We start from the raw sequence: 71,709 nt of genomic DNA, 5'->3' as shown, positions 1-71,709 counted from the left end.
AGTCACGACACCATGACTGGTACACCCGAAAAAGTGAATATATATATATATATATATATATATCAACAAAGAGGGTGACTTTTTGAGACTTGATGTGCCAAAGATAAACAGAGGGAGAATTTTTAATTAGTTTCTTTTTTCCATGCCGCAAAGCAGTTCCTCTATGATTAAAATTAAAGTAAATTATATTATTCGAAAATGTACTCTGATTAAAGTACAATGTCTAGCTACATGTTGAACACACAGCAGTGAGCCTCTCACTATATATATAGGGAGGATGTCAATTTGAGTCATGTGTACCTGTCCAAGTTCAAACACATGCTTGACTGAATATCAATTTGCAGAAATGATTTTCCACAGTCAAAAGTTTCCACCCGTTAAAAAGCACGAAATTTGATTCTCCCTCCCATATTTATGTCGAAGGGTTGGCGTGGAATATATATAATGTAATGGAAAAATAAAGTTGTATTCGTATATTATTATTTGTTCTAGAGAAGATGTGTTTGCCTTAATTAATGCACGACTAAGATCCGAGCTAAGTTGATAAGACATGAGTGTCCAAGCATTGGTCGTGATTAAACCGGTCAGCCAATAGATGCCCCTGTGGAGAAGGCGTACAATTCGATTTAGCTCGGTATCTTCTGTCAAAAGATTGATATATGTACACCAGTAAATTGGCCCGTGCATATACAGATGATTCTTTTGCCTTTATCTTACTAACTTACCAATGGAGCCTTTTTTGTTGTAATGTTTAAAAATTCTAAAAAATATTTGTTACTAATGTATGTTTATTTATCCACATCTTTGCCTTTTGCTATAGGTGTCGTTAAGGGAGAATAAAAGACAAAGTTGATATAATTATATATCAAAGTTGATTGAGAATATATATAATTATATATCGAACAGAAAGTTAGTATTCTCAATCGACCCTTGCATCTCCTAGGGTTAAATGAAATTCATACATCACTTAATTTTTTTATTTTTATTAGATAATTATATCTTCGTTAGTATAATATAAAGTTATAAAGATCTGATCGGAAAAATAAAAACAAAGTTATAATTTAATAAGAAGATAAATTTGATAGTTAAATTAGTATAAAAATCTAATCATCAAATACTATTTCATATTTGATTACATAATTTTTTGGTAAAAGGATGTAATTGCTAAAGAAATGTGACTATTCAAAGAGGTGCACTTGTTTATGCTATATATACCTTTTAGTTTTCAAATAAATATAAAAAATCATTTTAACTCCCTTCTCCCCTGAAACTTTTCTCCTTAATAATTTCATTATGAAGTCTCAAAGAATTCTCGATGTTGTTGTTCGAAAATCTCAATGTTCTTGATTTCTCTAATTTGATTTCATTTGGGTTTGGTTTATGAGAAAAACCAAACCAAACCGAAACCTGAAGACTCGGTTTTATTCTAGTTTGGTTTATCGTATGCTGTTTCTCTTTTTCGACCCCAACAAGGCGTATTACGTTATACAGGGGTTCCCTTCTAATGTTGGTCAATAGATTCGCCACATTCTCTCTGCTGAAATTCTCATCTAATCCATCGTTGTCCAGAGACTCATTATTATTAATCGCTAAAAATGCGAAGGGTCAAATTATTACGGAAAATGGAAGGACAGGGCGAAGGGACAATGACATTCACATTTTACACTCTATGCGGCGAGAGGGAGATGCCATTGCAATTGAAAATGCACCCTAGCTATATCATCACCAGTAGATTCTAAAGGCTAAAAAGAAAAAAATCAATTTGTGGCCATTCTCGAAAGCAACTTTTCATTTCTGTAAGGTACCCACAATTGATGGACCCGATGAAATGAAGAATTTTTCTGCAAAGGCACGATGTTTATGCCAATTTGATTGTGGAGAATATGCCCTCGTTGCGTTGGAATCATATCAATGATCGATGAAGAACAGTAGCACAAGCTGGCGTTAAAGCTAGCGGGCCTTTTTCTTTTCTTTTCTTTCTCTTTGGTTGGGTCGGCTATATATATATATATATTGTTTTTATTCCTATTTTTCTAGAAATTGACTTCATATAAAAATTGTATATTTATCATTTGTAGCTGCACTTTATTATCATAAGGCAAAATATCACTATATATGTTGAATAAAAATATTTTCCACATTTTAAGTAATCGTCCACTTATTTTCTTTTTCTTTGGTTGGGTCGGCAACATATATTTTCTGGTTTTATTCCCGTATTTTTTTAGAAACTGACTTCAAATAACAATTGTATATTTAGCATTTAGGAGAATTGACTCTCTCTTTTTTTCTTTGGTTGGGTCGGCTATATATATATATATATATATATATATTTATTGCTATTTTTTTTTTCTGGAAATTGACTTCATATAAAAATTATATATTTATCATTTCGGAGAATTGATTCTTGATGTTGTAACTATGCATTTTACTGTCATAAGGTAAAATATCACTATAAATAAAAATATTTCCCACATTTTAAATAATCGTCCACTTATTTTCTTTTTCTTTGGTTGGGTCGGCTATATATTTTTTATTTTTATTCCAAATTTTCTAGAAATTGACTTCTTATAAAAAATGTATATTTATCATTTAGGAGAATTGATTCTTGATATTGTAATTGCAGTTCATTATAATATGAGGTAAAACTATTAGTATTTAGGATGAATTGAAATATTTTCTACATTTTAAGTAGTCATCCACTTTTTTATGAGGAGTGTCTTCCTGTATTTTAATTAAAGCAACAAAAATTGTGGGGTAAAAAAACGTTTTGAAAATGCACATAAAATGGAAAACAATGAATAGGTGTAAGCATATCGCGTCCAAGCATAGCGAGGGCATTTTTTAAGTCCTGTAATTCTTTTGAACAAGGTTGGCTCCACACGCCATGAAACAATTTTCTCCATAATAAATTGCATTTTTTTTTGTGCACCATCTAGTATACAAAAGCCCTATGAATCTGGATTAATCCAAGTTCCATCTGGATAGGTCCATCACAATATTCGAACCTGAGATCTTTACTTGTTAAGGGAATATACGCCGAATCACATGAATCAATCCATGTTAATTAATGATTATTGCTCTTTTTGGTGTGTATTATGGTATTCGAAAGCTCAATGAACACCAATTAATTCAGTTCGAGCTTGTCGACCTACTAAGGGTAAAACTCTTACAATATAGATTTTTTCAATTCTCCAGACTCGAATTCGAAATTTTCTTTAAGGAAAATAAATGTTGATTCGCTTGAATCAACCCAAGTTGGTTAATGAATTGTTCTTTTTTGAATGTGAATCATGGTATTCGAAAGTCCAATTGAACCCCGATTGATCCAGCCATGTCGGATAATCCTATTAAGAAGTAAAATTCTCTTAGCATGTCATCCCATTTAGGAAATACACATTTTGGGCTTACTCCTCTAGATGGTGTGCCATGGGCCGCAAGGAATTTATTCCAGTATATTTCAAGAAGAAACCGATTTTTTTTTTGTTTCACATTATATGTGGAGTAAGCATTTCTTTAATATAATGCAAAGAAGGGTAGAATATATGTTGTGTGGAATTTAATTGGATGCACTTTACTTAAAATATTGGCCGTACTTTTTTGGTTTTCATTTCTCTTTTTAAATTTCTAACAAAGTTGGCCCAAGGGAAAAAAAAAAGGAATATCTAACAAAGAAATAGGAAGCAAAGTTATATTATATATATATTTGAATCTGTTCACTGACAAGAATTCACCTATAATTATGTCTTGCTTAATTATTTGGTATTGGTATATTTGGTATAAGCATACTTCTAGATGATGTATTCTTTTCCCAACATGATGTACGGCTCTTACTGCCATGAGTAATTTACCGCCAAATAATGGGAAACTTTAGAAAAAGGAAGCAACGTGGTGATATAATAGAGAGACTATCCGTCGGGACGGTTTCTCTTATGTGGAGAATGGTGATGATTGGTATTGGAGGTAATTTCACATGGAAAAATTGAGAGGAAATCAATAGGTTTATAAGAGACAATGGTCGAGCAATCTATTAGTTCGAGCTTTCGAGTTAAAAGTTGAGTCTATCCCTATATAAGCTCAGTAGAATTCAAGATGGTATCAAAGCGGATTATGCTTCCGCGTGTCCACGTAGGCTTACACTACGCGGACCCAATTTAAACTGTGCCATTTTAACTGTTCATCTCCAATTTAAATTTAATAATATGTGAATGCACAAATCGAACGGTGAATTCAAGGGAGCCCCCACTAGCATCGACTGGGCTGGATTCAATATGGCATGGTAAAAAATGATTCCTCCTCGTTTCATCCATTCTCAAGCAGCGTGTTGAGCATTGAAGTTCAATTTGGTGTTTGACTTGAGTCCAACTATATAGTTTTCTCTGTCCAACAAAAACACCGTCTCTACCGCATCAATTCCTCGACTAGTACTCAGCAACGGGCATTTACATGAAAACACATCATGGTCCTCAAATGGTACTAATATATTCTTAGAACGTGATATGAAACTAGTTTTCATAGAACATGTTAAACCGCAGAAGATAGACTGATACAGACAATTGCTGATTGCTGGAGTAATTTTTGAGAATTCCGAAACAATATATAGTCGACTATGTTTATTTTGTAGTTGACTATGTTATCCTGCACATTTTCCGGCTTGAACCGAATAAGCTCCCATACATACATATATACATACATATATATATATATATACTTTTTTTTATTTAGGAGAGCTTTTGTTGCTGGGCCGTAAAGAAATGAGATGGGTTGTGAGTGGGCTGGTTTATTCTTGGAATATACCAATCCCATTCATCCCATGGATGTACTTTCGCTGCCCTTTTAGCTTCATAGCCCTAATCATGTGCACTTCGACCCAAAGCTAATTCCTGTTTTTTGTGGTGCTTTGTTGCTCCACTGAAGTCAACTTTCAGTGGTCTGATTCTGGTGAAGGCACCAATTCTTTGGTGTTTTTTTGAGATGAATGACAAGCTAGTTTAAGTGCCTATATACAATTGGTTAAAGGGGAAATCCTAAAATGATATTGAGCCACGGAAACATATTTAATATTTTCAGTTCAAGTGTTTAGCATTTTTATTTTTCGTGACGAAGAGTATAAAACACAAAAAATTTCAATTAGAATACTAAACACTTGAATCGAAAGCATCAAATATTTTACCATGACTTAATGTCACTGTAGACAATCCGTTGGTAACTATATGGTAAATTCATATGTATTATTTGGGTGTCTCTTTTGGTGATAGTTGACTCTGTGTAAAATAATCGAGAAAGAAATGCCGTCAAATCCTAGGAAAGGTTTCAACTTTCAATGATTGACATTTCTCGATGAATCTGAAACACAAAGGCATTTTCTTTTTATCCGAGAGTAAACCATCGGGTTGCTCGTCGGTGGGACTTCTGGGCGTAGAGAGAACACGGACATGAGCTGGAGTACGTAAGCCTGCAGTTACCAGCGTACATCGATACGGTAAAAAACAAGCATTGAATCATTTCTTTTAGTGGCATAATATGATCTAGTGATGATGAAGGATTAGGGTGGAGAAGCCTGAAAGTGGTAGTTTCTGTGTTAATGGTGAGCCTTTTGGGTATGCAATAGGAGATGGAAAGTGGAGACAAGGAGACGTGAGGATTAGAGAAAATAATTAAAATTAATTTGCTTCACTTTCACTTAATTATTACAATTCTTTTATTAGTCCAATTCTCCATGCCTTTACTTCTAATAACAATCCCAGTTAGTGTCCACTCGCAGTGGCTTCTCTGATATTTATTCCCTTTTCTTAAATCATGTTTTTTGACTCTTTTTGTTATTGGACTTATGAACTCCTAATCCCTAGACAGCCAAATTAAATAAATATAGCATATGCCAAAAATAAAAGGGATTTGAATCAATGTTGTTTGATTGTGTACTATAATGCAAATGATCCTTGTTTACTTTGATAGCTTAATTAGTGGACACAGATCTAATTCATGGCTTTCCGGATTCTCACTCGTACACTAAAAAATGGTCGATTCATGTAAAACGATTGCTTAAGTGTCTTCCTTTTTTTTCCTAAATAATTTACTTTTTCGACGATATCAGGGGCATCCACTAGTTAATTACCCTTTGTGTGTTTGTTCGGTCCTGACCATAAGGTACTTCTAGAAATCCTTTTAGAATTTTGAAATCTTGCGATACAGATAAAGTTCTTTTATTGAAACTTCAATTTGTTGACCCACATCATTGTAATTAAATATTTGTTTATTTAGACGGTAATTTACAACCAAGAACATAAAATAATGTCGATAGTCTGAAAACGAGCAAGCGAGCGAGTTTGTTAATATCCCAAACTCTCTCTCCCACTCCACAAATTTCAGATATGAATCTCATGATGCGATTGGAGTTTGACATCCTCATCTAAAATAGTGAATTTAATGGGGATATATCTCATGCCAATTTTTGGCTATCTTCTTCCACTACCAACTTTCCCTTTTTCTCAATAGCTTCTTGATGATATGTCAAGAAATCTGCCATTATATTGTAATAAATATGGAAAATGTGCAGCATTGAAACTTGAGGATATGAGTTGGCCCTTTCTTTCTATCTATCTATCTATTAAGGGAGAAGAGGAAGTCAGGATAGCATTTCTCTTTCAATTTTGTCGAAAGCAAAAGTTGAATATATACATATATATATATATATATTTATATATATATATATATACACATATGAAAATAAAGTCCCAAATCGAATTTTCAGACCTCTACATTGTGCGCACCCGAATTTCATTTCGTCGGGGCACGCGTGCGCGCGCCTATGCAATGCGGCTTGGGAGTGTCCACCTTCTCGGGGACGCACGACGGACGCACGTGAGAAGGAGTCGCCACTTGCCATTTTACGACCCGAAAGGTCGAGGGCCGGCAAGTTACCCGGGTCTAGGGGTACAGGGTACACCTAATTGCTAAGGCATATGGTCTGCGGAACCCGAGATTCCGAATTCGGGGGTTCTGTTACATGCGAGCCTATATCTCGCATGCCCTATCGGTACTCTAACTTGTCTAGGCTTGCTATTTTTATTTAATTACCGCTTAATTAAGTTCCGCTCATCTTACGCGTTTTGACACCGTAAATTCGAAGGAACACTCCGACCGTCCACTCTCCGACCGGGATTCTTACATGAATGAATGCACAATATAAATCCTTACATTGTCCTCTCAAATAAATAAAATACAAGTTACAACAACTGAATCCCGGTCGAATCGCGTTCGGTTATTATTCCACTCGTGCTCACCGTGTGGTTTGAAAAGACTGGAATTGAAATTAAGATGCGCGCTCAGTGTTAGGGGGTTAGACCCCGTGATCTACGGTGGGGCGTTGGACCCCATATGGATCGCATCCTAAGGGATCGAGCTCGATCCGCGTAACAAAACAAGTGCAAGAATGTAACAAAACGGGCATAAATAAGCAAACAATGGGGTTTTGTTATTGCCGAATTTACGTGAATTAACCGATTTTTAACCGGGGTATCTTGGCATGCAAATCCTACCCTAAAACAGACAAAATGGGTACAAGGTGCAAATCGATCAGGGATCGCCTCGGGAAGGTATTTCGCATTTGGCATTATTTTCCGAGGGCTTGACGTACGTGACGTCTGTTATCAAGTCTTGTGTTTGTGGGTTATTTTTAGGATTGTTCTATGTCGTGACACTACGGTTGTTACAGGTTATTACCGAACATTGATTCCGCCTGTACATCCTGGAACCTAGTGCCTATCCCGCTATTGCCCATTTTGTCTTAGCTAAGTATACAATTAGTCCGGTATTTGTATTTTGAGCCAATCCACCCGAACTAACTACCCGAGACTATGCTAGAATAACAAAAACTCATCGATCGGATAAAGCGGGCTATGCAGATGAAACCGCGCCTAGACAGGTAGCCCATCCCTACCCTGATACCGTAGTGTTTCTATTATTCTAACCATAGGGGTGTCGCTAAGTTGCAAACAGACGATTTTGCCCTTGAGGTGAAAATTATTTTCGGAAAAGAAGGATTACGCGGTACGGGCCGCCTCGGCCTGTGACCGGCGCTAACCGATCCCCTGGTGAAATCAGGTGATGCCTCGAGTCAAGACGCGCAAGTCCTTCATAGACATCCATGTCACATCGAACCATGTGTCTCGAGTTTTATAAAATTTTGCAAGTTGAGAAGGGCACCAATACATGTTTGCAACCCATCGACGCGTGTTATCGGTTTATTACCGATTCGTACAAAATTATTAGGGCCAAGTGAATTAATTAATCGCATGAACGTCCAATAACCCGTTAGTGAAATTATTGATTAAATTAATTAATGTTTTGCCAAATGCTCTGAATATGCGGGTTTCAGACCGTCGAACCGATCATTGATAGACCGTCCGATGCAAATCCTAATTCCCGACCACCTTGGGATTTAAAAGTTAATTTTAGGTCGAGTTCACATTATTAATCCAATTCATGTGAGGTTTCGATTAAAACGAGAAAACGAAGCGTTTAAACACGGGTCAATAACACATTATTGCATCAAGCACGACAAAAATATACCTTTTATATAATCGATGCCGCCATGATCATGATAAATACATACAAACATACACACACATAATATTAACGGAATTGATAAAACGGCACCGATTCATGGAAGCGGAAAATCATGCAAAGCACACACGTTGTCATGCCGTATATATATAATTACAGGAATAAAATATTTAAACTGAGCACATACGTTGTCGGTCGGTGATCCAAGTAGGAAAGGGCTGGATATCTTTAAAATGTCCAGGGACTGATTTGAATAATTTTAAAAGAACAGGGACTGATTTGAACATTCGGATAAAGTTTCGGGGACTGATTTTGAAGATTTTGAAAAATTGGGGACCGTGTAAGAATTACTGAAAATATCCCCAGGACTCCTTTGGAATGAATCTGAAAGTCCGGGCTGACCTGAAAAAATAAAAATTCCCCAAGGACTGAATTGAAACGACACGAAAAGTTCCGGAACCGATTTTAGAAAATTCTGGAAATTTCAAGGACTGATCAGGAAATATTAAAATGTCCGGGACTTGAACGAAAATAATTTTAAAATTCGGGCGGATCTGAAATTGGCAAAAGACTAAACTGAAACAACTTGAAAAGTTCCTTGGGATGCTTGAAAAATTCTGAAAAATTCAAGGACTGAATAGGAAAGGGTGAAAGTGACTGGGACTTGGCTGAAAAGAATTTTAAAATTTGGAGCAGATCTGAAAGAATAAAAATGAGTCCTCTGGACTAAAATGAGACAAAATGAAAAGTTCGTAAAATCGAGTTCGGAACGATTTCGATCACCCACACGACCCAAAGACGCTCATTTCACATCATATTCATCCAAGCAAACATAAACATTCAGAAATAGAGCCCTAAACATGCCACTAAGTCGATGATTTACCTAGTTCGGGAAGTGGAGGGGTGATTCTGTAAATAAAAAATAAAATTAGAAATTTTGCCCGGATGTTGGGCTGCTGAGGGAGGATTGGGCCGGACTGGGCCTAACGGGCCTGCTGGACCGGGCTGGGCTGTGTTCGGTGGGGTGGACTGGGCCGAGCCGGACCGACGCTAGCGGGCAATTGGACCGGGGCCGAACTGGACTGGGCCACGCTGGATTGGGTCGCGCTAGGCTGCTGCTGGCCACGGGCTGCGCTCCCGGACGCGGACCGACGCGAACTCTGCCCCTGCGACCCAGAAGAAAAATAAAACCGACCCGGTTAATGTCAAACGGGGAAACCGAGGAGGAGCAAGTGCTGTTCGGGTGCGAGATCGAGCTGCGGGTCTCGAGCGTGAGCTGGGGGGCTAGACCGTGGGCGAGCTGAGGTTTCAACGGGGGAGCTCCGGGTTTTTCTTTCCGAGAGAGTTCGTGAACTATCGGTTTTTTTTTCGTAATCGTTCGTGAGCTGAGAGTGTCGGGGATGGGGGAGCTATGGTTTTCCTGAGGGAATCGACCAGCTGAGGGTCGTGAGCTGTGGAGATTTTTTTTAGAATCCGTGAGCTCCGGATTTTTTTTGTCCCGTGAGCTCTCCCATTTTTTTCGTCCCCCCCTCCGAACTCTATGAGCTGCCCGTTTTTTCCGAAAAAATCGAGAGAGAGAGAGAGAGAGAGAGAGCGAGAGAGAGTCGGCGTTCGCGTGTCGGAAATCATTGGCGTGTGCAGAGAAGTCGCGTGCGCAGAGGAGTTGGCAGGCTTGGGTTCAATCGGCACAGAGGTCACGGGTCGGGAGACGTCCCTGCAAGGAAGAAGAAGAAGAAGAAAAGAAAAGAAAAAGAAAATGAAGAAAAGAGGAAGAAGAAGAACAGGAAAAGAAATGATGAAGGAGAAGCAGCGGTCAGAAGTCACTGACTTCTGACCGTGACCATCTTTTTTTTTTCTTTTTTTTTTCGAAATTGACGCGTGTACAAATTGAAAATTCCGTCTTCTCGATCGAACGTCGGAAAAATAATTCGAGACCGCCATCACGTTCAGAAAAATTCAATGATCGATATCATGCGATGAAATTATTTTCAATCTCGAATTTTGTCCCGAATTTTGAAAATTGACGTCAACGTACGCGAAATTCGAAAACGTCCCAAATAGCATTATTTTTGAAAAAATCATAAAATTGGGGTTAAAATAAGAAAATTTGCTATTTGCAAAAGGTGGTGAATACTCGAGTAATTAATCGAAAATACTTCCCTCACGGGTGGCAAAATGACGAATTTGCCCCTCTGGAGCCGGTGGATCAAAATTGGGTGCTGACATACATCATCAAAATATAAATTGAAGCTCAGAGTTGAATTCTCATGTCACCACATTATTAAAAACATAAAATAGAGCTTCCTCACATTAACACATAATTATCATCATTTATATTGAGAAAAATTTTATATTCTTATTAAGGAAATTTTATTAATTAAGTATATAGCAAATATATAAATTATATATATAAGGCACAATAAAATATATTTAAGGGAATAAAATATGACATCAGGCACAATGGAATATATATGAGGGAACAAAATATTTAATGGAATATATAAATTATATGTACATCTCCCAATATTTAGATCGTATGTAAGACAATATAGCTCAATAAGGGTATTATAATAATTTGCATTGCCACATATGTATATATAACATAAAAGATATAGTCGCCGCACCAAAATATGTAGATATAGATGGCATATATATATATAGCTGCCGCTTCGATTAAATATACATAGATTATAATTGTTAGAATATATATATATATATATATATATATATATATAGATTAAGTATATATAGATTGAATATATTAATTATATAATTGTCATTTTCTGAAAATTTAACATCTGTGTATATATATAGTCATCTGTCTAGGCAAGTCGGTTAAAAGAGAACAATATTCCATATAGAATTCTAAACCTCTTTTATCATTTGTTCTCAAAAATTTTCTTTTTCTTGGTTGAGTTTTGATTCGTCGAATGAATTGGCAAGATTTTTCTGATTTATATATTTTGAATATTTCTTATTTATTGTTATTTCATAATTTAATGGAAATCTTTTCTTCATGAATTTTGAGTTTAGTAGTTTTATTTAGTTATTCTTATTGTTTGGTTTCTCACTCTTTTCGCTCTCCCACCTTACCATTTCTTCTTTTTAATTAATCACCATAAAAATCTCTACAGAGACTATAAAAATAAATGTATTTTTCTAGATATTTTTGAAGGTCAAAAAGTAAATTTGAAGCCATCCGTAGTACGTGTAAGCATCGCAATCGATTTCTCTAAATAAATAAGCCAAATCACGGTCAATTAATTAAAAAAAAGGGTTATATTTTGAAAGGCAGAAGAAAATTTTTTCCATTTGATATCGATCACAGGCCCATTGCCTTCTTGATATTTCATGTGTTGCTTTATTGAAAGGAAAGAAAAGAAAAAAAGAAAGAAAGGAAAATGGGCCGATATAATTATGTCATGCTGGCCCATTAAAATCCCCCAAACTAATGGACATGGCCCAATACGTAAAGCTCCCCGAAGCTCATAGCTATCCGAAACAAACAAATAATTTAGCCTTCGAGTTTGACCCTCCACACATAGGGAACTTCATCGGTTCAAATAAATGAACGGTTTCTCATTGCAGCAAGCCGTCGGATAAGTTTCCATAATCAATAAATGGATTTTCCTTCGAAGTTTTTAGAGGAAAATGTGCTAACTCATGTAATAATCGAGATTGCCACAAAATTTCTATAAGATTGCTAACATGCCATGTGCGAGTGCTTTGGCTCTGCCGATTCAGAATGAATGGCGAAACTCTTTTATGATTAGATTTACATCTCGAAAAGTTGATCGCACGGGCCACGACAATGTACAAACACAAGAATTTGTTTCGTCAAGAAATCAGATGATTTTCAATATATGTCCAGCAGGAGAAAACAAAAACATGTACATCGACAAATTGATTATTACAAAAGAAAAGTCCACACGCAAAATTAAGGTTGAAAGCAAGCAGCCAGCCCGAAATTGGCATGTGATGGGATGATTCGGTTGACCGTTTGAACGCCAAGGATGGTATGGAAACTGCATATCTCAGTCGTCCATTCTGGCACGACGGAGTAGCCAAGGGAGGAGATTTCATCAGATGACTACATTACGGGAAAATTTTATTGGAAAGCAGCCTTCGATGATGTTGTCGTCCATCGTAAAAACTTCCTTAGGAGCAAAGCAAACTCCTTGTATATAAAGACATCTGATGAGGAACCATTTCCTCATCCTAACATAAACTTCGATTACAAATATCTGGCATAGCGCTCATTTGGATTACTTCAATCGTTTCGAAGTTCATGGCATTTCTTAAAATGGTGAGTCGTCCCGAGGATTATTCACTCTTTAACGAGCCTGCACGAGCATAATTAAGGAACACCTGCTTCCTTATATGCGTGTCTACGTTTTTCTATGCTCTCTTCTACGTCCTCCCAAATATGTTATGAGTTGGGCACTTTCTAATATCAACTTCTATCCCGAAGATCTCCTATCTTCTATTTTTAGCATATATTCCATCACGTGCCGAAATGAAAATACATTTTAATATAAAAATAGAGCATTTTAATTACTTCAAAATTTCATATCATATGCACTGACTTTGAGTTTTCTGATTTTAATATAAGCTGACACAGTTTCATCATTATATATATATATATATATACATTTTTCCAGTAATTTTTTTCCCTTGAGCAGTTATTCTTTTCTATTACAATTAAGTCCTTATACTTTTTTGAAATTGCATTTTTTGGAACAGAAGGAACTTGTTCGCAGATCTGAGAGAGTGAAATCTCTCCATGTACACCCTACAGAGCCATGGTAAATATTTAATTAATCAATTTCCAAAACTAAGAATTTTATTTTTCTCTCTTGCATATATTATATACGTATCAATCTGCTTTTTCTTTATGCAGGATTCTGCTGAGTCTGTACTCTGGAACTGTGAGCATTTGGAACTATGAATCCCAGGTAATTAATATAATTCATTGATTAATATTAATCAAGCATATCAAATTATTTTTAAGCTTAAATAGATTATATGTCTTTATTTTATCTACTAGGAAAATAAAGTCTTATATATCTTGACTACCCCTTTGATTTGTGTAGGCTACAGAGAAATCCTTCAAGGTCACTGAGTCGCCAGGTATACATCCGTATATCTCCTCTAAGTGCTTTTCCGGAATTATCGAAAAAGAAAAACTTTTTTTAAGCTTATTAAATTTCCTTGGATTGTTTTTGCAGTGAGGTCTGCAAAGTTCGTTCCAAGCAAGCATTGGATCGTGATCGGATCGGATGATGGGTATCTTCGCATATACGACTATGGCACTTCTGAGAAGGTTAGAGAATTCAAGGCGCACGAGGATTTCATTCGGTGTGTGGCTGTTCACCCCACCCGCCCGTGCATCCTTACAGCATCGGACGACAAGTCGGTCAAGCTCTGGGACTGGGAGAAGGATTGGATCTGTTGTAGGACATTTGAGGGGCACTCGCACTATGTGATGCATTTAGCATTCAGTCCTGAGGACAATGATTCCTTTGCAAGTGCATCTCTTGATGGATGCTTGAAGGTACTAGAATTTCTTCCGACCTTTCTCGATTTTTAGTTACTGCTGACTCGCAGGCTTGGGTTTACCCATCTCTTTTATGACGAGATCCACCTAAAAGTTTACTCACTATTACTGACGTATTGACTCATTCTGCAGATTTGGACTATTGATTCATCGATTCCGAAGTTCAACATCGAAGGCCATTCTAAAGGAGTGAACTTCGTCGAATATTACTTTAGCAATGCAGATAATAAACTCTACCTTCTGAGTGGGTCTGATGATTGCACTGCTAAGGTTTGTGCGCCAATCTCAAGTCATATGAATAATAATTACCGGTTAGAGGAGCTTTTCAAGATAAAACTCTAACCATTTGGACACCTATAGAATTCATTCTCCTGATTTGCTTATAATTTTACCATTTGGCCACAGGTTTGGGACTATGAAACAAAGAGTTGTGTTCATACACTCGAAGGTCACAATCACAATGTTACAGCAATATTTGCTCATCCCGAGTTTCCTGTAGTAATCACCGGCTCTGAGGATAAGACCGTTCGTGTATGGAGTAAAGTAACTCACAGGTAAATAACCAGAGTGACCAAATCAAATTAAGCTTCTGAGCGATCAATTATTTTGGATGATAAACCTTATTGCATTTGTTTTTTACTAGTTAGTTTACGATCCAATTATACGATTTCATACAGTCTCGAGACTACACTAGACCTTGGCCTTGGAAGAATTTGGGCTATTGGATACATCAGAGCTTCGAAGCAGTAAGAATACATTTGAATTGCTCTGTTTCCTTTGAAAAAATATGTCTATTTACTTTTAGGAACAAATTGAACTATAAAGAGAATTTTATAGTTTGCAAGTTTTTGCGCAATTTCACCTCATGGATCATGCATATGGTGTCTGCAGAGTTGCATTCGCCTGCGATGAAGGAACTATCACGGCAAAGATCTTCAATTCTGGGGAGTTGGATTAGTCCCAAGGGAATTTCACCGTTGACAGAACAACGACCTCGAAAAAAAAGAATCTATTAAATAAGTGCCTAAGTGTACTTCAGTTTTACGAGAGTAAACATCTTTCTACTCTTTCCATAGGAAGACTTTAGCTAGAAATTTGTTTACTAATATTCTCTCTGTTTGTATACAAAGGCAATAGCATTTTTTGCCTTTCTTTTGTTACTCTCATGTTGGTAATGTTAACTTATCTCCAAAGTATCAATAGACTTTCATTAGTTCATATATATAGCCCAAAGTTATGATGATGATAATGATATATCCAATACAGAACATCACCGGGATCCCGGCAATGCTGGTCACTGCAACTAATGTATTAGCCAAGGACCTAAATTATGTTATTATTTTCTGCATTACAGATGTAGCTTTATTACATGGTATATAAAGATCGTATACGAAGAAGCATTAAAAAACACTGTGTCGCCTCCACGTCAAACTGTAAAAAACAGTGAAAGATAGAACAAGGCAGAGCGAGGCAACTGTATATTTTCTGTCCGCTAGGTTGCTTTTGTCCGAGCTTGTGATGAGGTTCAGCCTCCTGCCAAAATTTGAGCAAGAAAACAACAATATGCAGTCAGCTCTTATGTACATAGATTGTGCGGGTTAACATTTTAACTCCATGGAATTCTCAATTACATTAAAGAATCGTAAAATTGTTCACTTTCCGGTATAACCTTTGATTTTGATCCTCGGACAATCTTTTCAAAAGATTAAAAAGTTTCTGCATCTAAACTACTATGCAAAAAGTGTCACTGGTTACAAAAAAATTCTTTTGATCCTTCTCTAGAGAGAAGACTCAGCTCCTCATCTTGACTAGGTTGCGATTCATTAGCACAGATCCTTGCCTGACAGTCAAGGAAAATGTAATAACTCTGCTTTTAGCGCTTTCACACCTGTAGATTACTGAGATCCGGTACCTCTCTCTGCAACTGAACGATACAGCTGGCCAGCAATCTGCTACCTCCGCCTTCATAATAGTCTCGGCCCGAAGTTCCTTGCAAACCAATTTGAACGTTCCGTTATTATCTTGTGCCTGATGAGTGCGGCAATAACAATTGTACTTGCATAACCAACTGCAACAGCTTTCCATTCAATCTCTAGTGGAGCATCAGAGCCTTCATCTTTTCTGGCATTATGTGGCGGCACTGGTGGTGCAAGACTGCATTTTCTGGATAGAGGATCTCCACACAATCCTTCATTTCCCCAGTACGAGTTGCTTTGTAACGAATTGAATTGCTTCCCTCGAGGTATAGGCCCTGACAGGTTGTTGTGTGACACATTAAAGTAGGAGAGGAAATTGAGCTGTGTTAACTGCTGGGGGATCTCTCCTGAGAGCTTATTCTGCGGAAGGTCGAGAGCTTCCAATCCTGCAAGAGCTCCCAGGGATGAAGGGACCAAACCAGTTAGCATATTGTTCGAAAGATTTAGTAGACTGGTGATGGAATCCGGAATCTCCCCACTAAAGTTGTTGCTTGAAAGATCGACCACTTTTAAGTATCCGAGTATCTTTTCGTACTCCATCTCCACCCCTTTGTTGACTAATGATCTCTCTGCGGATGTAAACAAATCAACAGCTTTTGTATTATTCTGTTAATTTGTCTTCCAAGTTTCTTCTGTTATCCTCATGTTGGTAATGTTAATTTATCTCCCGAATTTCGATAGAACTTCATTAGCTCATATATAGAGCTTGAGTGAATGCTGATGATATATCCGTGTAACATCCCAAATTTCCTTATATCATATGACTTTGTAAAGATATTGTTTCATGAAAAATATTATTTGAACACACATGAATTTATTACATATTTCAATTTAAAAGAATTAGTTTGTATTTATCATTAAGATTAATGAGATAGACTTGATGTTTAACTTTACATGTGTCGAATTGCTTTTAAAATCATCACCTCATCAGCATATTTCACCGCCATACTTTTGTGCTCTTTAAATTGACCTCATTCATTCGTTTCATTCATTTCAAGCCATTCTTAAAAATTGAGATTGAGAGCGAGGTTGAGAGATGGAGAGGAGCAGAGAGCTTTGAGTGAAAAAAAAATAATTATACAAAATTAGCAATCCGATTGTTCTTCGATATTTCGGAGTATTAGGGCTTATCAAAGTGAGTAACTCATTCTTAAACTAGTATTTTTTTTATCGTTCTGTTTGTATTTTTAAAACTGCATTGTCATGGCTATGTCAGTGTCACGCATATATTTTTATACTATCGATCACGATATTTGGAAATGAGATGGTGAGTTTTGAGTTATGCAACTGAGATTGATAGGAGTTAGTAAGTCATGTGGGGCCCTGAGCTAGTTATAAGCCGAACAGTTGGAAAGGGTTGCCTGGAGCAGAGAGGCTGCCAGTGTGGAACCACCATTGTGGTCGGACACTGGGAAGGGGCATAGGGGCGATCTGAATTTTGGAGATCTCGACGATATTTTTATAAATATTGGACCCGTGCTATGATCCGGATAGTTTAAGTTGTGATTATTCATTGGGCGTCAAGCTCTCCCCCCAAAATATATTCTTAGTTGTTTTATAGGTAAAAAATGGAGGTGGATCGTGGCATTTTATCGGAATTTTTACTCATCTGATCGAATTTGTAATTTTCTGAGTATTCCTAATTTGTATGAAAATTTATCTGTATTTATCTATTTTATCGTATAAAATTTTTGGATTTTACAATCCGAGACTGAAAATCATTGAGAAGCTGACTACAGCAAGTCATATATTAAGCGAAGACCTAAATTGCGTTACTGTTTTCTGCAATACAACCACCATTACCACATGGTACATAAAGAGCATATATTAAAAGAACCATTAGACAAAAACGTATATTGCCTCCACGTCAAACTGTAAAAAGGGTGAAACATCAAATAAGAGAGAGCAACGCAACTGTTTATATTTTTTGTTCTACTACGCGGCTTTTGCCCGAGTTTGTGGTGAAGTTCAGCAGCCTCCTGCCAAAATTTGAGCAAGCAAACAAAAATTTATAGTCAAGCATTATGTACATCGACAAAAGGAAGAAATTTTAACCCCCGTGGAATTCTCAATTATCATCAAAGACTCATAAAATTGTTCACTGTCCGGTAACATGAATCAAGTTTTGATCTTTTGATTACCAAAAGTAATCTTGTGATCTTTCTATTAAAAAAAACGACCTGGGCTCTTCATCTCGACTAGTTGTGATTTAGCAACACAGATCCTTGCGTGATAATGAAGGAAAATATAACAACTCTGCTTTTAAAATTTTCATACAAGTAGACTACTAAAGTGCTGTACCTTTCCATGCAGCTGCACAATACGGTTGGCCAGCTTTCTATTCTAGCTCCGCCTTCTGTGTTGCCTCAGCCCGAAGTTCCTTGAGAACCAATTTGGTCGTTCAGTGATTATCTTGTGCCCGATGAACACTGCGATAACAAATGTAGTTGCATAACCTCCAGCAACTGCTTTCCATTCAATCTCAAATGGCGCATCAGAGCCTTCATCTTTTCTGGCATTAGGTGGTGACAGTGGTGGTGCAAGATTTCCACATTTTCTGGACAGAGGATCTCCACAAAGTCCTTCATTTCCCAAGTACGAGTTGCACTGAAAGGAATCGAATTGCTGCCCCTGAGGTATAAGCCCTGACAGGTTGTTGCATGACACATTAAAATAGGAGAGGAAATTGAGCTGTGTTAACTGCTGGGGGATCTCTCCCGAGAGCTCATTCTGGGAAAGGTCGAGAACTTCCAGTTCTGATAGAGTCCCCATGGATGGAGGGACCAAACCGATTAGCATATTGTTGGAAAGATTTAGCAGATGAAGCCCATGTAAAGTGGCGATGGAATCCGGAATCTTCCCTGTAAAGTTGTTGCTTGAAAGGTCGACCACTTTGAAGTATTCTAGTATCTTCCCGTACTCCATCTCCACCCCTTTGTTAACAATCGTCATCGAGAAATCATAGGATGGATAACCATGGGCGACGACCCAAGATGAAAAAATGTATCCACTTAAGTAGTGGCTCCGTTTGCGAGCAATGTCCCAAGATGAAACTCCCATGTATCTCCAATTCTGGAAGTATAAGGACGGCAGGGATCGCTGAAAGTTATTGTGAGAGAGGTCAATGATCTGTAATCTTGGGAACCCAGGATCGCTCTTAGGTTCCTCAATTCCTCCATGGAATTTATTGGACCTCAGGATGAGTACACTTAAGCTGGAAAGTGACCCTAACCAAGATGGAAAAGTATCGTAGATCCAATTGTTTCCCAGATTGAGAAAGCTTAAGCTTGAACAATTTGAGAGAGATCTCGGCAATGGCCCTTCCAACCGATTATCACTCAGGTCTATCATCTCTAGTTCGCAGGTGCTGGTGCTGCTTCCAAAGGGAGGAATTCTTCCATGGAAGTTGTTGCTATGCAGAGTTAGCATCTTAAAGTTCACACTGGTGTTGCCCAAGCATTGGGGGAGCTCGCCCGTAAAATTGTTCTTCGAGAGATCAAGTACAGCCACATATACCCAATCACATATTAGTAGTGGTATTACCCCAGATAGCATGTTATTCGACACCAGATAATTTGCAATAGGTACCGAGGGAATGGGAAATGATCCATGCAGCTTGTTGAACCTGAGGTCTAGGGTGTCGAGCTGAGTTGTATTATAATAGAAGAGCTTCCGTGGGAAACCTGTCAGCGAATTGTGCGAAAGATTCAGGTATGACAGAGTTGGCAGTCTTACATTCAGAAACCATACTGGTACTTCTCCAGAGAGATTGTTACAGGATAAGTCCAAGTCAACCAAGTTATCTAGTTTCTCTAGGAATTTCGGAAACTCGTTCAGATTGCATTGAGCCAAACCCAGACTCTTGACAGTTGTGAGACTATGAATTTCTGTCGACTCAATGGCCAGCGAGAAACTATTTAACGATAAGATAAGTTGCTCTAGGTTCTCCATCTCTGAGAACATGTCCATTGACACGATGCCACTGAGTTGGTTTGGACCCAGAGAAAGAGAGTTAAGGTTTCGAAGTTCAGAGAGTGAGGTCGGAATTGGACCACTGAGTCTATTGAAAGAGAGGTCAAGATCTTGTAAATGGGTGAGGCTCGCTAGTTGAGATGGGATTTCACCTGTAAATTGATTTGAATCCAGATCTAAAACAACGAGTTGGACGAGGTTTCCGAGGGATGGTGGTATTTCGCCGGTGAAATTGTTACAATCCAGAACTAATGCTCTGAGCCGAGTCAAGTTTGAGATGACAGGAGGGATTGGGCCGTCAAAGAAATTAGATGAAAGGCTTAGTATAACGAGCTCGGTCAAGTTACTTACTGATGGTGGAATGAGACCCTGGAAAGTGCAGTTGTCCAGGTCGAGCTCTCTCAAAGACTGGAGGTTCCCAAGGGATGGTGGTATTTCGCCGGTGAATTGGTTATTACCCAGAACTAACTTCTTGAGCTGAGTCAGATTTGTGGTGAAAGGAAGGATTGGGCCATGAAAAGAATTGAATGATAGGTCTAGGGCAACGAGCTGAGTCAAGTTACTTACTGATGGAGGAATGAGACCCAGGAATTTGCAACCGGAGAGGGTCAGCTCTCTCAAAGATTGGAGGTTCCCAAGTGACGCAGGTATCGAAGAGTAATTGAAGTCGATGTTATCAAGCTTGAGCCTCTGCAGGTGAAAAAGACGGAAGATGCTACTATTGGAGTTGATGGAGCTGTATAGTCTATTAGGATAACAATGCGTGAGGTCGAGGCCAATCACGTGACTGTAAGGGCCACCACATTCGACACCTTGCCAGGAGCAGCAATTCTGAGCTTCTCCTTCTCGCTGCCATGAGTCGAAACACGAGTTGTCGGAAAAAGTTGCCTTCAATTCCCACAGGGCGGACCTCTCATCGGCATGGCACAAAAGCTTTGGTGGAGGGATGGGAGATTGGGATGCAAGGAGGGATGAGAGTGGAAGAAACAGCTGCAAGGACATGAAGAAGAGACGCAAGCCTGTCCCCATAATGTTCTATGAACTTAGTCAATCACTGGAATTTGGGACATGAAAAATCATGTGGACGTTAAGATTAATTTATAGATGATCCTTAACACCCGAAGATTGTCTTTTCTTATTATTGTTCTGTTAATTTCTCATTATTTGGACATTCAAACACATAACTACCTCAATTCAAAGTCGTCCTCGGATAATTTCGTTGTCCGTGACGTGCAGGTGTAAACTAGTCGTAAGTTGAATCGAAGTCCATGAAACGGATGCGTAAGCCCTACTTTAGGAATTTATTGTGTTTGGTTTTAGAATATAGTAGAGTTAAGTTATGGTTTTAATTAGTTTGTAATGATTGTGTTGTTGAATTATGAGAAAAAGTATAAAAAAAAATGAATAGTTGAGAGAAAGTAATGATTATGTTGTTCAATAGTGGAAAAAGTAATGAATAGTTCAAAAAAATTAATATTAAAAATTGAATTGAATGATTAAAAAAATTAAAGAACAAGAAAAAAGTAATAATTATATTGTTGAATTGAAGATAAGTGAGGTAAAGTTTTAAAATTCGACTCTCTAGCCAAACGGAGTAGCACCCAATTTTAGGTTTGATTTTGGCTAGTGAAATTCCTTATGCTCATAGGCCCTACATTAAACTCATAGTCTCCTCTATAAATGAAAAAAAATTAAAAGATCGTGATCTCATGCCAGGGTTTCATTTAAAATCCTAAATTTTAAAACAGGAGAAGAAATAAACCTACGAGGGAAGCCGGTCTCCCTTCTCCAGTCTCAAATTGACGCCATGTCATGCCAAAATTTTCCAACGGGTGAATGTCATCTCGGAATTACCAAATTATAGGTAGATTACCAGAATTTACCAGAATTACCAAATTATATTTATTTTTCCAAGACTGGCCGCCTTGGAATTTGACCCTGGTAGAGTTTCGAACTACTGGATACGTCGAAGCTTCAAAAAGCAGCAAGTAATTCATTTGAAACTCCTCTGTTTTCATATCACAAGCAAAAAGATCAAAGAAAAAAAACCCCTCTGTTTTCTTGTGATTCCAAAGTAATATCAACTTACTTTCGGTCATTGTTATACTTTAGCCCATCGAAAGAACGAATTGAACGATATAGAGTTTGCATTTTTTTCGAGCATTATGCCTAATGAAATCACATTTATCTACTGTTTCATCATAGTCACAGTTGCTACTGATGACCGAAATGTCAGTACAAAAATTTATCATTCCAGAGGAATCGGACTAGTCCTGAACAAGAGGAGAATGACGAGTTTGCAATTTTAGAAAAAAAAAAAAAGGCATATATGTGGGCCGATATAATTATATCATGTAGCCCAATAAAATCCCCCTAATCAATGTATACATGGCCCAAAATGTAAAGATTCCCCGAAACTGAAAAATGGTCAGCATCCGGAACCTCAATGAGCAGCGGAGTGTGTCTATGTAATTGAATGCACCGACTGTACACTTGGGATATACTTCCTAATACGTCTGCATGTTCGATCCGTCAAACTGATGAAATGTAAGTTAGGTTGTTGACAGAAAAATGGAGAATGTTAGTGAAGATCTGTGGAGTTTGGATGTACTAGTACGTCCTAATTAACTAGATATACCGTTTTGGTGGATCGTGTTAATATTAGACTTATTACATAAAAATATGATTTTCTTTAATATGGCCATTACAAAATGAATGAATATAATCATAATATTAGACTTATTTACCAAGATATCATATTATACATTCTTAGATATATAAATGAAAAGAACATATATGACATATAGCATGAAATGAAGAATGACCCTTCCCTTTCTTTTTTGAAAGAATGCTCATTCCATCAAAATGAAGAAAAAAGATGATAATGAAGGAATGTAATTTCCGACTTACATAAGAGACACAAATTGGATCTTAATTAACTTACAAAATGAAGTTTAATGAAGAAATGAACATTCTATTTTATTCTCACGTACCAAATAGGATCTTAGTGAAGATCTGTGAAGTGTTTTTTTTTTTTTTCGGTGAATAAGGAAGCTGAATGCTTGGAAAGGAACACGAAAGCTAAAATCAAAAGTACAAAAGCGAGGTAAGAAGGCCCCAATGCAATCGCCGAGAAGAAGCATCCTAATGTCAGAGGGTGGCGAGTCAAAAATTTGAGTTCCCAGCGGAAATTGCACCAACGACCGAGCCATCCAATCTGCATGACAGTTGGCTTCCCAATAGTCATGACATACTTTAACCATCCAGTCCCACCATCCTTGCCGTGAACTGGTTGCAGCGAGATTGCAAACCCCCTGAGAGTCCACCTCCACCCCCAGCCTACAAACGCCTATGTTCCGTGCATGCTCGCGCCCAATGAGAATAGCCCAGAGCTCCGCTGAGACCAAAGGTGCCCAGCCCATTGTGTACACAAAGCCAGAGATCCAGCGGTGCCCAGACTCATCCCTGAAGTGAAAATCATGTATTATACATATAATTAAATACATACGCATACATATATACGTATATATACATATGTATAGGATTTGCAGCAGCCATTGGGCTTAAAATAAATAATAAATAATGAAAATAGATAAAATAAAATTTCTTGCATGGGCCTCAGCCCATTAAGCCCATAAGATCTCTTTCGTCTTCCACTACCTCTGCCCCTATACACTAGGCTCTGTTTCGTTTTGTTCAATGGAAGAAATATATATATATATATATATATATATATATAGAGAGAGAGAGAGAGAGAGAGAGAGCGAGCGCTAAGGTGCGACACTAGAGGAATCGTTCAGAGGAGAATCGGGGGAAACGAAGTAGGGAGAGTCGGGATATAGGAAGGAAACATCGGAATTGAAGCTTAAACTTGCATTTGTTTAAAAAGATCATTTTGAATTCTTACTCAGGAACATATGCCACATTGCCACACAAAAAAAGAAGAAGGGCAAAATTGAATTTTTCCTTCATATGCCACATTCTTGGATCTCGACTGTCTTGGCCCCAACCAGAATCAAAATGAGCTGGCATCAACTGGCCGTTCATCGAGTCGGACTCATAGGAAACAATTGATATAATTCATATTTTCAAAACATTTCATTCTATTAGTGACATTAAATTTGTTGGAACTATGATCTCATGAATCCTTGAATCAGCCAGTCAACTCCGGAGTGATTCTGATAATTTGCTGGGATATAATATTGCAGGTTGAAGGAGGGTTAATCATGTAAAAATGCACGACCTTTACTCGAATTCTCAATTTTAGCACGATCTTTTGAAAATACTATCCAAAGGCACGATCTTTCGTTTTAGTCTCAAATCTAGCACGATCTTTACTTGAATTTTCAATTCTCACACGACTTTTCGAACATAGTATAGAAATGCACAATGTTTTGTCTTAGTCTCAAATCTAGTACGATATTTCATTTTAGTCTCAAATTTAGCACGACGCGTTAAATTAAATAAATATACGTGGGGTCCACTCATCTAGCTACATTTGAGACTAAAATGAAATGTTGTGCTAGATTTGAGACTAAAAAAATAGGTTGTGCCTTCCTGTTCTATTTTCGTAAGGTCGTGCTAGAATTGAAAATTTAAGCAAAGATCGTGCTAGATTTAAAACTAAAATAAAAGATCGTGTCTTTTTGTACAATATCCGAAATGTCATGCTAGAATTGGAAATCGTGCAAAGGTCGCCTTTTTACTTGATTAACCGTTGAAGAATGACACTAAACCATAATAGCAATTTCGGGCACCAATCTTCTTCTGAAGAATCTCAGGAGTGGAATAGAATCAGTGAAGTTGTTTCCACTTAAATTACTTCAACCATGGAGACAACATAGGGAGTAAAATATCTTACAAAATTTGAATTGCAAAAATTAAAATTTCTTAAACGAATTATTATGTCTCACAATAATTTCAAGTTTGGCAATTTTGCCAAAGATTCAGCTACTGGCGCAGTCAATTGGTTGCTGGATAGGTTCCTGCATGCATAGAGGAAAAAACAATTCCCTTGTAATGCCTAATAACTATGATAAATTCAATATCCCATTTAATTAGTTCCTTAAGTCATCTATATTTTTGGAGAAAATGGGCGTGCTGCAGTAACATACTCTCTTACTTGATAGCCTAGAGATTCCAATTTCGATTCTCGTTAGTGGGACTATCTGTGTCCTTTCATTTAGCTTTCCTTTTCATTTTATTGCACTAGACTTATGGTACTCTTCCGTAACAATAAATAAATAAAATCATCTACATTCCTCTTCTTATCTAATAGGAAGGTTGAGCTTGTTGGTGATGAAGTTAAGGGCGATCAGGCCCGCGCTGAGGCCGATGAGGCTGGAGCTGGGGGAAGTGAGGGAGGTGAGGGGGGGCGGGTTTGTCGAGGTGCAAAGGCTTGGGGAGTGGAGGAGGGCGGGGAGGGAGGACTGGTGGCTAAAGCAGGCGGCCACGAGCAACCCCGATTGTTTCCTGTCGGTAATTTTCAACAGGATTTCTTGGGGATAACCGATTGACCAATCGTTCACCTAAGCTCGGTGTGCTAAATTGACACAATACGCTCAAACCACATCCTATATGGTGTTACTTACTCAAATTTTTACAAGGTTGTTTGTTGGATTCTATGTATTACCTTCATTTCAAATATCATCAATATGTACAAGGACTTAAAAAGGGAATTTAGGAAGGTCAAGCCTGTCCTTTTTTTTTTTTTTTTTTAAATCTAGTCCTGATAAGCTGTAACAATATTACCTTCCGTTGGACAGATTATGGAACCTGGTTGTTAAATTGTGACTTGGTTATTAGATTACTGTCGCTCTGAACTGAATTTATCAGAATTCGGCTTAGAATTCTGGGCAATAACATTGAAAACGTAGTGCACATCTAAACTGGGATGATCGAGACCCAGTGTGTGTCCCCTGTCATTAATTGGATTCACCTGTGAATGGGACTGAGGTCATCATGAGCTCGAACAAGATTTTCCTGAAAGCTGTTAATGTAAATATTTCATTATCGAAAGCATCCTTCATCTATAGATTGTTCATATATATATTTTGGGACAACTGATAGCATATCCATTGCAATGGCTGGGTCGCTGGTACAAGTCCAGGAAAGCCAAGCTGCAGCATGGATAGGGATAGACGACACATCTGGCTCCTCCATGCCTACTCCACAGGATGAACGTTACTAAATGTAAAAGATCAAAATGATTCTCAAATTAGTAATCGTTTTCTGAAAGTAAAAGAAAAGAAAAGAAAAGAATATATATATATATATATATATATCATTGCATACAAATTCACACTTCGGATTACTTCCTCTGTGAATGGCTGGACAAGGTGCAGTAAGACTTTTACATTGACAATTTACACACGTAACTGCATATGAAATTATGTAGTACAGGAAGGCAAGTTTCTCGGGCTAGGAGAAAAAGTAAGAAGGATGAAAACCAACGAAGAAACAACGATGACAACAGTTCAGAACCGCGAGAAATTTGGGGTGAAACCTCCCAACATGCTGGGCCAAGATGAAGAAGAACTAGCGGTTCTGTTGGTGGAAGAGCTGTCAAGGCTCAAAGATTTTACATCGCTATTGCTGCTGATGCCGGATGTTCTGCCCTCACTCATCGTTCCCAGGCTTCTCTGGAAAGTTAGAGCACGACGTGCTCTAAGGTCTGCATGGACCTTATCTATGTCTGGTGTTCAGCTGTAGTTTCTCAATGCATACACTATCGTCACCAACTTCTTAGCTGAGTGGGGATCGTACTGCCCATCTAGCCTTGGATCAACAATTTGCTGTAGGTAGTCTTGTTTTTGGACTTCTTGAGCTGCCCAGTCGACTATGTATTCCCGGTCACCTTGTACAGAACAGGCATTGAATAGCTCAAGAAGCACGACCCCGAAGCTGTAAACGTCGCTTTTCTTGGTCAAACTTCTTCCAGACTCACAATATCTGCAGGTAAAAGTGAAACAAAGTTGTGGTCAGAGAAAACTTCTTCAGCTTCATTCTCTCGGATCTTCTCAGTCCGGAATGGAGACTTGGGTTCTGTTAGGCCAATGAACAAGAGTATTTTGGTGTGCAGTAAATAATTTAATTCTTACTTTGGGTCGCGGTAACCAGGTGTTCCAACAGGATTGGTTACGATATTAACGCCATTTGCACTTGAAAAAATTCTCAATAGTCTGAAGTCAGAAATCTTGGCCTGCAAGTGTTCATCCAGAGGTATATTTGCCATCTTTAGGTCTCGGTGAATAATAGGTGGATTGCAATCATTGTGCAAGTAATCAGGGCCTTCAATCACAAAATCATTGGCTCAACTAACATAATTGGACTGACGTGCAAAATCTGTATATAGAACATTTCATTGACTTGCGCATACCTTTTGCTGCATCAAGTGCAATGCATAATCTCTGGTCCCAGGTAAAAAATTTCCCATCCTTTCCTGATAATTTTTCGCGCAAGTTTCCCTTGGCCAAGTACTCGTAAAATAATGCCATGTTTTCCGGTTCATCACAGTATCCAAGAAGCGAAACCAAGTTCCTATGGTGTACTTTGAAGAGTAGTTTTGCCTGCTTGCGGTGATTTGACACGGTTTATTTTCAGGAACAACGAATCATTCCGGGATGGATTTGCCACATCAAGCCAAGAGCATTAGAGAAGCAGAGATTGTGATGAGAAAATAAACTTCCATTAGGGGCCAGGGACTCACCTCAGCTTCAAATTGCTTGGGGCCATCCCTAGCTGATTGAGAAAGCTTTTTCACTGCAACTTCAGTGCCATTATGTAGCTTACCATGGAAAACTTTTCCGAAAGCCCCTGCTCCAATAACATTCCTAACATCAAAGTTCTTGGTGATCCCTGCAAGCTCCTCAAGGGTGAAACGGCCATTATATAATTTGTATTTCCTGAAATCTCCTGTGATCCGGGCTCGGATTTTCCATTTGGGCTTTCCATGTTTATCCTTATTGGAGCTGAATGATTCTGGCTTTCCATGCTTATCCTTCTTTGAGCTGAATGATGACAATCTTATTAACTAATGCAAGTATGCGAGTCCTATTTCTGGCCATTTCAGAGCCATTTCTCTTTTATGGACGAGAAGAGGCCAATTCTAGTCATTTGATCGAGGTTAATTACTGCAGCTAATTGTTAAACGATGACAAGAAATCTTTGATTTCTGATTTCTTCATGCAGGTGTTGTGCAAAAAATTTATACAAGGATTCTACGCATGCATCAGATAATAATCATGATCGTAATCGTGCCAAAAGTAAAAGAGAGAAGAAATGAGATAACCTGATCATTTTTTCCAGTGAACTATCCAAACGCAACCCCCCACAACAGCAATGATTCCGAAAGCTGCAGTGATTATGATGATATTCGTTTTTTTCTTTGACAAGACCAAGAACCCGAGAAGCCGAGATTGGGATCTTCAAGATTGGGATTTTTGAGACTGGGATTTTCGGCCAAACTGCAAACACATGGAGGAAGACGATTATCATATTTTCTCGATAAGTTATCTGTTTGTAACAAGTCATACACTAATTTATCAAATGGACCACACCTGTATTCACAGACACATCTGCTCAAAAGATACAGACAGATATACATAGGAAGCAGTCTATATGCACCGAGTTGCATATGGTTTTCGACTTTTGGTTCAATAGCTCTCTCCTCCTTATTTTTCCATTTCGTTGTCCTCTGTGGCTAACTTCTGACTACTTATCTGTCATGTTAATAATGAAACGACCCACACATATTGTTTTGGGCTTTAGCCCCAAATATCACCCAAAGAAGGAACAATGACCATACATTGCTTTACTATCCGATGACGTACCTCAGCTGCAATGTGTTATCACTGGCCCTCGCCAGTAAATCCGTGGGTATTGAGCCGCTCAACTTATTTCCAGTTATGTTGCTGCAAAAATAAAACTTACCACGGCCTTTACTTATCTGATGGCCATTTATTAAGTGTAGCTGTAATTAGCCGATTCCCTAACAAAGAATTGCGCTAAGTTATAAAATAAAATAAGTAAATAAAGTAAAAATTCAATAAATGAGAAAAATCACAGGACTTTCAAGTTTTTCAATTTTGCTAAGAATTTAGGCACTGATCCAGTTAATTCATTATGAGATAGATTCCTGCACAAATTATGTCGAGTTCATTGTAGAAACAAGCATTTCTGAGGCGCTGACCATTCTAAAAATGAAGACACTATTAATTTAATTCGGTCCGGTCTCAATACTATGCCGAGCAATCCACGAGTTAATTTTTCTTAAAATGAAATTTTATTAATTAACAAATATTATTGATATATCGGATTTTCATGTCACTACTTATATTTCATCCCTTCACGAGATTACGTGGACAATTTATCTATTAAGTTGAACTTCGGGTACTTACAGATATTCCAGTTTGAGTAAATTGCATTGCTGGTCCAAAAAGTTTTACAAATGTTTCAATATGGTACAAAAAGTTTTTTTTGCTACTTGATGGTACAAAATGTTTCAAAGTTATTTCAGTATAGTACAAACCGTCATTTCGTCATTGACGCCATCAAGCCGACGCTGATGGTGCAAAATCGATTTCTGTGGAACGTTACATGATTGTGAAAAATGTTTTGAAGTTGTAACTTAATAGTACAAAATGTTTTACGTAAGTTACATGATGGTGCAAAATTTACAGATATTATAAATGACGGCTTGACGACGTCAATGGCGAGATGACGGTTTGTACTATACTGAAATAACTTTGAAACATTTTGCAACATCAAGTAGCAAAAAAACTTTTTGTACCATATTGAAATATTTGTAAAACTTTTTAGACCATCAATATAATTTATCCATTCTAGTTTTGTTAGATTGACAAGTGAATTCGCTACGTTCCCTTTTAGACCGCTGGAGCTCAAGTCCCTGCCAGCAATTTCTATTTTAGACATATCAGTATGTATGCACACGTTCAGCTTCTGGTAAAAGAAGAGTAAGTGATGCCTGCTTACAATGAGGTGATATCTTCTGATAAAAAATATATATATAATTATTCCTTACCTATATTTCAAAATTAAATTAGCATCTATATATCTATATATATATATATATATATATAAACAAAGTACGAGCTGAATTCTCGCGCTGCCACATAATCAAAAATAAAAAACGGAGCGCTCTCGCTTTGCCACGTCATCTTGAAAATATAATGAGATTTTTATAATTAAGAAAATATTCTCATATAGATTGTCACTGAAATATATGTATATATTATACACAAGGCAAGAATATGCAGTAAAATCATAGATTATATATACATTGCCCAATATGTAAATTATATATAACGGAATATAGTCCAACCATATGCATATTTATGTTCCGTTTGCATATATGCGTGTATATGTCGTTTGCATATACTATTTTGCATATATACAGATATAACATATATGTAGCAGTTTCTAGATTGTACATATATATATGTATATATATATATATATATCGTTTGCATATATGCATAGTTAGTTGCCTAATGAAAATATATAAAGATTATATATGTGGTACTCTTCTGATTTTTATTTTTACATATATATATATATATATATATATATTCCACTAAGAATTGGAAATCAAACGTAATGCATGGATTTTTAAAAGAAGAACAACAGTTTGGTGCGTAGTGTGAGCAAGGTAATTACGACATCTCCTTCCCTGTAAACTCGATCGAGTGTGTACCTAGAAAAGACTAAATTCATGCTCACATGCGACGTTAACTTATTTGTTAAATTTTTATCTTTTTTATGTATGATATAGTAGATTTTGAGGCACTATAGTAGTTTACCATATGACAAAAGAATTAAGACATGAAAGAGATACATGAAAAATTAGAGTGAGATTCACAAAATTGTGCTATGCCTTGAACACAAGTAAATTATTACTTCTAATGAAAGTAGGGTTCATTACCATATGCAAGCGTAAGAAAGTCTTAGGTTGATTTGTTCCAACCATTACTTCGTTAAGGAGGCTTATACAACCATTACTTCATATGTTAGTGGATCAGCTCTGTCCAATCAACATGAGTATCAATTTTTATTTACTTTTAATTACATCTATTTAAAAAATAAAAAAATTATTCTACCATATAAATTTAAACTAGTTGAAGCTCATGCGTCGCGCAGACGATTTCTAAGGAACTTGACTATGGAAATATTGAAATATCAAAGTTTTTTATATTATTAAATAATGTAAGATTGAATATTTTTATGAATATATAAAAATTATATATATGATTGAATTATATGTAAAATTAGGAATTGAGTAAAAAGAATATCAAATTATGGAAATTAACTTAGTTTTTTTTCATTATAATATGTAGAATGTGCATGAAAAATAATTTATGATAAGAAAATTAAAAAGAAAGTTTTAATCCTTATAAAGTAAGAATGCCTGTGTAAAATATGATATACTAAGTATAATCCTTCAAGAATTTTATAAATATACATATACAAAACTATATAAAGCAGAAATATGCAAAATATCTATTCTCAATGTTATACAATATAAATTAATTACTGGATTGTGTATCGAATAAAGATGGTGAAACTCAAAATATATACTTGTAAATGAAGTTGATTATTGATAGTAAAAATCAATATTAATGTCATTGTTGCTATGACTACTCAAATCAAACTTTATAAAAATAAATAAATAAATAAATAAAAATATCGAACTTAAAGAAAGATCTCAAACGAATTATTATAAAATAAAAGTAAAAAATAAATTTAATTGCTAAAGCAACACCACAGTAAAATAATTGTTATTATAAAAAAATCAATATCGAAATAATTAATTTGAAATTTTCATTAAAAAGTTTATTCTACAAATGAAAATTCAATTAAAAATTAGAATATATAAATAAAGTTACTGAGACTAAAGTTGACGGAGAAAATATTTTTATTAAATTATAAAATAAAAAAAAATTCAAGGTATAGAGTTCTTGAGACAACGTCCATTATAGAAGTGGAATAAAGATACTATCAAAATAATCAATATTGAAAGAATCAATTTTGAATTTGCATTAGAAAATTCATTCAACAAATCAAAATTCAATGAAGCAAAGGAAAAACTTGGAGGGGGACAAAAAAAAAAGAAACATTCAAGATATATAAATCGAAAAAATCTTACAGTTAAAGAAGCGACGTCCATAGTGAAATTGGAATAGAGATCCTGGCATGACGAAGGAGTTTGATATTAGAGGAAAAGAGGAACACCCGTGGGTCAATTGTCATCAAGAGGGCACGTAGTTTTAGGAGGATGATGTTCCTATCTTGAATGGAGCCTTATGAGAGATTGCGGTCTGAACAGCGAGAAGCTACTCCATTGTGTTCATTGGTGGAGGGGCTAAATTACCTTGACTTTTTGTGCATCATTCTCGATTTCTGGTATCCCTTTTGCTTCCTCTATATATGCATATATATTCATAATGTAATATTACCTTATGGTCATATATATTAAGATTTTGTGAAATTTGAAAATCACCATTGATAAATATGGTAGATTACATACAAATTACAATGCCCTTGTTAGGCTATAGCCATTTTTATTCCACTAATGAGCCCTTATTGAATTTATTTTTGCATATTTTCCCAAATTCGAATATATATAATCTACTACAAAACTAATGATAAAAAATTTCCCTAATACATAAATGATGGCGTGATAAAGTGAGAGAGTTCCGTTTCTTAGTTTTGATGATGTGACGGCTTTAAAATTGAGCTGGTGCTTTGTTTTCATGCATATATGATTAAAATAAGTATGCTTTTTAAAACGTTTAGAATAATTACATTAATAGTTTTCTTGGAAAAATAAAATATTTGTCAAATAAAAGTTTACAGTAGGTTAGAGATCAAAATTAAGAATATTATTTTATTATTTATGTAGCAACCAAAAAAAATTATAATAGCATATTATAGCATAATTAATTTGATATTCATGTGAGGAATATTAAATAATGTAGTTAGACTTCATAACATTTACTCGACAGTGGCTCTGCGCAACACGCGGGTACTCACCTAGTTAATCATATATTTATCCATACATAGCACAGCCTAGCTCACGCCTATTGCTCTCCAGCCTGACATTTATCCAATTGTGCAACGATGAGGTGTCCCTAACTTCTTCAATGACCCCGCTTGCCCCTATGTTTCTGTAACTCAATAACATCTCCCAGCCTCCACCTCGACCTTTCAAATTGCATTCTTGTGAAAATACATGCTGGTTAACAACCGGTGCCAGTCCCGGGCACACATTCTTAGCCGAACAAGACTCTCAGTAGCGCGGGGGAGTAGGATATTGATCAAAACTTTCGAAGGAAGTGAAATGATGCTAGTTTCACTCTTCCCGTTCTCCAAGGTCATCTCACTTGCATATGTACCGGCATCCTAGCAAGTCGCGTGGTAAAACTTTTCTGGATAATATAAAGTATTGCTTTGCGATTTTTTTTTTCAGCAATTGAAACGCTCTTCTTTGGAATGAACAATTCCGGTTATCTATGTGTCCATGGGATATAGAGTGGCTTCTTTCGAATTCAGTGGCATGCATATGATCTCTGTCAAAACGAAGGACAGGTGATCGATCCTAATCAAAGTTAATTAATGAATGCATTGACAAAGATCTCCTATACGGAAAACTGAAGTGATCGAGATCCCGGCCACCCCATAACATTAAATGTTAATTCCGGATATTTTAATCATTCGCATGTCGTAGGGAAAATCATTCTTCCATTGTCTTAATTAGAATATACAGATCCCGTATTCATCATAAAATGATAGGGAAACAGCATGTTTTTATCATCGTCGGGAAAAATTAGTTTTCAATAAATTAGACGTTACATCATTGATTGAACCAAGTAAAATTAAAAAATAAAAGAGATAAATGGGCATTACTATATTATTATATTAGTCCCTTTTTTGGTTCATAATGGAGGTTTATTGGCCTAATGAATGGACCACAGAGGAAGAAAAATATAAATAGATATTGGAAGTTTTACAAATTAGGCCTGAGAAGTGGCCCAACACCGGGCCCTCTTTCTCATATACGTCACCCTTTAGATGTAGACCTGATTAACCAAGGACCCTTATCCCAGCTGGACTAAAAACTATCAAAGCTCACCTGGAAATGTCATTCTCTGCCATGACTGTCGCAGCAGGAATTAATTTGGGTTTCGGCCATAAAGACATTGCTTGGATTTCATGTTACTGGAGATCGAACAGCGTAAAATTTCCGTAGTCCTTGGGTATCTTGGGAAGTGATCCTAATAGGTCCTAGAGAGTGTAGCACATATCTCAGTATTGATTATCTCAGCTTTTGGACATTTACACGTAAGCTCTGGTGTTGATTATTCGCGAGGTTGTGCCATGCATCACTGTGGCGGCATGGGCCAACATTATCCAATTCGATGTGAAGCCTCTAAATTTATTTTTCCAAATTTAATTAATTTTTTTTGAGTATTTTCGTTTCAACTTTCTGATTTGGCAGTAGGACCCTGCTAAATGTCCATTAAATTTAACTCCGAAGTTAGCAATAGGGGAGACATTTTTCATTGCGCATATTTGAGGCAGAAAATGTTCCTAAAAGATAGATCAGGGGTAAACTGTCAGTCTCTCTAGCATAATTTTTCCTGGTCTTAAAAGGAGGCACTTATGGGCTTTGTACAATGAAATAACTCACTAGCATAATTTAGGAGAGGACAAAGGTAATTTTCCCATAAAATAATCAACAATCAATAACCTTCAAAAGGAGACCAAGACTTTCTAAAGTAATGTATGCAAAAGGTCGAATGACATTTCCACGGACAAAATTTGCGCCATGATTTCGAAGAAAAAATGCACAGGGCTTCCTTGTGATGTTGGCATGGGAACGAAGAGGTTATATTTACTAAAAATATTAGCTATTTTGCTGTAGAATTGTTTTTTCCTGGTGAAATTATTATAATTCCGCTACTGGTTACGGTGATGATTTGATTATATGTGTGTATAATGGACCATGCAGCATATAAGTTTGACGAAAATATCCGACAGTGGTGAAGAGAGGAAGGAACGTTTCACCGAAGGAATGGTTGAACTTGAACCTACTGTATAAGTTTGATCATCGTTAGGAAGTTGGAATCTCAGGGTGTTGTTTCGCTCTGTCAGGACTATCATTGATTTGATCAGCATGTCTTGACTTAGGTACAAGTCAAGCTTTAAGTCTTCGTTAGTAAAACAGACGCTAAAACAAGAAGTCAATTCATTTAGCGCGCGTTGTCACCTCAAGTGTCAAGGAAAAGGAAATCAAAATACAAATGTTACATGTTCTTAACAACGAAGTTTTAAGTTACGTGGAAATGAAAACGCTATAAATTACTAATAATGCAAAGAGCCCTTCTATGTAGCATACTAAAGACCAGTGCTCTGAAATATCCAGCCCCAAGAAATTCGAACATGTACACGGCTATCTTGCAAAAGGTAAAGAGTCACAGTCAACTGCCATGGACGTCATCTGAAAAGACCCCATTGATCTGCTCTTGCTGCTTCCCATCATCTGGCTTCTCTCAGACGCCGTCTCTATGGCCCAACAGTCCTTGAGTTCGGCTAGTACACAACTTATGTCGGGCCTCTTGACTGCAGTCGTCTGCACACATGACATTGCTATCTCCACCATCTTCCAAGCAGAGTTGACACTGAACTTCCCATCCAACCGTGGATCCACGATGCTATGTATATCTCCTCTCTCAATGATTGGAGTCGCCCAGTGGAGTATATGGATGCTGCCGCTTGCGCTCCTTATCATGGCAGGGTGTCCAGTGATCAGCTCCAAGAGAATGACTCCAAAACTGTAAACATCACTCTTCCTATTTAAGCTTCCCGACGACTGATACCTGAAGAGGAGCTAGCTAGTTTTAGAGTCAAAGAAATTGAAACGGCTGTGAGCCAATGATACTTGAAAAAAGTTGAGCTCATATTTTACAGTTGCTTAAATCCTTACTCAGGATCTAGATACCCAGGTGTTCCAGCAGGGCGAGTGGAAATGCTGGAATCATTCTCCGCTGCAAAAGCTTTTGATAGCCCGAAGTCGGCAATTTTTGCCTGCCTGCTCTCGTTTAACAAGATGTTCAGAGTCTTCAAGTCTCTGTGAATGATAGGAGGCTTGCAACCATTGTGTAGATAATCCAATCCTGAAACTCCATCATGTGCTAATTAGTAAATCGGTACATCAGGGTTTACTACATCAGCCAAATTCTATATAATTGCAGTAGTTACCTTGTGCAGCATCAATTGTGATTCGTAGCCTCTCATTCCAAGTCAAGACTTGTGCATTGCAACTTTGATCTGCTCCATAATTGCATAATTGAGTGAATATGAATCTCTCTCTAATGAGCCCTCAGTAATATTAATGTGGAAAGACTTAAAAAGAAGGCCTTCCAGTACCCGATAAGTGCTGCCGTAAGTTTCCATTTACCATGAGCTCATATATTAATGCCATATTCTTGGCATCATCGCAATATCCAACCAGAGAAACCAGGTTTCTATGGTGAACAATCATGAGCAGTTCGGCCTGTATTTCCAAATGGCACATTACGTCAGTAATGACTGCTGCAGAAACTTTTAGTGAAGGTTGAGGTTTGTATAGGCCAAAAACGCTGAGATTCTTACCTCTGCTTGGAATTCCTTGCGTCCTTGTTTTGATGTCTGAGACAGCATCTTCACAGCAACATTAGTGCCGTTAGCCAGTGTTCCAAGGTAAACCTTTCCGAATCCTCCTTTTCCAATAACAGTCTTGAAATTATCAGTGATTTTCAAAACCTCATTGAATGTAAAGGGTCGGTTTCTCAGTTTGATTGTCCCTTCCTGTCCTGTGTACCAAAGAAGCTTGCATGAATATTAAAAATAACGAGAACCGAAGTTAACCAACTACCTTTGAGGACAATTTCGAGAACAATTAGTTACCTTTTCCTTTCGTTATTTTAAATCTCCAAATGATAGCTAGAGCTATTGACAGGATAACAACTAAGCCTGAACCTGCAGCAATTACAGGGACAACAAAGGAGCTCCTCTTCTTTTTCAGCTTACCAGAATCTTCCAGGCGAAGATTAGGATTACCAGCCACACTGTCAAATGGAAAAGGAAAGAGCGAAATTCAATTTTATTGGTTTATAAGAATCTTCCAGCCTGAAGTGGAATTGATTAATATTGAAGATTCGAGAGTAATGAAAAACATCTACCTTAATTCCAATTTTCCATCATACTTTTTCTTCTGAAGGCTCTCAGGAATCGGACCAGTGAGATTGTTTCCACTTAAGTTACTGCAAACAAGACAACAACACAAATAGTTAATCATCTTGCTTGGTCATAATCTCTGATACTCCACTGGATTGTCTTAGTGAGATTGACTCACAGGATATTCAGGTTCGGCAATTTAGCTAAAAGTTCTGGTATCGGCCCAGTTAGTTGGTTGCTAGACAGATCCCTGCAGGAAAGAGCAAGGAAGTTAACAGTGGTTGCGATGTTCGTGGATAGAAGTTTGGATCAATAACGAGCTAGCAAAAGAAATCACCCAAATACTTACAAAGATGTCAGTGCTGTTAGGTTGGTCAGTGAATCTGCTATTTTCCCTTTTAGGCCGTAGGAGCTCAGGTTCCTACCAAAATTTTTAGCAGTGGAATTGCCTTCAGCAAATTGATTATGACATAAAAGATAAAAGTAAAAGAACGAAGAGGAATACTCACAACGAAGTGATCCTCGGAGAATTCTCGGTGCTACATTTGACACCATCCCATGTAAAATTGGTCGGTACGCATGGATCACCCTGCCAACTCTTATTCGTCACATTGTATGCTCTCTTGGTACCCTTCATAGCATTAACTGCCATGCAAGTTCTAATTAATATGCAATCAAGACTTTAGAGATTACCAGAAAATAAAAATAAAAAGAAGACATATAGGAAGATACACAATAGATCAATACAGAGCAATGAATCTTGGTTTTAAGGGTGGCTAGTCATTATTAGAGCTATGGCTGTTCTAGTATCAGTCAAGTCATAAACCTGATTGAGGTCATTATATTGAATGCACAAAGGACAGTACGTACCATCATTGAGGTCGGTTGGTCTGGTTGAAATATCGAGCAGGTAATATAACTCAACCGCATTGATGATTGGAGGCACAGATGATGCAGAGGACAAAGAATTGGCGACAAACTTGAATTTGAAACCAATGTCACTGGTAAATTGATTGGTCGGAACAGTCATCGGCACCAGGTAATCAAGACTGATTGTTTTAATGAATGCGTCGTTGCTGTAAATTGTGAATTCCCTAGGTGATGACAGATTCTCCATTTCGGCAAAGTGAAGATACGAGATCCATTTGGAAGCACCAGGGACGTGTGCTTTCCAAGAAAGGCTTAAGTTATATGAGCTTTCCACCGTAACAAATGTTCCTAGAACTTCTATTGGAACTTTATATGCGTCATTAGTTCTGTCCAGAGTAGGCGGCGACGTGCCATTCCAAGCTGAACTTAGTGTACCATCATTGTCCATATCATCAACATCCCAAAAGCGATCATACGAATCTGACGGGTGTCTGATAAAGCAACCGGAAAAGATTACCATTATGATATTGGCTATTTAACTTAACCCTATAATTTAAAACTGAAGGAGAGCCCATGTGCTACTTCGCTTTATGTAAGGGACAGTCCTCGCCTCATATAACCGTCACATCAACTTTTTATTGTATGGCTTCTCCAGTGAAAAATTGATCCAAGGAGTACGTATGGCAGGGACCGCTCACTTAAATCAAGTATAAAACTTAGCTGCAAAATTAACTTCATTCCATTTTGCAAGAGACAATCAAGACACCCCCCAAAAAAAAAAGGAACCATGCAAATGAGAGGTCTATGGACCTAGCGTAATAAAATAAAAATTTTAATAATTATTAAAGGGGTACGAGTACTTCCTGAGCATCGAACTGAGAGGTGATTTGGAATTTTCTTCATATTAAATATTAAGTGTTTTCTAACTATATTTTGTTGTGCCAATTTAATATCTAAATATAGATGCATTAATTAATAATAGGAGCCTGCGGAATTATTTTTGTGTTTGTGCAGGCAATTAGCTCGCAAATGTTTCTGCAACTCTATATAGTGATTTATAAGATTGATAACAGATATTTCTTTTCTTTTTTATCTTTAGACTTATTCGGGAAAAAAAAAATTTAGTTGCCCGCTTTCCATGAAAATTTTGTCTGTGAGCAAAATTGTGGGGGTGGCAGCTCGCACTGATTTTGTAGGATGTTTTTTCATTTTTTTTATATTTTTTTAATTCCTTAAGAGTAGGAGAATAAATTGGAGAATGGTTATATAATGTCTAGTATATGCACAACATAGGGGGAGAATGCATTCGTTTGATGCGCAAATATACCTGAACATGGACTCATCGGCTGTGTAGCCCATATCTGTTCGGATATAGAGGGCAAGTGTTGGAAACTGATCATCGCTCAGGTACATGGTGTCGGCAAGCTGCCTCAGTTCCAAAGAAGAGATGAATGGAGTTCCATTACCGGTGTTCACAAGGCACACCTGTATAGCATCTGCAGTTGGTGGAACCACATGAATTATCTCCTTATGGACGTAACTGCCAGGGTCCGGAAAATCAACCGTCGTCCAATAGTTAACTCCAATGAACAGGTTGAATTTCGGGGTACGGTTTTGGTTGTCGTAATTATCATAGAGGAAAGAAGCCCTTATTAAGTATTTGCCATGGCCTTCATCTGTCGTTGTTGGTGGGATTGTGTAGCAGTTCCGGAATCCATCAGGAAATTCCCTCAGGGTCTTCGCACTCGCTCGTACACCATCACCCATGCCGTCGCTTGATACCTGCTTGCTTACTCCAGAGTCAATATATCCATCATCCGTCTCATAATATATTTGGAGATCATTGTTGGGGTAAGCATTCAGTGCTCCACAGTCGATGCTAATGAAACCTTCGAACATAAAGAGATAAAAAGATATAACAAAGAGTCAATTAAAAACATATTGAAAGTATTTCATGACCGAGTGCATTTGATAACACTAATTAAGTGCTAAAATAAAATTTTCAACACTTAATTGCATTCAGCTTGTTTAATAATAAATATTTAAAAAAATGACTTAATTTAATAGTCTAAGGGTGTGTTTGTTACAACTTAATTAAATAACTGTTTAAAAGTTAGTTACAAGTTAGTTAATGAATATAAGAAAGAGAGAAAGATGAGAGATAAAGATCTAAACTACTCAATCATTAAGCAAAAAATCACTTAATGAAATAAATAGAAAATTTTGATATAATAAAATAAGTCATTCTTCACTTATTGATGCTCTTCATCTCTCACAAAACTTTTATCATCCTTATTCATTCCTCCTTTCTTCCTATATATTTCTTCCCTTAACTTATTAAGTGCTTAAAAATTAAGGACTTAATTTATCAAACACCACCTAAGTTTGTGTTAATTTAGACTTAAAATTAATGTTGAATTTTAAGTTCTGAAATTTTAAACACCTAATAGAATAAGTGCTTAATAAAATAAGTCAATGTTGTTTGATTACAAAATGGTGAATTACTTTTAGCATATTTTATATTATCTATCAAATAATGCCCCAAAACTTTTTCATTTCAACATTTGACCCCAAATACATAAATTTAAAAAAAATATATGAAAATAAAAAAAGAAGTGATTGTTCTTTTTATTGTTTTTATATTATCTAAATAATTCACCACCTTCACAGGCGATGCATCGCCACCATCAATGGTCGCCAGTGACGTTGCCTAGGCTGCGATTGCCGGCGGCGAGCCATTGCAACCGCAATCTCCTCCCCTCTCTCCTCGTCGATGGCAATTGTAGCCCAGCCGATGTCATCGACGACCAGTGATGTCGTTGGTGATGTCGCATGGGCTGCGGCGACTAGCAACGAGCCACCGCAGTCACGATCTCCTCTCTCTCTCTCTCTCTCTCTCTCTCTCCCCATCGCTGGCCACCGCAGCCTAGATGACGTCGTCAGTGACCACATATGTTGTCGGCGATGTTGCATGGGCTGCGGTGGCCGGAGACAAGCCACTGCTGTCGTGATTTCCTCCCCTTTCTCTCTCTTCGAAGAGAGAGGGGGAGGAGATAAGAGAAATTTTTAGCGGTAGTGGACTTGTCGTCGGCCACCACCCCTCCGTGTGAGGTCGCGGGATCCAAGAGGGGTACCATCAATCGGATCAATGGCAAAAGTATTGTTGGGGGGTCTCCCCTCTCTCTCTTCGAGTGTGGGAGGAAAAAGGTGGACTAATTTGCAAATTGAAAAAAAGTTTGAGGTTGCCGGTGCAATAAATGGAAAAAGCCCCCTCCGCAAATATAATTAAGTCACAAATTAGTAGAAATTTTCTTCTTAATTGATTCAGACATCATTCATAGTATTTTTTACTTAGCTTAATCAATTAAGTCATTTTAAGTTACATTAATCAAATAAGCTAAACCTAATTTAAGTGTTAAAAAATTAATTATAGCGCTTCATTTTGGTTATCAAACACGCCAAAAAAAAAATTCACTTAGTCATTAAGTAGAAGGGAACTTACTTAATCATTTAGTAGTTTTCAAGTTATTCGCTCAGCTGAGGAGACTTTATTTATTTATTGCACGGTGCTCTCAAAGTTTTTTATGTTTGCAAATCAGTCCACTACTTAGCCACCCAACACCAGATAAAGAGGGATGTTGTTTATTTCAAGAATGGCCAAGGCAACCTCACCGAAGGAGTGGTGGCTGACGACGGGGCCACCACCGTTGTGATTTTTCCCGGATCTCCCTCTCTCTCTCGGAGAGAGAGGCAGAGAAATCTGGAAGGTGGTGCTTTGTCGAACGGCCACCACTGTCCAAGGAGAGGTTGCTGGCTGCACCAGAGTTGCCGACGACCTCTTGTGTGATCGGCAAGCTCGCTTTGGGTGGTGGTGGCTGAGTTCAGAGGCACCGCCGTTCGGAGGCATCTTCGTTCCTCCCTCTTCGTTTGTGACCCTTCGATCCTTCCTTTTTTCTTCGCAATTTTCTTTCTTTTTTTAATTTTTTTTTGAAGTTTTAGAAAAAAACTAATGTCGGCCAAAAGCGAAAAGAAGTTAAAGTATTGGGCAATCATGTGTATATAATTCAGCCCTTATACTTCTTTCAACCATTTTTCACTTAATCAATTGAGCACTTATTCTATTTAGATCTTAAATTTTCAGCACTTAAAATTAAATCTAAACAAACACACATTAAGATATATCCACATACGTTCGAGCGGAAATTAGTCTTGACCACTAAGGTGAGGCAACATATAACTGCCCCCAAGGGCCACTAGTACACATGAAGTATATTAAAATTTTCTAATCTTTGATTAACGCATTAATTATGGCCACTCTTGGTGGTTATATGCATCATACTCGTGAACACGGTCTTGGAATCAAATCAAATCACTGAAATCAACCAAAAGCCGAACCAAACACGCGGAGAGGGGGAGAGAGAGAGAGACCAACCTGGATTGTTTGGGTCTAGCCCAAGAACCAGCTTTCTAGGAGCCAATGAAAGCATACACACTGCTAACCAAAACAGTAACGACAACAACAACGTTGGTCCTTCCATATTCTTTCTAATGGGGAGAGAGTTTTGGTATACTTGAAATGAGTGTGAGATTCGACGATGTTATATAGTAACGCAGTAGACCCCATTAGTTATTAATAGGGGGTTGTAAACTCTATCATTCCCGGAAGTCTTCAAAGCATTCATCCCCGCTAGTCCTAGATCATTGGACCGAGTCAATTGTCCTCATAATTGAGGCTCCTGATCCATGAAAAGAGAGAAATATAGGAGCACACGAACCGAAAGTCTCACTAACGAGAATAAAAATTTTAACTTTAACTTTAACTCAACACACTACACAACAAAAATACACATTTCCCAAGTCAAAAATTTTAACTTTAATTTTAACTCAGTACACTACACAATCATTTGTCATTTTCCATAATCAAAATCAAAGTTACTTTAACTCTGAAATCAAACGCACCATATATATGTTCGCAAGTAGATCATCGCAACTACTTTATGGTATTAATCTCAGTTACATTATTGCCAGGAATTTTCTTTCCATAACGACAATTTAAAATCAATACATTAATTGCCTTATTATGACTTGGCAGAATTTGTGACTTCTGAAAATTTTAGCATACGTATCTACCTAAATTTTTTTTTTTAGCATATGTGGTACGTTATATGTAACTTGTGCCTAGCTACTCCCGCAGTCTTTACTCAAAGGTACACTGCCATGCATCTTCATCTGTATAGAGGATGTAGCGCAGTGCATAAGTCATTTTCTAGTAATCAAGAAGTTTCATATTGAATACTTATTGGGGATTACTTGTGTCCATTTAGTAATTATTATTAAAATTTTTATTTCATTGCATTAGGCTCATGAGCCTCTCTATGTAACCGAAAAAAGATGCATCTTCATCTGTTTTTCTTTCACACAGTTCAACAGGCTAAGACGTTTGAAAAGCAACTGGCTCAGGGCTATGTGTTGATGCTTGGACGAGAATCAGTCTCAGCTAACTGGCTGAAGACACACAGTGTCACCGAAACAGACGTGTAACAAACCATTTTTGCAAGCTGAGTGCTAATATCAAAAGAAGCCAAGAAAAAGGGGAAAAAAAAAGGTGGTTTCCCTGGCTTAAAAGGGAATGGTCACAAATAAAGAAAGGAAGCAAAAAATGGGAAGGAGATTATAAAGCGACAGACTTCCGAAAAAAATAGTCTGATAAAATTTACAACGTTAATAAATGAGTTTGGGTTCTATATATGTTTTCAGCTGTTTTTTTCTTTTCTAATAAGAACTAGTTGAATACTTTTGTCTTGCACGAAACCGTACAGATAATCTCTTAATTATTTCGGTCAAGAAAAATATTATAAATATATATACGAATTAAAATCTCATTAAAGAAAATTGAGACATACGTGAAAAAAATAGAATTGAATAAAAAATTTTGAGCAAATATATCAATAAAAAAAAATATTCTCATACAAATGTGTCAAAAGATGAATTGAATGAAAATATGCAAGCAAATATATCAACCATAGAAAATAATCATTTCTCGAAGTAAAAAATCTCAATAAAGTAAGCGAAGAGAAAACTTGATGAATCCTTTTTGAAATGATCAAATTGACATAGATCAATCGGTGTTAGTAGTGGATGAACATGCAACACGATGTACATATAAAGTCCATAGGGACACCAACACGTCTTTACAAACGAAAATATAATGATAAAGGTTCAGTGTAACGTCATCTATATATATATATATATATATATATAGCTCCAATATATAATGTAACTTTATATGTGCAATACATATCTTCAACTATATATGTACACGTTCTTATAATATTTCAAACAATTATATATATTATATACAACTGTCAAAATAAAAATTACAATACATATTTCATCGTTTCAAAACATATATGTATTCCTATAACGCAAGATTGTGTGTTATCTTTAGATTCTATTATATATTTCATATATATCAAATATATATAAGAAAGATGATTGGCCTGTTATGTATACTATCAAAAGAATGTTATTAATATATTGTGGTTGTCGTCTTGTTCCATATCTATAATTAAAAAAATACTTTCATTGCCTTCCTGATAAGGCTAATAATGAAATATTCTTGTGGTAATAAAATAATTTGGTTGCGTTTTGTTTTTCTATTTTATCAAAAGCATATATTTATTTCTACAGTGTAATTTTTTATGTTATCAAAAGCTATCAATACATGAATTCCATTATATATTTTTCATTGAATATCAAATATTTCACTATATACAATATTTATATAATTAAAACAACGACGTGACTTCGCGAGATGGACCGACGCGCCTTCACAAGATATTGTTATTTGATGACGTGGATTCTCATGTTTCAACTTTGGGAGGTGGCTATGCGAAAGACGAACGAATCGTTTGGTTTTATATATATATATATACATATATATATATATTGATAAAATATTTAATCTACATATATTTTCATACAATTTAAACAGCATCTATATATATGCATATATATGCAAACCGCATATATATAATATTTATGTATATGCCAACGGCATACAAAAATTATATGCTCTATATATATGTGCGAACATTACATATAAAGATGGCATATGAAGTCTATAAACGGCATATATATATATATATTGTCAAATATAAAGATTATATATATAATCTTTCAATGAGTATATATACATGTAATTCTATTGAGATATACGCATGTAATCTATATATTTTATTGCATAATCTATGAGAAAAGAATATAAAAGTTTCTTAATTCATAAGTGATGACATGATAAAGAGAGAACAAACCTACGCGTTGCACGGGAATGATTAATATAATAAATATATTGTGGAATTTTTTTTAAAAAATTATTGACTTAGAAATTATTTCAATTGAAAATTAAATGAGATTATTGGAGGATCACTGATTTTTAAATAAAAGTAAAATTTTAATGCAAAATTGAAAAGTAATGAAAAGAGAAGATAGATAATATACTTACAAAGTATATTTCCTAAATACTCATTGACATACATATAGATTATATTTAAGTGTATATACATGAATATATCTTTCCTCGATATTAAAGGCATACATACTATTTATGATAATTATCTTAGTAGAGAAAAACGATTAGAAAGTCTACTTTCCTTATAGATGAATTAGCATCTAATTTCCATGTATAACTAACATATGCTGAAAATAAAATATATATGGCAATATAATAATTCAAAGATATATCTAATAAATAGTACCTAGTATAAGATTATAAAAAGATGAAACATATAATAAATACAAAAAATCATATTAAAAATTTATCATGTAAGATTAGATTAACAAAAGGTTTATATTGTATATCATTTTTTAATTGAAATTTTAGAGGAAAAGAATTATTGACAACTAAAATAGTTCAAAAAAAAATTTACAATGGGGAGTGATGAAAAAGGCTTAAGTTGCATTACAAATTCTTTGTTCCAAAAATTTTCTAGAGAAATCATAAAACTGTATAAACTAGGCAAAAAGTAGTTAATATTGAGAGAAATATTCTTAAAAATATATAATAAAAAAAAGAAAATTGAAAATATAAAAATCAATGCTTATCATGATGGACATGGCCTTCTTTTATGATTAGTGAATGCTAACCTCAACAATCTTCCATGATTTGTTTATCAAATAGTATAAAGCTAACCATAAAAATTTCCAATCAAACAACATATATTATTTATAAAAAATTTAAACCTACTTAACTACTCTTTAATGTAAATATGCTAATACTCATCAAAATAAAATTAATAACACTGTGTATAATAAATAACCAATAAAGCTTGGAAGGTAGAATGGAACCTTTGTATAAAGCTTTGAGGAGAGGCAAGAATATTTGCATGGAGTAGGATTTTTTTTTTTGGTGAATTTGGGGCCGCTTGAAGTAGGGAATTTATAGTTAAATATAGACACAATTTTCAATTAATATAGTTTACCTTATAATATAATTCTAGAAATACTCTTGGTCTTGCTGACTAATATAGCATTACGATATATTTCTTACGTAGAATATGCGATATGTATTTATATACTGATATAATGCGATCAACATAATATATAGCATTGAATTGGCTAATATAGTATTGCCGCTCTTTGTTCAACTCGTGCAAGGTATATATAAACTGTTGAAATATAAAAAATTTCTTGAATAATAATTAATGCCTATAGTCTACTACATATATTGTTCTTTTGTATATATCCTATTGGGCTATATACAAATAATATATATATATATATATATTCTACTTCACAATTAATGATAAAAATTTCCTTAATACATAAGTAATGACACGACAAAGCGAAAAAATCACGTTTATTATTTTTGATGATATGACGGCGTGAGAACTAAGTTCGTGCTTCATTTATATATATATAGACTGTTGTCCTGTTGCTAAATTATAGTCACTTAATTCCCCCACACTCCCCTCCCCATCTCACTGTTTTTCCTATTTTTCTTTTCTCTTGCTTTTCTTCACTTACTGGTTTGCCCGATTACTTTCATTTTCATGCATTGTTTTTGGTGGGGTTTGAAGGTGACCAACGTATCAACCCTACGTGGTATAACCATATAGGATGGAATCCTGCCATAAAATGTTCGATTTGAGGTATAATTACACTTAGATCCATGAGTCTAGACTCGTCACCGTGACACCAATGAGACTTGAACACCACCCTTTCACAAGCACCTAGTCATGACACTACTACTGCATGAAACTATTACCGCAAGCTGGCTCTACAACAAATAGGCGATCTTCCTATATATTAATTTGCTTCCCAAACTCCTAAACCTCTGACCTGCAACTTGAAATATCAGTGTTTACCAACCGAGTTACCACCTTATTGGTACTTTCCGTTTCATGCATGAATCTCATATTCATGATCTGAATCATAAGTAGATTAACCGTATAAAGAAGTTAGACTAGAATTGCAATGAGATCTATATGTATTCTTTGGACCGAGCCAATTACCATTTTTGTCTGATCATTATTTATTTATTTATTGTTTTTAGTGTGTCCAACCTATTAACTAAGACTAGTTCTCATACAACCATCACTTTAGTTCTGGCCACGAAGTGCTTCTGGTCAGTTTCAAATCCCTGCCCACACGAAACACAGCTTGGCAACTGCATCTCATGGTTCATATCTATGTTTTGGAGTGAAGTCAATGAAGGAAAGAGTACGTCGAAGAAGGAAAATAGCTCCATCCATACAACGAATGGGGAAATTCTGCAGTCCACGGCGTTGAAATTAATTCTTTATAAAATGAATAAGCCAGTTGCAACTTACAAGTCCACCCCTAAGCCAATAACTCAATATTACAGTTATATCAATTCCCTTCGAATATTTATTTATTTTCTCGTTAGTTATTAATTCGAAATTGTGTCGATTAATCAACAACACGTGGTATCAATATCTCGATCATTTCAATGTTTGACACTGAAGAGTATGCAAAGACTAGACTGATTTAGATTCCACTCGATGTGAATTGTAGAGCATAATGCGCAAGACCGTATGGTTAATCAAAAACCAATACAATAAGTCTCTCTTCAGTAGAATACATTAATCCTGTCATGTGTTAGCAAATATTTCAGGGGTCCTGAAGATATCATTCGAATCAATGTGACATAGTCCAGATTCCCATATAACCAGAGATCAAACAAAAGAAAATTGTCGGGACCAACCTAGATATCCTAGTGAAAGGGGCTCGGGCTCCATAGCTTGTGGGGGTGCTCGTGGCGTCCTGCTCGTCATGGGGCACCCTAGCCCTTTCCAAGGCTAACAAGCTATTCACTATATAAACTGAAGTCAGACAGAGGACAGAGAAGCTACAAGTGTATACCAATGAGACAGAAGCTCCGGTTATTTTCGTATATGTTAAGGAAATCCATACGTATAGCTGGTACCATTCCTATGTTGCTGCACTTTGAGAAGATCAGGACTATCGTTCTTCTGGGCCAAGCTGATCTTGGATTAAGTTTGTAAGTTTTAATCGGTTGAAATTGAGTTCATGCAATGTACTTCATTTCGTTGTGCTCTAATTAATTCCATATCCGTGAAAACTAATTAATTCCATCTATATAGTACTGCGATTCTCGTGCTCTAATCTAAAGCCTTGGAAAGGCGACCAAGACTTTGAATAAGTCTAAGATATATATATCAGATATACAATATTATAACCAACGTAATTGGATCGATTCAATGACTTTTTATCTTATGGCCCGGTTTTGTCGATGATTGAGCAATCTAAATCGCACATTAAATGTTACGCTTGGACAGCTAGGCCAATGACTCAATGACACGACAAAACCAATTAATCATGGACCACAATAGAAAACCCAATTAATCAATTTGACGCGTGAATCTTTACGCATACAGCTATCAATCAAACATTAATTGATGATTGACGTTATATGTTCTACTGACTAATTTTACTGGTACATCAGTCCCCGGTTGTTCGGAAATGATCATCAAGAAGTTGTCCCTCATCAGGGGTCACGAGCAATAACTTAAGTTCATATATATTTGTCTTATAGTGATCATTCCAAAACTAACTAATTAGCTATGTATAGCAACGCAGAGAACTGAAGTAAGCATATTTTTCAGGGACGGCCGCAAGGCAGCTATGCTCAAGACAGTGACAGCAACCTCAGGAATTTAAGAGATATGACGCTCATGAAATCCGAGAATAATTTTGTTCACTAGGTGAGTGTTAGTTTCGTTGCATTCAGGCACACTTCGAATTCTGATAATTTAATCAGCACCCTCCCAAAGGAGACCAAGACCTGGAATTAATTCACACCGGGGAGGACTATCTAATTATGTTTCGTCACTGCTCACGTTATGAGCATAGACGCACTTCTCTTGGAATTAGTCCATGCGGGGGACGACTATATTTATGTTTAGTCACTAGTCAATTTATGTGCAGGCAATACAGAATAATTGCCATCCAATGACAGATTTTTTACTCACGGCTGGCACTGTTACAAAAGCGTAACCTTTAGTGGCGGTAACAGCAATCTGTGGCTATAAGTTGCTCATTTACCTACAGTCAAGTAGGTACATTAATAACGATAGATTTTTCTCATCAGTATAGGTTACCTACACTGACGAAGTCACTGTCACTATAGACTGTATTTGCTGACGAAGAAAGCACTGTCAGTATTTGTGTATATTGTGATGGCACAAGCAGCCATCGTAGTTTTAGTCTCTACGATATCACTGATGCATATTTCCATCAGTTGTTATCTTTTTTTTTTCCTCCCTTGCAATATATCATGGCCTCGCCTTTAAAAATGACCAAAGGATCATCTATTAGACAATCGGATTAATTCGAGGTTGCCATGCTTTTTTAATCTACTATCACTGACCTATTGGACATGAAATAAGGATTAACTAAAATAAAAAATTAAACCTATTGAATGTAATCAATGAGATTGATCCTCGAAAAATAAGAAAAGATTATCAGTCAAATAAGGAGTTGATATTGGTATGATTTGATATTGACTATTTTTGTTATGATTTGATTCTTCCCTTACTTGCAATGGAAATACTTGATTTACATGTAAGTTTCTTTATTCCATCTATGAATCTTCATTAGGACTTGATTTAGACATTCCTTCATTTTCTTATTTGACGCTAATTTCAAGAAATTTTCATCATCTTACATGTCTAGTTTCATGGCATTTATTTTCTCAGCAATTCAAGCATGATCTTCTAATCTTGTATAGTTTCAAATGGGGCTTAGAATAAGCTTGTTAAAGCCGATCAACTTTTTTTCCTTTTTATATTTTGGCTTTTTTCATTTGCATTGTATGCCTGTGTTGCTTCTATGAGAGGGCCAAAATTGTCAAGAGCACAAGCAGGTTCTCTCCATCCAGTTCAATAATAAGGGAGCTTTAATTTGCTCCATTACTCGATAGAAATGAGAATAGTGACTGAAACAAACTTTGTTCATATTAATACAAAGGTGCTTATCTTGGATTTTTTGTGATCACTCTATAAATTTCTACAAGTGGAACTCTGTCATCCATCACTATACTCGCAAAATAAAAAGGTCATTTAATTATAGATAATCTGTTGATCAAGTCAAATCTATTATGACAAGTACTCATCGGTAAAAGTTATGGAAATAAGAGGATTGGCCTTAAAAATGATGTTATATTGATGAAATATCTGTTAAAAAGATGCTTTTAAGGTTTGTAATGACAGAAATTACTGAAGGTAAAAACTTGATATTTACTGATGATTATGTTGCCAGTATTTATCTATAGCCACGAGACCTATTCTGATGGTCATAAAAACTACAGGTATATAGTTCCTTTAATCGTCAGTATAGCTCCACAGGTGTTTTAATGATGGTTGTTTGGGTTTTTACTGATGGAAATAGCTGTCAGTAAACGGCAATTTATTCGTAGTCCTGCAGTCACTATAAATATTTATGTACAAAATTGAATTACATTTCCATGCCCAAAAATCCTACCACACCACCCTCTCCCGGTCCTATTTGGGGAGACCCCCATCCAATGGTAAAAAACCACGCTTGATACATCTAAAAATCTAACAGGCTATAACAACACCTCGCACTGAGATGTGAGATTTAAATACAATTTTCAGATATATATATATATATATATATATATATATCTTTTTGTTATTTATATCGGCCATCTTCAGTACACTGTGATGAGCTATGACATCACCTTGATTCAATTACAGGTTTGGATTATTCACCCAAAGGATGTAAGCCAGTGATGATTCAGAGACACGTAAAATGTACTAACATCCTGATAAGTGAGCATCTGATCTCCAAGCAAAAATATCAGATTTTGGATTGTCTGAGGGCTTTTCCTGCTGAAGGTGGGCATTTAACGACTGTCGCGGGGACTCCAGGTAACTCGATCCCGAGTCATCATCTGTATAGTATATGATACATTCCCACATGAACTAGTACATGCCTCTTATTTTCAGATACTTCAGAACCACCAAGCTGAACGAAAAGAGTGATGTATACAGCTTTGGCGTAGTTCTCATGGAGATCATAATATGTCGAACTGTAGTCGACAAAAACCCAGAGAAAACTCACATGATTGACTTCGTTGACAACAAGCTCTCTGGAGGAGATATCTCCAGGGTCATCGACACCAGACTTGAAGGAAATTTCAACTAAAAATTCCGCTTGGTAAATGGTGGAACTGACCAGGGTTTGCGTGGCTCAAGAGTCAACCCGAAGGCCAACCATGAGCATAGTCGTGACAGAATTGGAGAAATGTCTTGCAGCAACTAGGATGCTGGGGAGTGAGTTCGATTCAAGCATTGACATGACCTCTTTAAACTTGAAGAGTGGATTTGCACCTCGTGCAAAGTAAAATGCCAAAAAGTGTGTGCAGAAAATGATTTGATTATGCGATAGTGTTATTGAATAGTGTGTGATAGTTTGATCTGAATTCAGAATATTCAGATGCTGCATGTGTCGCTCTGCTTCTAATGTTTCCCATATACTACAATACATTTTCCGAGTTCCTGATCCCACAAATATAGTATGGCCACATATATTCTTGTGAATTTCTCATATTTTCTTGTCAAATTCTTGGCCCCTTGGGCCATCTGCCATAAGATTGCAGGAAGTAAAGCTTTCGTGAGGATAACAAAAGACTCTACATTCGATAAACTCATATAAGTGAAAAGAAAATGGAAAAGAACCAGGCCACTGATCCAAGAACATCTCATTTTCCTTTCACTCATTAGTTGAATGTCTCCTCTCCTCCTGTATCAACTGAAAAATTCGAGTAGCTGACTCACTTGCCCTCTTCGGGTTGTAGGGGACAACCTTGATCGCCTTTGTCTGCTGTTTTCCACTGCCACGGGAGTTGTCTTTTTCCTTAAGTGGTGTAGTATGTAATAGAGAAAGCGATAGCTCTTCATTCAGCTTCTCTGAAGGACTGCTCGCTGTGCTTCCCTCCACTTCCCTTCCCCGAGATTTACCCAAGTTAAGCGACACCACTCGGCTAACCTGCTCGGAAGGCCCCTTAGAGTTCAACCACCCAAACGAGCTTACCTGGTCGGGAGTTTGATTCGGCACAGACTTCGTCATTGCCATTCCGTAAGGCGGGAAATAAGAGGGGCCTACTGGAGGCTGGGCTCCTAAGGCTGCATTCAAGTACTCCCTTCCACAACCGAGGCCAGGCTGTATCAGGCCACAGACGGGGCCCCGGATCCCAGTGCCTGGTGGGCCTGGTCCAGTGTATGGCTTGTAGACAAGCCCCTCGGAAGGGGAAACTATGGGGACAAGCCACTGGTTTCCTGTAGGAGGGAAACACCACATCCCCGGTTTGCTGGTATTCTCATGTTCTAGTACTTTTTCCGAAGAGGGCATCGGGTTTGGCTGCACAGCAACAGGTATATTTGGCATATCTATACCTCCAGCATTATCTGGAGGCTTTCCAGTTGCATCCTCCTTACCAGTGTCGGAGTTCAGTTTCAGTTTGGGAAGAAAGCCTGATGGGGACACTTCCACTGTGGAGTTTCTGAAGTAGAGGCTTTCTCCGAGGAGTATATCAGGTGATCTCGATAATAAGTTCTGCACCTGCGCAAAGGATTCAAGGCACTAAATGTTGTCTCCAGATAATAAGGTATAGGATTTGTAGGCACACCATACACAAGAGCACAACTCAAGTGAGCAGAGATATGTACCTTTAATAATCGGTGCAACTCGAACAATTGAACCGCAAAAAGTCTCTGTTGGCTGACAAAGAAACATTCAATATTGAAAGTCAAGGACTCGATAAAAATTCAACATGAACGAAGTCAATTCAGTGAACGAAGTGAAGCAACAATATATAATCTCATTGGATGAGCCACCAATGTTTTCTTTAATAGGGACTTACTAAACTATGGCTCTTCTCGCTTTCCAGAATTTCTTCTGCCCGATAATCTTTTCAACATCATCTGGCAATAGACGCGAAGAAGCTGAGACACCCTCATGTTCAAGCTCGCTGGGATTTCCATTAATGCCCTCGTTTTGAGTCATTGTCAATAATACACAATCTCCACCAAAAGTTGAATCTTGCCGCACAGAAGAGTCTTTTTGCCCTCGACTTAAAGACTCATGGGGTCTCTTCGAAACTTGGGAATTTTCAGCGTTCTTTATTGGCGGCCTTAGATTCACATGTGGCGACTTTCTTGATACTGGATACTGTGATAATGGGACACCCCTTAGCTGCCCCGACTCCACATCGATCAACTCAAGCCTTCTCAATTCTAATCGAGGTACAGTCCGGTGCGCCTTATGGGAGGAAACGTTGGGGTTTGAGAATCTGAGAGAGGTTATCTCTTCACTGCCTCCGGGCTTCCTCCAACTAGGTTTCGAGAAATGGGAATCCTGTGGTTGATACAAACAGGCTTTCGTCGCCAAAGATGGCGCTATTATCATGTCTAAAGTTCGATTCTGTTCATTAGTTTCCACAATGTCGTTAATTTCAACTCCAGCAAGAGAGGAAGGTCTCGGTTTTTGTGCTGAGCCAGAGGTCGCAGGAAAATTGTACGATGGCATATAGGTATAATTATGCAGGCCACCACCGCCCTGGAATTACAATAAGAGGTTCATTGTTAAACAAATTAAAACGCAAGCACATGTAGCACCAAGGGACCAAATGCTGTAGTAAGCTGAACAAGCCGTAAAACCAAACAAATTTACTGAGACGAGCTAAACTACATGGATTTTATAGATCTAATTCAAAATGGCATATGAATGAAGACTCGGAAAACCAGAGCAAGCTATTGATCATGACACTGAAAGCAGAGAGAACCGACTCCAAAAAACAGAGATGCCCACATAAGAAATTGGGTGGCTTGAATCAGAAAATTGCACAAAATATCCCATTACCGGATGACCGAAGCCATATACGACGTTCGGGCTGATGCCTGAAGCAAAATAGTAAGCCCTGTTCCCTGAAGTAATCACTTTGACAGATCTGGAATGCAACTCCACAACACTAAAACTTTGATGACACATCGATGGCCAATCCTCAACAAAAACATTTCCAACGCAAATCTGCTCGTGCAGATAGGAGCACCGAAGATGTAAATCACATAATTTTTTCCACTGTGATACTACGCAAGGGACCGATTCTCCTCGAACTTTTTATTTCCAAAATGGGATCACGAGCTGCGCGGACAATGCATATCAGAACATGGCTAAACAAAAACATAACCTGAGAGAGATTTCGAACTCACATTGCTCGTTGAAGAGGCCGATTCACCGCAGATGGACCTCTGAGGTGGAAGTGGAATACTGAACTGCTCATAGAGGGCCATCTTGTTCCTCGGAGGCGCCCTCAGCCCTCCTTTCTCCCTGTCATTCACATGGAGCCTTGGGAACATCACAGGACTCTCCTTCATCACCTGCCTCCTCTCATCATCTCTCCCTCCCCTCATCATCGCTAACCGAAATTCTCACAGGAACACCCCATCTGCAAACTCGTGAGCTAGACCCATGATTCCAAACCCGAACCCCTTTCACCCCAAAGCTCGAAAAACTGATCTTTGCATCGAGAGACTGAAGTTCTCAATCAAGAAACTGGATCTTCCCTAATAAAGAAACTGAATCTCCTGAACAAGAAAACGATCACTTCCACAGATAGACAGAGTATAATTAACTAATCAAGAAAAATGGCCCAGAATCCTAAAGTGGTGAGAGGAAAGGTTGGGGGAAAGGTTGGGATGGATGCCCTTTTGGGAAGATATAGATATAGGTATAGATTCGGCTAGAGAAGTGGGTTGCCATGGAAAATCCACACTCAACCATTTAATAATAAAACAAACACCATAGGAAAACAAAAAAAAAAAAAAAGGACAGGAAAAAGGGGAGAAAAACAACATGGTAAAGACCACCAAAGAGGTAGCTAAAAACATGGGTCCCTCAGTTTGATAGAACTGAGACTCCGTCTCCCCACTTCATCTCAGATTTTGCTTAATGAAGTACGGGCTTTTACGGATTTGAAAATGCTTTCTTTCCCCCGAAATTTGTGTCCTCCGAATCCTGCGAATAAGGCACGATAGAAAAGTGCCCTCGTGTTGTAATTATTTACACTTGTACCCCACTGTCTCATTCGGAGGCTCCGAATTTGGAGAAAATAGCACCTCTCTTATGGATTACATAGCGTATCACTTGGCTCGATTTCCTTAATAAAGGCAATATGCTCAATTACCTGTTACATGGTTATTTCCCACTTTTCACTCTCGGTACATCATGTGATTGTAAATGAGCTGTCCGACCTTTTCATGAAGACCCCAAATGCAATATGGCGATTAGTTAACTGAAAAATGTGATGTAACTAACAATACATGTCCGGTAATAATGTAATTTTAATTAATAATTAATTTCATGAAAAGTTATTCGGTTTCGAACGAGACTACTCGAGGTGTTCTAAATGAACATAATCGACTGCAAAGCATAACAGAATCCACTGCACTTTGGCTCTAGCCGGTTATGTTGCACGTACACCTCGGACAATCCCGCCCGGACCAGATAATTTTCATTAATTCCAGGGGGAGAAGAGAACTGATTGCTGTTAGATAACTATATGCCGCCTTGCCCACTTCAGAGTATGGAATCAGACACAGGTGGGCCCTTTGGGTACGTGGCGGATTTTGGTTGGTGGGTGCAGGAGGGAGAAGTGGATACGGACTCAGAAGACAGAAAGAAATGGAAAAAGACATTGGGCAGGCAGTGACCGGGTCTTTCTCTGGTGTGTCAGCCTATGCACCACAAGTTTGTGTGCTTTTTCCTTTTCCTTTTTTCTTTTTTTTTCTTAAATAATGAAAATTTCTTTTGTATTTTTATTTCTTCTATCATGCACGAAGAAAAGGAAGAAAATCTTAAATAAAATTAAGAACAATTATGTTAATTGAAAAAAAAATTAGTGCAGAAGCGTATACATTGTCTGATAACCGAAAAATTTTAGGTTTCAGATTTTGAATTTCAGATTCAATTATCATTGTAAATTTACCTATGCCATTATTAATTATTAGAACTCTTATTTTATAATTTTAAATTCATGGGTCTCATTTATAATTATAATCGAAACAAATCAGAATAATTATGCTAATTAATGAAAAATTAAAACTCATTTTCTCGTTTGTTATAATTTGATTAATGTTACTACATATAGTGAGATAAGACCATGAAAGGATTTCTCGAACAAAGAAAAATAATAATTCTGAAAACTTACTCTAGAATTGACCTCTCAAAGTGCATGGAATAATATAGTACTATTGCCCGTAATGTAAGTGGGAGCATACTTTCCTAATGTAATGATAATAGGCGGCTAAAAATAGTAATAATTGTACACAATAGTCCTTTGGACTTCATATTTACCGGGTTCGTCATGCCTCATAATCTAGCTTTGATTGACCAGCTCCTAATCACCAATTTGGCAATTTTCTTTTCTGGATAAAATCGTAAGGTGGCCTCAATCTATTGGCCAAAATTAAACTCTGTTTTGAATAGTCATGGATGCTTTTACTGCCTTCCGAACTCCTGAGTTACATATAAAGTCTGCAGACTTAGAGTATAATTTGCTAACTGTAGCACAATTAGCTATTAGTTTCTTTTTTATTTATAGTGTGACATGTTGTTTGGTTCTGTGTTGTAAAGGGATTAGGGGTTGTTCCCGTACAAGATCTCGACAATTGATTACCCTCCACTAGTAGGCTAGTGATAGGTAGACCAATGAGCAGTTGGCAATACACTAGTATTTCAAGCACTAAATCAGGGATTCGAGTCTTCTTGGAGACTTAGGAGCAAATAAGGGAAGGAAGGTTTCCCTATTTATTGTCGAACCCATTTGTAGTAGTAGTATTCCAATTATAGACTTGTGGATGAGCGATATTCTTTTGATACTTCATTGGGTCGCGATGACAAGCACACGCCCTTGGGTCCTGGTGTAGTTATGGCTCAAATTGAACATTCCGCGACCGGGTTCGGGCTCATGTAATTACGCCTTGTGAGGGTTGCTATGCCGGTCGCCTCCGACTCCTTTTATTATATATAAAAACGGCTAGTGGCAGGTAAAGCTCACCATGTTGCTAATGGGCCGGCATCTTGGCGGCCCATTGGTCCACAATATAGCTAAGAGGCTCGACATCCTGAAATCCTACTGGTCCACGATGCTTGATATCTCTTTCTATGACAATGGGCTCATGGACATGACCTTCATATGTCTCTATCAATCGTGGAGGTTTGTGTTCATAATTGCATGAAACTTCAGGCATCCTTAGGATATGACACTGAGCTCTCTATATTCTTACAATGAGAAGCCTCCATTTGTATGAAAAGCAATGCTATGTCAGTACTTCGATAATTTACAAGATGTTAACTAAAAATATATGCTAAATACATGTCCTCTATCATTAATAAACTAATTACTATGTAACATAAATTTGTAAACTATAATCACCACCAGTATTGATTTCAATATGAGAAAATAACCATAGAAAAAAATTGTAATTAAGGACCTATTCAATGGCACGGCTTGAGAATTAGTTGGACTCGCATGTGGCACATTTTATATGGCGACCGATGGCCCACGTACCTCATGTCCTGACTTTGTTACTGCAATAGGCATTCTCGTTCTTTATTATTTGAGGAAATCTCGGAGGAGGTTGACGATGTGTTGGTTGAGCCATTCTGAGACCGGGATTGTTCCCTGCGGGCATTCTCCATTCTTCGACCAGCTTTGGGAGACATTAGTCCCTCTCTTCGGTTTCTCATCCTCTTGTCCGACTGGGTATAATGAATTCGGTGTCATCTGGATAGTATGATTGTTGAGAAGCGGATGGTGGAGAGCGGGTTGTTTGTATATGTCTATGCAGTCGATCAGCACACCATGCATTCCACTCTGTATAATGTCCGATCTCTGAGTTAGATATGCTCAAATCAAAGTGTGGAAAAGTCGAGAATAACCATTCGTTGAGAATAAACATAGTGTAGTGTGCATAAAGTTTGAGGAAATGGCCTCAATCGTCTTCACAACTCTTCCTCTGTCAGTCGAGGCGCTCCCGGGTTGAGTAGATTCAGGACTAGACAAGGCAAGTACTAATAAAAGCAGGAGAAGTCTGCTCTTATAATTTTCCATATTCAAAGTTCTTTTGAATTGAAGTTGGCCAAGAAGTTATTCAGAAGACAAGCTAAAGGGACATCCATAAGCATTTGTAGAATGTACTTATATAGTAGTTAAAGAAAATGCATTGTTCACCCAAAAAGAAAAAAGAAATTGCATTGGAATTAACGGAAAAAAAAGGTAAGAAATAACAAATGCTCAAAATCAAACGATCTTAACCGTTAATTCGATGACCTCCCTCCAACAAATAGAAATATAAATCACCAAATTCACCCAAAGAAATATGAATCCCCATCGAGTTCATCCCATTTTCCGCATCCCTCGTCTCTTCCCATCAATCCTAATTTCTCCAGAAAGATGACACCGGCAGAACGATAATCTCTACTGCTGGAACTCGGGTACTCATCTACATTCTTTTCTTCTTCTCTTTTATATTAACCTCCAAAACTACCGCATACCATGTTCCCGTCGAAGTTTAGACAATCGTAATCTATCTTATGCGCTGCCTAGGTGCGGAGGAAGAATTTTCCAGTAAATGCGGGATTATTCAATATGATAATTCATTCTTAGAAATTTTCGAAAAGTGTTACTTAAAATTTTTCCCATTAATGAGCCGACCCAGCTCGACTGTATTAGTCGGGATCCTATTGGGCTTCCGAATACCAGTGTTCACACTGAAAAAATAGAGGGATGAAATTCGACCAAGATCTTACCGGCATAGATATCGACGTTGACGATGGGGGATAGTAGCGCTGTGAGTTTCGAATTCGAGTAGAGGTTGTACCACCATAAAACAATCTATACTTGTCAAGTAGCCAAGTAAAGTGCTCCAATGCTTAAACATTTGAGTCACGATACACAGGACTATAGTTGTCGGCTTCATTAGTTAGATTTTATAGAGCTTCAATGTCAGATTTCTGAAGGCAAGAGACAGAGACTTCGGCGCATATAGATCCACGATTATGGAACATTTTGAAGAACTCTGAGAGCGACCATACGGGTTTGAATTAAACCATTATCCAATAACATATTCTTCGTCACATATAGGTCCGTTATTTCTAGAATTCGATCTTGAAATGGAATACGGACATAACAGTTTGGCTGTAAGATTAATCCAGGAGGTTTCGGTATCCTGGCATTTCTCTTCTTCTCCAGAATAACAGGCATGTATGGGTTTTCTAACAGGTTCCATATTACTACCAAAACATTCCAACTATGGAGAGATTGTATTTTTGTGCACTCGGGGTTTTCCCAGTCCTGTGCGCAGCATTACCCGCCTACAATGAACCCACCAAGGTACTTGGACGGAAATAAGCTCATGGTGTTCCTTACCGCCAATTTCGTGGCCCTCCTTTCGTGTATCTCAATAATTTGCAACGCACTGTTCGTTTTGGCGAAACTGTTCGCCAATTATCCCATGTTCCGATCATCAAGGTTGTTCAATGTGTGGATGAGCCTGACAGCAGTTGTGGCTGTGGGCGTTAGTCTTTGTACATGCCTGTACTAGCGGTACTGCCGGTTTATCTCCTACATGAAGTAACAAGGATGATCATATGTATAAATTACATTTTCCCACGCTTGGTAGAGATAATGTTAATTGGGAAGTATAATCTTATGGAATCAGATTCTATCTTATCGACGTTCTTATAACAATAGAGCTCCTTTCTCTGATTATTAATCTGCTAAAATAATGAATTCTGTCAATCTTTTTGTACATTTGTACTCTTATTATTGCTGTTGTGGGGGTTGATTAATGCCGATGAAAATTCTACTATGTTTTTCAGGAAAAAGAAATATATATCTATCTTTAAAATTTCAATTGATAAACCACGTCCGTACGTGTGGTGATATCTGTGTATGTAACAATCTCTGCAATATTTAATTTATTATATTTTTGTTTATAGATACTTCCAAAGAATGGCACACCAGGCTAAGTTGATCCAGGTCCTTATTATTTTCATTCCGAACCGGCAGGTTCCTGCAAATCAAAGTTTGAAATGGGAGAAGTTTGATTTTTCTATCCTCATTCTGCCTCATTTCAGCGTGCCTCCCCTATATATAAATCCTATTTTGCATCCATGTTGGACTCTTACACGTTAAGGACTCAGCAAACTTGCGGAAGACAACGGAGCCACCAGTTGCCAGTCCTCAGGTCTTAAATATTTGCATACAATATGAAATGTTGAATTTCATCATCAGAAATCGAAATCGAGGGCCTGTCCTGTTGTATTTTTCGGAGCATTCAACTGTCTCTCGTGACCGCAGGGACGAACTGAGCCAACTAGTTAATAAGCCTGTCGGGAGCGACTCAAACTAACCGAACTGATGCGTAAGTAATTGAATGTAAATCACATACATACACTTTATCTTCTTTCGGTTTAGTTGGATACAATGAGCTTGGCTTCATCTGTTAATCAGAACAAAATGCTCAGATTAAATGGCTGCATTAACCTTAAATAGCGAAACGGCAAAATAAGAAAACCTGGATAGTGAGATTCCTGAAGACAGGATGCTTGAGAGTCGGTTGTTTGCTTAATTCAGTATATCAGAACACCATGTTTTCCGTCTGGCTCAGTGAAATGCTCAGCCATACTGCATCTAGCAAGGCCATCAACGAAAGCACGATCAGTATAATCTTTATCACAAGCCATATTCAAGTCCTTCGCGAATTACCTTAGATATCTCGATCAGCAAAATCGATTAAGCATCAAGATATACACTGTATGATTCTTTGGACTTATACTTTTATATAGCTGGTGGAATAGTAAAAAGAGTAAAAAAGAGAGATGCATTAATAAGAAATACACTAGGCTTTTTTTTTTGTTCAATACCCTATGGTTGACTAATCAATCAATGTGCTGAGCGTGACAATTACCCTTTCCATTATATTCCAATGGACTTTGTTCAGTATGTTCCCTTTTATCGGTCTAACGATAGCCGAAGCCGAGTGCTTTGAGAGCCAGGACTTTACGTTGCCATGGAGAGTAAGTGGCACAAAGTTAATTTCCTTTTTCGGTTATAAAAGAAGCTCATAAATATGGTACAATGAAACGAAAATCTTAATATCTAATAAAGAGATACAGGTAGTCCAACTGAATATTGAACCTGAAACTTTTTTAATTATTAAGTGAGGACGTGCATCATTGCGTTACATCCTCTTTGAACACACAGTTGATTTTGTTATAAATATCATAGACATGGGGTATGTCGTGGTTGAGTTGAGCAAGTCCGAGACTCAATCCCAATGCAAAGCTTACCCTAGTTGTTCTTTCATTGAGCTTGGTCTATAAGTTTCCATTATTGTTTACCATTCGTTCCTAATACGAAAACTCCAATCCTGCAAAACCATCAATGGCTAGAAGATGAAGTACACGACGCTTATATGAATAGCTTAACCAGTGTCACTTTTGTTCAATAGTTCCACCTATTTATGCCTTCACTAGCTATTTTGGGCATTGCGAGGAGAGTCCAGGACCCCCAAAGTAGAAATGAGTTCCGAAATTCAGGCCCGAAGGTCCCATCACTAGGTCGTAGCACTGAGGTTTGGAGACATACGTCACAAGGGCTGCCTTGGGCACAGGTTGCATCGGACCATTATTTAGGATGTAAGCAAGGTTCCTGATAAAGGATGATTTTGTATAGTATCCGTCACGAGGGAAATGACCACTCCCCATTTGAGTCGTCGTGTGCTGCCCATTCTTTTCGCTATTATAAATTTCACCACCCCAATATACGCCATCAGCACCACCACGTAGACTGTTGAAGATCGAGCCTGGCCAGTAACCTATGTCCATGTCGTTCAACCGGAGCCACCAATGCTGCGTAGACAGATCCTAATACATCAAAAAGAAAAAACAACTAATAGTTATTACTCTCGTGCTAGGCTTCAAGATTAATGGACCAAGAAATATTGATATAATCTTTTTTTTTGGGGGGGGACAACATGAATAAGAGCATCACCTCTTCATATTTGATAAATCAAGATAGATTGGAGGCCACTGTGCTTGCAATGAAATTGAAAAGAGAAACACAAATATATAGTAGACCAAAGGAAAAAAAAATTAACATAAGGAAGCATGATATTTAAAATTCTATAATAATATATATAATGGGAATAAAATATGTCCATACAGTATTATATGCTTTTACAATAATTTTTAACTGTTTATTTATCATTTGAAATGGTTAAAAAATAAGTATTGAATATAATAACTTCATATAGTGTATGATTTAAAATTTATGTCAGTTAAGTCCAATCGAGAAATTTTTCTCAATACTATATTTAACTTCATATAGTGTATGATGTGGAACATTATCATAAAATTTGCCCTTATGGAAGTTTTATTAATTATATCCACGGCGTAGACCCAAGATGAACGAAGGAAAAAGGGAAATAGCATGAATAATATAACAAATTAAAAGCGTATGTACTGAACTGTGTTAATTCAAGTGGTTCAATTGGTTGTTCTTCTCAAATGAGGACTCGGGTTCGAGTAGTATGAATGTAAAAAATACATGCTGAGAGAGTTTTACTCCTTAATGGACCGATCCGATTCAAACTGAATTAGTCCCAGCCTAATAGGCTTTTGAATATCAGGGTGCATGCCGAAAAAATTAAAAGCATAGGACTAAGGGAAAGAATAACATCTGTTCACCTGTCTAATTTGTATATTTATTTCAAACTGCTTTCCGTTGTAGGTGGATGTTGATGATATGGTAGAACCTATCCGGACATATAGACCAATTTATGTTAGAGTATATTTAACGAATCACCTTTTTTTTTCATTGTAATTTTTTTCACGGTTTAGATAGATATTAATTTGAACATGCAAAAATATTTAACTAATATATTTGTTTGAGACCATTACCAGGACCATAGTATTTGCTCGTTTGCACGAAACCTGGGCCTGATGATTTGTATCCATCACTCTGATGTAGAAAATCATTCACAGGAGAAAAAAAAAATCAGTACCAAAGAATCTCGAAAGGGACCAATAGCAAACCCTATAGAATGGATTGAGTTAACTCACGGTCCAGTATGTGAAAAATCTCGAAGTCCCCGAAGAAGCATCGACCTGAAACCAAAGGACGATGTTTGAGTTATCCGAGGGGGTTAATTAATAAGTAAATGCAACGTCAATTTAATACGCATTTTCGTCACGTATACTAATTTGCTTACCGAGTACTAACAAAAATTAAAGCAATACAAACAACTAAACAGTTGGTCACCGATTAATCATCGTTAAGATTTAATTTGACTTACTGCCCACCCAGCCTCCACGGTGTTGACGGTTTCATCAGGGCCCGCATAAATCCAAATCTGGGAGATGCTCGCTTCTCCAGTCTCTGTGTGAGGAGTCCACACATTGTGGATCGCTTGGCCTCCACGGAAGGTCCCCTTGCCGATCGTTTGCACTACTGCGTACTGATTACACATGAAAATATGTGTTAATGTTGAAGCAATAATAATGCACTTCGATAGTTTAATAATATCCATAATATATATAGAGAATCGATGATGTAGTTTATCAGTTTAATATATCATTTTTCCTTTATTTGAGTGCGTTTATATAGTCGAACGAAGCAAGGAATAGCCGGTACGTACCTCGTGTCCTTTATTGTAAGAAGCGAAAACGGGAAAGGATTTGTTGTGGAGGCTTTTCACGTCATCAACAAAGAACGATGGAACATAATCCTTAATGTCAGGGACGTTTTCCGATGTCTTTCGGATAATAGGGACTGTTCCTTCGGGGCAATCCACGCCCCATTCTTCCAATTCGGCCGGCAGCCCTTGCAAATGGCTTTCACCTTCATCTAGGAAACTCGATTTCATCTGTAAAATTTGATCGAATTTGTTCTTAATTACAATATATAATAACTGCAGAAATTAGTTAAATTTAAATCCTAGTGAGAGAAAAATTCACATTATGATCAATGACAGTCGAAGAAACATGCGGGAAGAAGGAAACTTTCCTGTATGGTATGGTTCTTCAGCATAGGATGGTCGAAAGCCGGTTGTTTGTAAATATCGACACAATCGACAACATCGCCACCACCACTCTATAGGAAGACAAAAGAAAAACAATATATTTATTTAATTTTGCGCATAAATGATTCTCTTAATGTAACTCTGGATCATTTCCTAGGCAAAATATTTAGTTATATGCCTCATCAAAAGTAAGGACGAATGGCGTAAATGGAAAAGAACGACACGATATATACATGTAGGAAATGAGCAAGATGTAACCTGAATAGTTTTTACAGTTCCTCTGGAAGCCCTAGCAAACTCGATATTGTTCGATTTATCCGACAAAGTTAGGCTTGTCCTTGCTTGAGCCGAATCAACCAGGACCGCAGTTATCAACAAGAATATCCCAACTACAACTTCTCTTCTTCTTCTTTGAGTCGCCATATGTATAATAGATCTATATCAAGTGCGGTAGAAATGAGAAAAGGGAAGGGAGAAAGGATCTACCCCGAGTGTGGAATGAAACATATACATCAACTTGAATTCATATATATACATGTATATTATATGCAGAAGATAAGTACGCATTTGCACATATTCTAAGTATGTTCGAATCAATTTTAATGGGTTGGTGGATGGGAACTTAACTCGACCGCCCAAATTAGGAAGGAACAAATTGAAATTTACCATTTGATCTTAGGCTGGGGTTATTTCCCCCCGTTTTTTGCTAATTCACCACCTTTTTTTATTCAACTTACCAAAATACCCCTAATAGCTATTAATTACCTTAACTAATATGGATTGAATCCTTAATAACTCTCTTACTTTCCATTTGAAAATATTATCTTTCTTCACTATATATACTAGGATACTAGGAAGATTGCTTGCGGCAACACCGCAGATCGAAAAAGATCATTTAGATAATATTAAAGGATGATAATTTTGATCCATTTTAAAAAAAAATTACATTCCAAAAACATGTAGGTTGATGGAATCTATGCAATTTTTTTTAATAATAAATATTGATTAAAAGCATGATCCATAGTAATATGAATCTCATACATATGATTAATAATCATGTAAGGAATTTATGTTCAAAATTCTGGTATATATTAAAACTGTTAACATGTAAGGATCTGACTATTTCCACGCCCATTTTGAAATATTATCTTCCTTAATTCAACTTATCAATTGACATTTATTTTCATTGATGTTTAGTTTTTCAGAAATGCATGCAAATAATGAATTCATATTTTTCCAAATAATAGATTTACAGAATATTACTCGTGTGCTTGTTTTTTCTCTTTTTTTTTTTTGTATTTTCATTTAGTTAGATTATGATCTTTTAACTTGCGCCATATCAATTTAAATAATAATTATAAATTTATAATTCTAATAATCAGTGTATACTAAATTAGTTATATTAGATGAAAATTTTATATTATCCTTCCCATAAGAAAAAAGTCAATATAAGGGATGAAAATATAACATCCAATATATCATCCTCAATTTGAAATATTATCTTCCTTAGCTATGGAGTGAGAACACAACACCGTCTCATAAAGGGCACACATGTTCTATCTATCTATATATATATATATATTGTGTTTTTCAAGTGAAAATTTATTTTTGCTGAAAAATAATTGATTGTATTTTTTGTTAATTGTCTTTTGCGTCAAGATTTCTAGCCAAGTAATAGGATATTGGAGAAAAGATATTTGATACTTAGTGAAAACATTTCTTTATATATATATTCATTCCACATGAATCTAATGATTCATTATTTGCTAGTTTATATTTCAATGGGCATTTTCAATAACAAGTGTTACACCAACTTTCTTATCCCTTTGTCATTCCATAAATAAATACAGATATAGATAGGTATACAATATGGATGTTGTCATTTCCCAACTTTATAAAACTTCAGATAATAAAAAGGGAAAATTATCTTTCTCCCCCCCCCCCCCCCCCAAACAAAACTTTGGAGTCGGGGCTCATTTGCATCATAAATTTATATATTAATATATATCTTGACAAAAGACCCTAAAACCCTAAAAAGCAAAGAAGGGGCATTATGGGTCTTTTATCAAGGTATATATTAATATATATATATATATATATAGATAAATAAATATGTAAGTATATACGTTTATATTAATTTTAAACAAAACAGAAAGCAAATAAGGGGAATTTTGGTTCTATTATCAAGGTATTCTTATACTGCTTATTGATTGACTGGGGCGTAACAAGTGCATTCATGTTAATTTAGGCTGTGATATTTTACTACCGAAAGTTTGGGAAGTGATAGTTATTGAGGCGAAAAATTTGGGGGAGGAAGAATGATATTTCACCCTTGTTTTTATGTTGGGCTTCTTCCGGATTGGGCTTTTGTATTTCTGGGCCTCCGTTTACTCTCTTTTTGGACCCTTGTCTGGGGAGCCCACCAGGATTTTGGAACGCTCATACATAACAAGAGTAATTGTCGAGGACACAAACTTCTCGGGCCCGCTCACATGGTGGACCCACAGTTAATTGCATGTCGACTTGATCTTTGTTAACGAGTTCATCTTCGCGCTTGGTGTTCGCGGAAGAAGCCGATCATCACAGTTGTTTGTTTTGGAATCGTGCTGCTTGCTTTTGTATAATTGGCTTCATGGCATTACCTCTTTGAATGTATTTAGATATAGCATTTGGATGTTCTCTTTATTTCGATTCTTAGTGCTCTCTTCAAATAAGGCATGGTAATTACGTTGACAAGAAGGATTCCGTATAAAGAAGGCGCACCAGGTGGAAACGTGGCATTATATATGTGTTATATGTGCTGCAGAAGGTATGTTGATGCCATGAAATTAAGTTACTGTCACATATCTTTCCCCTGCTATTATGATTGATCTTTGATTTCAAATAGCGAAAAGCGAAAATGAAAAATGACCAGCACAGTGTGATTCTTTAGAAGATGATGCTTGAGAGCTGGTTGATCATATATGTTAATAAAGTCAATGAGGACACCGTATTATTAATCATGTTAAACAGTCAATAGAAGCATCTAACTATCATTAGCCGAATTTATGTTAGGGGTCCTTTAAGAACTACTTCAGTTATATTTATCAGCAAACGAGGCGTGTAAGCCTAGAAGGAGATAGAAAGATGGGGGATGTATATGGTGCGATAAGTTTCATAGTTGAGAGTCAAGTCCTTCGTGAATTACCTAAGATATCCCCGATCAGCAAAATCGATTAAGCATCAAGATATACACTGTATGATTCTTTGGACTTATACTTTTATATAGTTGGCGGAATAGTAAAAAGAGTAGCAAAGAGAGATGCATTAATTAGAAATACCCTTTTTTAAAAAATAGAATAAAATAAAAATACATTATGTCGCGGTTGAGTTCAGCAAGTTTAAGAACTCAATCGCAATCCAAAGCTTATGCTGGTTATTGTATATACTGAATAGATTAATCGAAAAGCGAACATGATGTATATGAAGCTTGTATGAATAGCTTAATAAGTTTCACTTTTGTTCAGTAATTCCATCTATCTACGCCTTCACTATTTTGGGCATTACGCTGAGAGGCCGGGACCTCCGAAATAAAAATGGGTTCCGAAATTCAAGTTTGAGGGTCCCAACACTAGGTCGTAGCACTGACGTTTTGTGACATACGACACAAGGGCCTCCTTGGGCACGAGTTGCATCGGGTTGCATCGGATTCCTTGATCACACCATGCCAGATTCTGTTTTGAGGCGATCATGAGTGTGACTCATGTTAATCGGGCCCAAGAGTGGTCAGATCAAATTTTGAGGTAGCTAAAAAGGTGTACCTCTAGTTAGGCCTGAGTGTGGAATTCGAGGCTAATTTGGTATTTGTCTCCCTTTATTCGAGTACGGAAGAGAATGTCCGGCTCGTGGTCAGTTATTAAGGGCGGGTATTTAAGGACATGTGGCACGTGTTGGATCACACGTTGCCACGTGAATACGGGTGTTGAGATATGTTGTCCCACATGGAAAAATTGAGAAAGAAACCACAAGCTTATATGAGATTTGGGTCCAGCAATCTATCAGCTTAAACTTTTGGATTGCAGATGGGCTCAAATCTGTATAGATCTAAGTGAGAACTTTTACAAAACGAGTAGGAGCATCACCCCATCATATTTGATAAATAAAGATAGATTGGATGCCACTATGCATGTGATGAAATTGAAAAGAGAAACACACACATATACTACACCGAAGGGGGAAAAAATTATAATAACGAAGTATGATATTTAAAATTCTATAACATATATATAATGGAAATGAAAATATATCCATACAGTATCATATATGCTTTTACAATAATTTTTAACTGTTTATTTATCATTTGAAATGGTTAAAAAATATATTATTGAATATAATAACTTCCTATAATGCATGATTTAAAATAGGTAAAAAATATTTCAACTTTCAAAATTTGTACCAGTTAAGTCCAACCGAAAAATTTGATATATTTTTCTCAGTATTATATTTGCATAGCTAAGCTGATGTGGTTTTGAGAGCAAACGTTATCATAAAATTTGCCCTTATGGCATTTTTGTTAATTATATCCACAACGCAGACCTAAGACGACCTGAGCAAGGAAGATAGCATGTATAATATTACAACAATTTAGAAGCATGTGTACCAACATGTGTTAATTTGTCACGATCCAAAATTTTCCCTAAATTTTCTTAATATCCATTATCACATAAACTATTCATATAAAAACCTGTTTTCCATAAACTCTCAAATATATATAATAAATCTAGCAAGTTCTAATATGTATATACATCTCAAGAGAATGTTTTAGACCCATGATTCCAAATCCGAACCCCATTCACCCCGAAGCTTGAAAATCTGATCTTTTGCATCGAGAGACTGAAGTTCTCAATCAAGAAACTGGATCTTCCCTATAAAGAAACTGAATCTCCTGAACCAGAAAACTATCACTTCCACGGAGCAGACAGAGTATAATTAACTAATCAAGAAAAATGGCCCAGAATCCGAAAGTGGTGAAAGGTTGGGGGAAAGGTTGGGATGGATGTGCTTTTGGGGAAATATAGATACAGACATAGATTCGGCTTGAGAAGTGGGTTGCCTTGGGAAATCCACACTCGATCAATTAATAATGAAAAAAACACCAAAGGAATATATATAAAAAAAAGGGAAGGAAAAAGGGGGAGAAAAACAACATTGCAAAGACCACCAATGACCAAACAGGTAGCCAAAAACATGGGTCCCTCAGTGGGCTAGAACTCTCTCCCTACTTCATCTCAGATTTTGCTTAATGAAGTACGGGTTTTTACGGATTTGAAAATGCTTTTTTATTTTTCTCCGAGAAGGGTGTCCTCTGAATCCTGCGAATAAGGCACGATAGAAAAGTGCCCAGGTGTCGTAATTATTTACGCATGTACCTCACTGTCTCATTCGGAGGTTTCGAATTTGGGAAAATAGCACCTCTCTTACGGATTACATAGCGTATCACTTTGGCTCGATTTGCTTAATAAAGGTCATATTCTTAATTACCCATTACGTGATTATTTCTCACTTTTCACTCTCGACACATCATATTATTGTAAATGAATTGTCCGGCCTTTCCATGGAGATCCTAAATGCAATACGACGATTAGTTAAGTGAAAAAGGTAATGTAACTGACAATACATGTACGATGATGGTGTAATTATAATTAACAATTAATTTCAAGGAAAGTTATTCGGTTCCGAACGAGACTGTCTGGATTTTTTAAATGAGCATAATCGACTGCAAAGTGCAACACAATCCACTGCATTTTGGCTCTAGCCCATTATGTTGCACGTACACTCCATTTGAACTCTCCTCGGACAATCCCGCCTGGACCAAATAATTTTCCTTAATTCCAATGGGAGAAGAGAACTGGTTGTTGTTACGTATCTACAGGCATCACTCTTTGCCGCCTTGCCCACTTCAGAAATTTGGGATCAGACACAGGTGGGGCCCTTTTGGATGCGTGGCGGATTTTGGTTGGTGGGTGCAGTAGGAGAAGTGGATATGGACTCAGAAGACAGAAAGAAATGGAAAAAGACATTGGGCAGGCAGTGACCGGGTTTTCCTCTGGTATGTCGGCCTATGAAGCACAAGTTTGTGTGCTTTTTCCTTTGCCTTTTTCTTTTTTTCCCTTAAATAATGAAAATTTCTTTTGTATTTTTTATTTCTTCTATCATGCACGAAGAAAAGGAAGAAAATCTTAAATATATAATTAAGAACAATTATGTTAATTGAAAAAAATGGATTTAGTGTAGAAGTGTATTCTTTGCCCGGTAACCAAAAGATTTTGAGTTTCGGATTTCGAATTTCAAGTTCGATTCTTATTGTAAGTTTACACGTGTCATTATTAGTTATTAATATCATTATTTCATTGTATTAAATTCATGAATCCCTTTTGTAATTATAATAAAAAATCATAGTAATTATGCTAATTAACGGAAAATTAAAACTCATTTTCTCATTTGTTATAATTTGATTGATGTTACTCCATATAGTGAGATAAGATCACGAAAGAATTTCACGAACAAAGAAAAAGAATAATTCTGAAAACTTACTCTAGAATTGACCTCTCAAAGTGCATGGAATAATATAGTACTATTGCCCGTAATGTAAGTGGGAGCATACTTTCCTAATGTAATGATAATAGGCGGCCAAAAATAGTAATACTGCAAAATGGAAAATAATTATACACAATAGTCCTTTGGAATTATTGTTTTCCGGGTTCGTCATGCCCCAAATGTAGCTTAGATTGACCAGCTCCTAATCACCAATTTGGCTTTTTTCTTTTCTGGATAAAATCGTAAGGTGACCTCAATCTATTGGCCAAAATTAAACTTTGTTTTGAAATCTTAATCATAGTCATGAGAT

The 71,709-nt window shown here is 36.9% G+C and overlaps 6 protein-coding genes across 8 annotated transcripts; 1 reads left to right on the top strand and 5 right to left on the bottom strand.

Moving 5' to 3' along the window:
- The first annotated feature begins 12,715 nt into the window (after nt 1-12,715).
- Nucleotides 12,716-15,362, top strand: LOC116199118 (coatomer subunit beta'-3). Its single transcript, XM_031529410.1, has 9 exons — nt 12,716-12,868; nt 13,306-13,367; nt 13,463-13,517; nt 13,656-13,692; nt 13,791-14,116; nt 14,252-14,389; nt 14,525-14,673; nt 14,797-14,865; nt 15,011-15,362. Exons 1-9 carry the CDS (start codon nt 12,851-12,853, stop codon nt 15,075-15,077), a joined length of 921 nt encoding a protein of 306 aa, XP_031385270.1. The 5' UTR covers nt 12,716-12,850; the 3' UTR covers nt 15,078-15,362.
- A 721-nt stretch (nt 15,363-16,083) lies between these two features.
- On the bottom strand, nt 16,084-21,096 carry LOC116199501 (receptor-like protein 12). Its single transcript, XM_031529870.1, has 3 exons — nt 18,442-21,096; nt 18,035-18,074; nt 16,084-16,664 (listed from the first exon to the last, which is right to left on the bottom strand). The coding sequence occupies exons 1-3, from the start codon at nt 21,094-21,096 to the stop codon at nt 16,084-16,086; spliced, it is 3,276 nt and encodes a 1,091-aa protein (XP_031385730.1).
- Nucleotides 21,097-26,768: 5,672 nt separating this feature from the next.
- LOC116199496 (receptor-like protein kinase At3g21340) lies at nt 26,769-34,239 on the bottom strand. The gene is made up of 6 exons (XM_031529860.1): nt 34,217-34,239; nt 28,899-28,979; nt 27,776-28,076; nt 27,446-27,635; nt 27,168-27,357; nt 26,769-27,018 (listed from the first exon to the last, which is right to left on the bottom strand). Exons 1-6 carry the CDS (start codon nt 34,237-34,239, stop codon nt 26,769-26,771), a joined length of 1,035 nt encoding a protein of 344 aa, XP_031385720.1.
- Nucleotides 34,240-35,315: 1,076 nt separating this feature from the next.
- Nucleotides 35,316-42,731, bottom strand: LOC116199066 (senescence-induced receptor-like serine/threonine-protein kinase). The gene is made up of 13 exons (XM_031529360.1): nt 42,605-42,731; nt 39,500-40,061; nt 38,173-38,663; nt 37,812-37,947; nt 37,652-37,723; nt 37,481-37,552; nt 37,308-37,388; nt 37,033-37,193; nt 36,739-36,938; nt 36,514-36,640; nt 36,346-36,414; nt 36,071-36,260; nt 35,316-35,963 (listed from the first exon to the last, which is right to left on the bottom strand). Exons 1-13 carry the CDS (start codon nt 42,708-42,710, stop codon nt 35,537-35,539), a joined length of 2,694 nt encoding a protein of 897 aa, XP_031385220.1. The 5' UTR covers nt 42,711-42,731; the 3' UTR covers nt 35,316-35,536.
- A 9,428-nt stretch (nt 42,732-52,159) lies between these two features.
- LOC116198609 (protein HEADING DATE 3B-like) lies at nt 52,160-55,556 on the bottom strand. Of its 3 annotated transcripts, none has more exons than XM_031528799.1 (5): nt 54,948-55,556; nt 54,598-54,879; nt 53,600-54,294; nt 53,406-53,457; nt 52,160-53,298 (listed from the first exon to the last, which is right to left on the bottom strand). In XM_031528799.1, the coding sequence occupies exons 2-5, from the start codon at nt 54,724-54,726 to the stop codon at nt 52,450-52,452; spliced, it is 1,725 nt and encodes a 574-aa protein (XP_031384659.1). In that variant the 5' UTR covers nt 54,727-54,879; nt 54,948-55,556; the 3' UTR covers nt 52,160-52,449. The 3 variants fall into 3 exon arrangements, with proteins under 3 accessions (XP_031384659.1, XP_031384660.1, XP_031384657.1); XM_031528800.1 differs by having other exon boundaries at nt 54,598-54,851; nt 54,948-55,089; XM_031528797.1 differs by lacking the exon at nt 54,598-54,879 and having other exon boundaries at nt 54,948-55,555.
- A 6,656-nt stretch (nt 55,557-62,212) lies between these two features.
- LOC116199495 lies at nt 62,213-64,667 on the bottom strand. The gene is made up of 5 exons (XM_031529859.1): nt 64,440-64,667; nt 64,098-64,259; nt 63,703-63,763; nt 63,490-63,557; nt 62,213-62,667 (listed from the first exon to the last, which is right to left on the bottom strand). The coding sequence occupies exons 1-5, from the start codon at nt 64,665-64,667 to the stop codon at nt 62,278-62,280; spliced, it is 909 nt and encodes a 302-aa protein (XP_031385719.1). The 3' UTR covers nt 62,213-62,277.
- Nucleotides 64,668-71,709: the final 7,042 nt, after the last annotated feature.

This window comes from Punica granatum, chromosome 3 (assembly GCF_007655135.1).
Source record: "Punica granatum isolate Tunisia-2019 chromosome 3, ASM765513v2, whole genome shotgun sequence".
Taxonomy (NCBI): Eukaryota; Viridiplantae; Streptophyta; class Magnoliopsida; order Myrtales; family Lythraceae; genus Punica; species Punica granatum.
Note: the sequence above shows the minus strand (reverse complement) of the source record. Positions and strands in the feature narration are given on the sequence as shown.

Bases quoted from the DNA above. Each gene is read 5' to 3' on its own strand.
- LOC116199118 (XM_031529410.1), top strand. The intron at 14,117-14,251 runs GTACTAGAATTT...CTCATTCTGCAG, and splicing joins CTCTTGATGGATGCTTGAAG to ATTTGGACTATTGATTCATC. The intron at 14,390-14,524 runs GTTTGTGCGCCA...ATTTGGCCACAG, and splicing joins CTGATGATTGCACTGCTAAG to GTTTGGGACTATGAAACAAA.
- LOC116199501 (XM_031529870.1), bottom strand. From the start codon at position 21,096: ATGGGGACAGGCTTGCGTCTCTTCTTCATGTCCTTGCAGCTGTTTCTT. The intron at 18,075-18,441 runs TAGAATAGAAAG...AAATTTTGGCAG, and splicing joins GGCAACACAGAAGGCGGAGC to GAGGCTGCTGAACTTCACCA. The intron at 16,665-18,034 runs GTAGTAGAACAA...TTACATCCGCAG, and splicing joins CAAACTCGGGCAAAAGCCGC to AGAGATCATTAGTCAACAAA.
- LOC116199496 (XM_031529860.1), bottom strand. From the start codon at position 34,239: ATGGCAGAGAATGACATTTCCAG. The intron at 28,077-28,898 runs GTACGTCATCGG...GTCATCATTCAG, and splicing joins GATAACACATTGCAGCTGAG to CTCAAAGAAGGATAAGCATG. The intron at 27,019-27,167 runs GTAAGAATTAAA...TTTTACCTGCAG, and splicing joins CCTGGTTACCGCGACCCAAA to ATATTGTGAGTCTGGAAGAA.
- LOC116199066 (XM_031529360.1), bottom strand. From the start codon at position 42,710: ATGGAAGGACCAACGTTGTTGTTGTCGTTACTGTTTTGGTTAGCAGTG. The intron at 37,389-37,480 runs GTGAGTCAATCT...TCTTGTTTGCAG, and splicing joins TTGCCGAACCTGAATATCCT to TAACTTAAGTGGAAACAATC. The intron at 36,939-37,032 runs GTAACTAATTGT...TTTGGTACACAG, and splicing joins TAAAATAACGAAAGGAAAAG to GACAGGAAGGGACAATCAAA.
- LOC116198609 (XM_031528797.1), bottom strand. From the start codon at position 55,151: ATGATGAGGGGAGGGAGAGATGATGAGAGGAGGCAGGTGATGAAGGAG. The intron at 53,458-53,599 runs GTAAGTCCCTAT...TTTCTTTGTCAG, and splicing joins GCGAGAAGAGCCATAGTTTA to CCAACAGAGACTTTTTGCGG. The intron at 53,299-53,405 runs GTACATATCTCT...TCCTTTGCGCAG, and splicing joins AGTTGCACCGATTATTAAAG to GTGCAGAACTTATTATCGAG.
- LOC116199495 (XM_031529859.1), bottom strand. From the start codon at position 64,667: ATGAAATCGAGTTTCCTAGATGAAGGTGAAAGCCATTTGCAAGGGCTG. The intron at 63,764-64,097 runs GTAAGTCAAATT...TTTCTACATCAG, and splicing joins CCGTGGAGGCTGGGTGGGCA to AGTGATGGATACAAATCATC. The intron at 62,668-63,489 runs GTGAACAGATGT...TTGATGTATTAG, and splicing joins TAAATATACAAATTAGACAG to GATCTGTCTACGCAGCATTG.